Raw genomic sequence first — 66,317 nt, forward strand, 5'->3', positions numbered from 1 at the left:
CTATTGCCTGTACAACTGAAATAGCTGGATGGACAGACAGACAGATGGATGGAAGCATAGATCATAGAGGTAATGTTTTAACTATTTCAATAATCTTACTCTAAGTCAGATGTTTTTATAGCACCTATACATTTTCATTTTAGTATGGCTGTATGATAATTCATTTCCATATTGTGCTCATTCTTTGTCGTGTGAAAAGTCGTTTAATGTTAAAATAAATATTTGATAACAAATAAAAAGCATCTTTGCTCTAAAGTGTTCGTGAGTGCAGTGCTGTGATGGAGTGAGCTGGCAGAATCTCAGCAGCAGCAGCAGCAGCAGCGTATATCAGATGAAATGGTTTGGCCCTCGGGGTTACAGGAAGTTGTAGCAGCTGCCATGTTTAGCTGCTTTGTTGTAGATTTCTTGTAGGTTTCCTGCAGATTTTTTTAAGTGTTGCAATGGAGCCGAGCTGGAGTTCATTTTTATTTCAGGTAAGCCAGCCGTTCGAAATAAATACCAACTGCACGGGAAAAATAGAAAATCGACCGGGACTCTTAAAAACAGCGTGTAGCGCGGAGATTTAAGCTTTAAAAGCGGGATTTTAAGGCAGTAAAAACAATGGTAGCTAAGCTAGCTCATATTAGCCGCTAATGCTGCATCTCCCCCAGACTTCCAGCTGTGAACTATGAGGGAGACGTAAAGGGGATTTCTTTCCCTCTTTTCCACCTCTCCTTCCCATTCACACTTTTTACGTGCCTTTTTTATCTTAAGTTAAACACTTTTACTCTGGCAGCTTATGCCTTAGTTTTAGGTAACGCTAGCTACTCGTTGATTTTGTGACACAATTTGGATGTTTTGGCCAGACGCAACGTCCATGTCTGCGTGTATAATAATAGAATACGGTGTTTAGGTGCATTTTTTTGGCACAGCCTTTTAATATTTTATCTTCCCCTATCGATCTCCAATGTTTCACCGCTTTTCATTTTCTTTATTTTTATTTGTTGTCAACGCAGCTCCCTTGGTTACTTTTATTGGAGGGAACATGGGGATAATGGCTGTGTTTCAAAACCTTCTGACCTGCCCACCTAGAAATCATAATCTTACAGAACTTGCACATTGTGGACAGAATTCTGCATAGAACTCTTATTATGATACTGTGAAATTTTGTCTAGGTTGATTTCTTAAAGTCGTTATGAATAGTCGTTTAGTGTAAGTTTGAAAACACATCTTAAATTTTGACTTTTATTCTCTGTTCAACTTTAAAAAGATGTTCATTTGGAATTCATTTTAATCTGTTTTAGTTATCTCAGGCTACTGATATCCATAATTTTATGCATAAAATGATTATGCTTGCAATGATATTACAAATGCAATGCATAAGTAACGTTAAGTGTGATGCATGTTGGTGTATGAGGAATCTGTGCATGTTTATGGTAAAAGTGGCTGTTAGTGACCGCATGCAACTCTCTTTTTTTACTCGACTCTTATGATTTTTTTTTTTCATTTTGTAGTTTGTTTTTTTCTTCTTTTTTTGCTGAATGAATAAATGCAAATGCATAGAGATAAAGCAATTGGCTATTAATTTTTATAACAATCCCATATAATTCAAAATCAGTGTTTATAAAATGTATTTTTTCTGCTTTTTTCACACAATAATAATCATGCTACCTATTTTATTAAAAATTAATATTAGTAGTATTGATTATGCAAAGTTGTTTTGCAATCTAAATGGTTTATTTTAAAATTGCAGATTTGTTTTCATATTTGGTTTGGGCTGTCTAACATGTTAAGATTAAATTATATGCTTTTCTCAATCAATACATTAAAGTTACTTTAGCTGTGAAAATGGTTGTTTCTAATGGTTGTATTTAATGCACTTGGTGCTATTCTTTAGAGCTCCACATGCAATTTATTGTTGGAACTAATGTCAAAAACTAATTCAGCCAAAAAAAAAAAAAAAAACAATATTGGTCTTAAAAAAAACTATTGATCTGCAAGCCAAATATTATATGTAGTCAAGACAAACTTAGTCCAATTTTGCTTTCTTTTCTAGAGGTACAAGGAAGTAGTGTTTTCTGTCTGTCGACTTTTCCCCTGGGAGAGAAATGCATTTGAAGCGCCCTATGAGTCTTAATATTTGTTCCAGAAAAGTTTGCCAAAATGCATACTTTTGGAATAGAAGCAGACCATGTCCAAAAATGTTAACTGTAGGAAAGGCATACTGCATCTTGTGTGCTTCATCGTCATAATCTTACTTATTTTTAATTGGACATGTACTGAAATAATTTCGCCATTGCAATCAGCTCCAACATCAGATTTAACATTTTCTGTGAGCATAGATTCTAGAGATGAAAAGATATGAATATTAATTTAATAATAATAGTGTCCAAAATGATCACATTTATCAATATTATCATGCGCTATTGTTAAAATGTGTTGGAAATGTTCAAAAAGTACTGATAAGCCAAGTTTCCACCGCAGTAACTTTCCCCAGGAACTAGGGATTTTGGTGTGGTACTTCATGTGTTTCGACCACAGATACCAGGGTCTAAATGAAGTTCCGGGTAAAAAATGTCCCCTCAGAGAAAGTCCTCACTCGTGAGGTAGTCCTTTTCTAAAGTTCAGGAACTTTCAGGAGTGGGAAGTCGCTGAACATGCTGATTGGTTGGGAGAAAAGATCCTGTGACAAACTGTTCTAGGTAATTTTGGTGGAAACATGGCTATATACGCTAATCATTTGACCATTTTTGTGTCAAATAAAATTAGCTGCATTATTCACTTAAACAAACATTAAAATCAAAGCATTAAAAGGTGCTAAATGTAACTTTTTTTCTAAAATGAATCCCTTTTTTAATGCCTGTGTGTGAAAGGGTTGTAATCACACATTACAATAATCCACTTGTCGGGTTTTGATATTACCTCTGAAGGCCAGTATTCCTATTTTTATGTGAAGTCTCCGGGTCGGATTTTCTGCGAAATCCATCGGATGTGACGTGCATGCGCGTTCCCGAGCCTCTCTCCTTTTATATACAGTCAATGCGACGGCACTGCAGCTGACGACATGAGTCTGATAACACCCAAAAAAGACCATCCTCCAGCACAACAAAGACTCCAACACAAACTCCACAAAAATAGAAAAAACAAAACGAAACAAAAATCTCGGTGTCTGCTGAAGCTCGTCAGGCCAAACATGAATCGGAACGACTTAGGACGAAAACACGGATCAACGTCGACATAGCATTTGAATTATGGAGAGTCATCCGCTAATTTTATTGTGATAAATTACAAGTTTTCAGATATGCTGAAACAATGGTAAACTGTATTGAAATAGAAAGGTAAACTACAACATATATGAGACATGAATTGAACACAAAAGACTGTTCCAGGATAACAAAAAGTAGGTGGTTTAGGATGTAACTTTTATTTTATGTACTAAATCTACTGTCTAACGTCACTAATTCATCCCACTACTATCATATTGTTTACAATACACATTTCCAGACACGTTCAGTACAGTAATAATGTTACTTCCTACGGTCTTACTGTTACACTGAAATGAGCATGGAGCATTAGTTCAGTCAAGCTGATAAAAGTAGCCTATTATTGTAACATTGCAGTAGGAGTTTACATGAGTTTCCAGCATGTCGCGTGATGCTTTCTGCGGTGTGTTGAACGTTTAAAGTCTCGGTGTGGCCGTGTACCATGGGTGCTCACGCTCGTGTTCGAGCGCGAACGCTCTTGTAAAAAAAAAAAAAAAAAAGTTTGCAATCTGAAACATCACTGATAGAGGCAGTGACATGTATTTAGCATCTAACATGTATTGCATGTTCAAGTAAAGTTTTGACACCCAAAAAACCTTTGTGAAAAAGATTAATCAAAATGATAAATTATAGGCATTTTATTCTATTTATGCATACTTGAGATTTTTAGAATCCACATTAGCTTATTTTCTATCTGCTGCTTAATTCACAGCAAAAAGCGGCCTGATTTTCGCATTGGTCTGAACAAAAACGACAGGCAGGCTGAATGAAAATGTAAATCCACTCTCCGACAGTAGGTGGTGCTTATGGAACTGCACAAATTTAGCTGTTTACCTCATAACCTCTGCAATCAAATTAATTTATTTGCCTTAACATGGAGGGAAGCTGAAAAGTAAATGGCATCAAAACTTTACTGAAGACAGTTGGTTCCCTGTTAGAGATACATTCATGTAATTAATTCATAGTTGCATACATTCTTTCATATACACTCTGCCTTCCGTCATGTTTTCACACAAAACACTTGCGTTAGACTGTTGCTATCTTTGTTTAATGCTGAACGGTAATTATCGTGAAATGTTTAAATTGTGATAATTAAAAATAGGAAATTTTTATCCTGGTTTATTGTCAAACTGGGACCGCTTCAACCCTTAATTGATTCATTCACAAGCTGCCAAGTCTTGCTCGCGTTATGCATGTTTGTCTACTGTTCTTAGAAGTTTCTTCAATCGGCTCGCCATCCTCCAACATCTTACATGCACTGATCATCATAATATTTGATTTTGAGAAAACCTAACTATACTTGCTCATCCAGATATTGTCAGTAAAAACCAGAGTTCGCTGAACATTTAGGAGATAAACAGCACCATGTTTGTTTCTTAAAAGCTTGCTCAAATTTATTTGCAAGTGGAATATATTATGCATTATGTTTTAACTACAAACTTTCATCAGTTATTTGGTTTGTAGACGAAAAAAGTGCTTAATTTGTTCTGCTTGATTTCATCCATGTGATGAGGCATCTAATGAGACGACAGTCTAGCGCGTCACTCCTCATTGTTCTGTAGGCGTCTGAGGTTATTCATGAGCAAGGCTTTGTCCAGCTCCCAACAGGCATCTCTTAATCCGTCTGCAGCAAACAAGAATTGGATTCACTGTGTTCTGTCTTTGGAGTAAAGGAGTTCTGCTCGCTCTTGCTCTTGCTCTTACCTGCAGTTTTGGACAGGTTACATGAGAAGATATGTTGGTTTTTATATCCCATCTATGTTTAATTTTATCATTGTTATTTCACCAACAACAAGGCCTTTAATAGGCTTAAACAGATTTATCCGTGCATCTGCCATCTTCACAGATTACGGCTAAAGTTTGTGCTGTAGATCAGTGACCTACAGTCACAGTCTTGTCCAATTTATACATTATGCCTGTCACAATGCGGATTAACCTGTTTAGCAATCCAATACCATCATTTAAATATAGACTCACAATAGCACCACATTTTAAATGCAATAAGTTTGCTTCAGGTTTCATTTTGCTTTTAGTCATGCTTGTCATGCTTATGTGCACTGCTCAACCTCTGTATTATTTTTTATTGGCGTGACCTCAGCCTTCAATGCGAATTTGTGTCAAAAGCATCCAAGCAGCATGAAGAGCAGGTTGCTGTCATGGTTTGAACGTGTATTGCTGCTTGAATGGGTCCATACATTTTAGCTATATCTATATACTCTAGAACCATGTCACTAAAAGTACAAGAATCCAATCCATACCAAATAATGCTGGATTAAAAGTGTTCAAATCATCCAGACTTCAAAGCAGCTGTATCCTGTTTAATAGCACACTTTGTAGAGCCAGATCACCTAATCAGCTCACAAAGACCTCCTATGGGGATTTTAGGTATAAACCAAAATCAAAACTTGTATGTTCTTTCATGCTTTTAGAATATGTAAGCCTTCAAGGTTTAACGTTTATAGCGTTTCCCCAGCCGGCGTCGGAGGCAGGCCCAGCCTGCAGGTCTCTCGTTACTGTAGGCTTTACTATATTTCCTCAGAGGCACAATTGTGTTTGTGAATGGCCACCCCCACCCACCAACTGCATGCCGTGACCAATGGGACAATGCAGGCAGCTGCAGAACGGGGAGCCTAATAGTCGTATAGTCTTTCAGCTGCTCTTGTTTTAGGGTTCCCCCCACACGCACCTAATGAGCAAGTTATGACCTCCACTCACTTATTTTTCATTTTAAGCTTAATACTTAAGCTTTTTTACATTTTTAGTTTACAATTTTTATACATTTATAATTATTTTATTTTATTAGTATTGTTTTTATGTTGCAGTGTTTGATTTGTTGCTGTGATTATACCACTTTGTTTCGTTACAGATTTTTCTTTTCTCGTTTTTACTGATTCAGCCATTTGTGGATAAAATATTACTGTTAACTATTATTTTTTTAATATATATATATATATATATATATATTAGGGCTGTCAAACGATTAATCGCGATTAATCCCATCCAAAATAAAAGTTTGTCTTTACATAATATTTGTGGGTGCACTGTGTATAATTATTTTATATATATACATACACACACATGCTTGTATATATGAAAAAAATATTTTCATGTATATACTGTATATAGATTTATATATAATTTATATATAAATATCAATATTTTATATATAAATAATATTTTTTTCTTAAATATACATGCATGTGTTTATATATACTGTATATATATATATATATATATATATATATATATATATATATATATATATACACAAAATAATTATACACAGTGCACCCATGTATTATGTAAACACAAACTTTTATTTTGGATGCGATTAATCGTTTGACAGCCCTAATATATATGTATATAGAACTATGACTATTCGTTGACTGTATCTTTAATTTAGAAGCATGTCCCGTTGTTGTTCCTTTACCTGTAACAAATTTTGGCCAACACTGAAGAAAGCATTTGTTTTTCCTTTGCTATCTAAATGAGGTATTTAATGGTTCACTTCACCCCAAAAATATAATTCTCGTAATTTTTAACAACCTCATGTTGTTTTAAACCCATGTGAAATTCTGTCTAGGGATGCACCATAATGAAAATTCTGGGGCCGAAACCAAAAATTCTGAAACTTGGCTGAAAACCGAAAATGTTTTTTAAAATGTTTTATTTATTATTTTAAATTAGCTTTTTTTGTGCAATTGTATTAATATTAAACTTTTGACAAATCAAGCATTTTCATGATACAGATTTTTCTTAAACAAGTCAATAAAAAAGTATTTTATTTAAAGTAACAGTAAAATTTGACAGATAATCTATTAAAAGAAGCAAAGAAGTGTGGAGATGATCACTGAACGAGGTTGTTGCGTCATTTTACCAGTGTTGCTCAACTGATCAATGAGGGGCGAGGCAGCATGTATTTTTTTTGTCTCTTTCGGCCAAAAAGACGAAAATGCCTTTTTTGGCGAGAGGCTGCTCACTGTAGAACAAATGGGCGGAGCTTATGTCTAGCTCCTTCTCGCTAGATGTCCAGCGAGGAGGAGTGAATGTAATTTGGGCCTAATGGGTGGAGCTAGAATATCCAACCAAACCCTAACCCTACCCACAACTCTATCCCTCCACCCCATTAGACATTCAGAGAGGTGGATCTGGACTATCCCCACCCCATTAGACGTCCAGAGAGGAGGAGTTGGACGTCATTTGACTCTGCAGTGAGTACCACTTGTTTTCGGCGGCCGAAATATCGGTACATCCCTAATTCTGTCTTTTGTGGAGCACTACATAAGTTTAAAAGATTTTTTTTGTGTTGCCCTTTTACAATTAAAGTAAGTGCGTACAGACACTGTCATGATCCAAAAATGAATTGAAAATGCTGTAATAGTAGCCTTGCACTATATTTGTTTTGTTTTTATTAAAGGTGTATATATATATATAATAGCTCTCAAATGTCATTTGTACTTCCACATATTTAAACATGCATGTCTTTATTTGCCATGTTTGAATGCGCAAATGAGATTTGAGAACTGCATTTATGGAATACATTAAATATTTTTACAGTTCTTTTGGTCAGTTTTGGAGCTTGACCGGTGGCTTTCATTATATGGATAAGAGCCATCATAAACATTCTGCCTTCAAACCTGCTCCACTGACCATGTAATCTCACTATATGTGTATTGCAGTCGTTGTTGTTTATGATATGTAAGTTTAGAAGAGTGTCCTGACCCGAGGCTGTGAGGCTAGTCACATGAGAAACTACTTTCATTACAGACAGATTATTTTACATGCAGTAGATTGATGCATGCAGGCAGTTTCTTTTGCAAAAGCACTCGAGTCTCTGATATGATACACACGTCTGCACATTTGCTTCTTGCCCTAACGTGATCTATAAATTCCTATTAGTCACACGAGGATTCAGTTGGCCAAAAATGACTTTTTTATGCATCTGCTTTTTCTCCTCTTGAAGTTTGTTGCTGTTTTCTTGAAGAGTAGGTTGCTTTTTATGGACAGTTTTCAGCATATTCTCTTACATCTAAATAAATTATAGTTCCTTCTCATTCTCTCTCTCCTTCACTTTCTGTCTAGCTTTCTCACTCTCTCCAATATCTCATTAGTCATCCTGCACTTTGCTGAACAGCTGACTCGTCTCCCTGCTAGGTCCCAGTCAGGGCTTCTCTTGTTTTCCAAGTTGCACAGATGCCCTGGAAATGAGTCGGTTTCTATTTTTGCTAAACATTTAACACCGTGTCTCAGCTGATGTCATGTCTACTTCATACTGGCCAATAACAAAACTGGCCCATAATATCACAGCCAGTCGATTCACACAGCTAGGGCTATGAATTTGCACCGTGTGTTCAAATCAAATTTTTTTTTTTTTACGGTCAGGTTTTATTACAGGCAAATTTAATTTAGAAAAAAAAATTGATGAAAGTTCAAGAGTTTTTATAATTTTTCAAAAGGTTTTCTCAAACATATTAAGTAGTGCGACAGTTTTCAACATTGATAATAATAAGAAATGTTTCTAATCAGCCAATTAGAATGAATTCTGAAGCATAATGTGACACCGAAAACAAGTAATGATACTGAAAATTCAGCTTTGTCATCATAGAAATAAATACATTTTTTGAAATGCATTCAAATAGAAAATATTTTGGCAGTTTTCCATTTGATCAAATAAATTCAGTCTTATTGAGCATAAGACAAGAACTTCTTTTAACATGCGTTAAAAAAAATCATACCGACCTCAAACTTTTGAAGTATACTTTATATTAATGTAGCAATAGTTTTTGGTTTTGTTTTATGTCTAAAAGCTTCAATGAAATAAAGTCTTTTCTTCCTCTATTCCAGCAGGCCAATGAAGCCCTCCACCACCAGCATCAGGTCTCGCAGAACAGTCTTCTGCCTCTGCTCAACTCTGAGCCGCTGGATCAAAAGCCTGTTCTTCCCATTCCGCTCGACCAGAAGCCCCCTGTCAGTGCGGCTGACCTCCTCAAAGACAACATGGGCGGCGGGACAGGTGGAGGGGGAGGAGGAGGAGGAGGTGGCGGCGGCGGCGGTGGTCCGGTGGTTATAAAGAAGGAGCCCAAGTCGAAGACGCCCTTCATATGCGGCTACTGTAACAAGGCCTTTCGGGACAGCTACCACCTCCGGCGGCACGAGTCCTGTCACACGGGCATTAAGATGGTGTCACGGCCCAAGAAGACAACCACAGCGCCCACCATGGTGCCTCTCATCTCCACTGTGCCACGCGACAACAACGGCAACCCCTCCTACGTCTCTACGATGGCGGGCATCCTTACCACGGCCACCACCTCTGCGTCCACGGCCGCAGGCATCATGTCAGTCCTGCCTCAGCAGCAGCAGCCGGCCGTGCCCAAAAAACCCCCCAAACCTGTGAAGAAGAATCACGGCTGCGAGATGTGCGGCAAGGCCTTCCGTGACGTCTACCACCTCAACCGCCACAAGCTCTCGCACTCGGACGAGAAGCCCTTCGAATGCCCCATCTGTCACCAGCGCTTCAAGAGGAAGGACCGCATGACGTACCACGTGCGCTCGCACGACGGCGGCGTGCACAAGCCGTATATCTGCTCCGTTTGTGGGAAAGGCTTCTCGCGGTAGGTTCAGCAATTCACTATTGATTTAATAGCAACGTTATTTTGTTTCTGGGTCTCTTGAAAAAAAAACTGTTTAATATGTCTTGCATGTATTTTGAAGTTGGTTTTATTGTATGTAACTTCTTCTCCAACAGGCCGGATCATCTTAGTTGTCATGTCAAGCATGTGCACTCCACAGAACGACCCTTTAAATGCCAAGTAACGGTATGTCTGCACACTAATATTTATATTTTTCATAAAATGCTAGATTTAAATAAAAAAAAAAATCCACTTTTTTATTTACAAAGAAAATGTAAAAAAAAAAAATATTATTTATAAACATTTGTATTTAACAATGTATTTTTATATTTACTATAAATAACATTTGTTTTTCATAAAAATATTGTTTCATAAAATATATTTACTAGAAATATTATTTGTTTAAATGTTATAAAATGTTACTCTTACAAAAAAGTTATTTAGAAACATTATTTAACAATGTATTTTTATATTTACTAGATATACTATTTATATTTATCTGTAAAAAGTTAACATTTTCACAAAAGAGCCACCATTTTTGTACTAATAATATTCTAATATTAACTAGAAATAATATATATTTATTTTTCATAAAATGTAATTTTTTTTTTACAAAAAACAACAAATGAAAAAAAAAAATATTAACATTATATTTTTACAAAAAATCATATTTATATTTGTCATAAAAGGTTACATTTTCACAAAAGATCCAAAAATAATATTTGAGTAATATTTTCTTGCAAAAAAAAAAAAAAAAAAAATCTTTGGAAACATTTTTTTCTTTAACGATGTCTTTTTATAATTATGTATAATGTTACATTTTTACAGAAAAACATTTTCATCTCTGCTAAGTAACATGAGATCACATGTCCCATGCTCTCTTTGTGAGTTTCATTGGTCTATCACTCTCCTTTCACCCTGATTTGTCTTTCCACTACAGGCCTGCACGTCCGCCTTTGCCACCAAAGATCGTCTACGTTCACATATGATACGACACGAAGGCAAGGTTACCTGCAATATCTGCGGAAAGATGCTGAGTGCCGCCTACATCACCAGCCACCTCAAGACCCACGGACAGGCGGGCTTCACATCCCCCTGTAACAAAGGTATTCTGCAACAATTTTCAAATGTCCTCTAAAAAAGCCTAAAAGCCGTCTTCCCTCCCCCCTAACTTGGTCTTTTAAAGTTCACAAGTCAACTGTCTACTGTGAATGTTAGATATTTGTAGAGGTGACTCAAAATAAGACAGTCAGGGCTCAATTTATTATTATTTTAAATTATTTCAATTATTATTATTTTCTTTAATTTTTTTTTCAGATTTCTTCAGTATATTTTTCATGTTACATTTTTACAAAAACAAATTCCGCTTTTTTCTAAAGTATTTTTTTTTCTTTAGAATCATTTCTTTTTAACAATGTATTTTTATTTTTCCAATAAATAGTATATTTTTCATAAAAAGATTTTTTAAATGTAAAAAAATAGGTTTGTTGTAAATTCTTTTTTGTAAAGGAAAAAATATAAATATAGTATATAGTACTATGGAATGCAAAACATTAATAATGTTTTTTTTTAACTAATCACAATCTCATATGTTGGCCACTTTGATTAAAATTTAGTGATGAATGTATCGGCAGAATTTGCCACAAAAGCGTAGAATATCTCACAGTAAACAAACTGTTTACATTCTGAGGGCATAAAATCACACTATCAATTAATGTTAAATTTTCAGTGGCAACATGGTACACCTAGCCTGAAACACTCTGACACTGACCCTGGGCCATCCTTATTGATGAACCCTTGTGTTGTTGGTCTTGCCCATAGTGAAACCCTAGAAATCATTTCAATGTTTTATTGACTCTCTTCTTTCCCACCTTTTTTGGCTAGACTCTAACAACGTGTGCAACTCTGCCTCAATCACGTCAGTCACTGCTTCAACCGCATCCAACACTACGGCCATGAACCGCGGCACCGCAAGCAACCCCGTCACCATCGCCGCCCAGATGAACATCACCACCAACACAGTCAATATCACCTCCCCTGTCAGCCTTCAGCACCCTGTCACCATCACTACTCCCGTCAACATCGCCTCGGTCAACATCCCAGCCACGGGGCCCATGAACATCGCCCATCCCGTCGCCATCACTTCTCCCATGTCAATGAACATCACCGGTCCGCTCAATATCGCCATGAGGCCGATGGAAAGCATGCCTTTCCTCTCGCAAGTCCTGCCTTCCTCCCCGCCCTGGTAGAACCGAACGCCTCTCCTCGTAAACCTCATGTCTCCTGTTATAGTCTTCCTCTCCAGCTGTGAGGGAAAATGAGCCTGGAGGAATGGCGAGTATAGGAAAACAACAGTTCGCAGCGGCAAGGAATCATGTGGAAGTTAGCCGGCACTTTGCTCGGCTGAGAGAGCAGCAGATCCAGATTGTCTAGAGTTTAGTGACGGACAGAAAAAAAAAAATAGTTATTGCATGGAGTGGAAGACTGACATGCTGTATGTTTGGTGATTTCACTTTTCTAGTGCCAGAAAATCCTTGCCAGTCGACTGTTTGAAGTGGAGCACGTTGCGGCTTCATTGTTAGTGTTAACGGTTTAAGGACTTTTAAGGCAAATATTAACTGTGAGGATTTTATTTTTGTTACGTTAGCTTGCTTATCAGTATTTCATAGTTTTATGCATTTTAAGGAGTCACGTACAACAAAAGGGACAGTGGCTTCAAATAATAGAAGATGAGAGGTTTTTTTTTATTTTTGAGACAATACTCTACAAATGAGGAAAACTAAAATGTAGAATAAGTTTTTAAAAGGCCTCCTTACGTTGTAAGCCTTTTAATCTGTAGCTGTGTTTATTATTATTATTTTTTTATAGGTAATCTTTGCAGTTGGTCCTTCTTGATTGTAGAATAATTGCATTCTGTTTCAGTAGCTGGGATATTCTTCTGCTTAGTGGGGTTGAACATTTACAGTAACAATCTGATGAACTCTTGCACTGAACACATATCTCTTTAGTGACTATTCTGACGGCAGTATTATCTTAGATCAAATATTTTGAGCGTTCATATAGATGCCTGGTCACCAAGTGGCCGACTTCAACACTGAAAGGTCAATTTTTATCCTGAATCTTATCTTAAGAGCATTTAGTTTTGTAGCCGTGACGTCTCTGCTCTTCCTTTCTGAAGGACGAGGGCTGTTTTTTCCTTAGGACCTTTTGCTCAGGAAATATGCTGAGGGTGTCCCAACTTACTCTGCTCCTGTAGTGTACAGAATCATGCCTAACGCTTTCTTCCAGGCCTGAGCAATTATCACACTAAACGTTGTTTCCTTTATCGGTCGAATACTGAGACGCACCTCAAGAGGTCGAGGTGCCAAATACTCTTTAGCTGTTGACGTGATCGTCCGTTACAGGAGCATTAAGTTGACCTCTGTTGCTGTTTGTTTACCCCAGTCACAGTGAAAACCAAAACTGCCTTCCAATTGTCAGGGTTTGTCATCTTGTTCTGAGTAACCCTGTTCAAAATAACAGAATCGGCCACCGCAATTATCCCCAAACTAGCTTTTCTCTTCGATTTCCTCTCTGAGTGGGATATATAAAAGCAATATGCCTTTCTCAGACCAGCTGCCAGCCCATTTTATGTGTTATGATATGGGGAAACTGATGCAAGGTATGTTGACACGTGTTACCCTCTAAACTGGGCTTGCGTGCGCTTGTGTAATGTGAATGAGTCTCAAACAAAGAGTAAAACCAGCTGAATGTGATCGTACTTTAACTGATGATGTCATAGCTACCACCGTCTGGGTGTAAATTGCTGAAAAAGGGTTTAGTTTGTATTAACTCACACCCCCAGTGTTTCCCAACCAGAGTTGATCTGGTAGAAAAAAACATTTGTGGTCTTAAAGGGTTATTTCACCCAAAAATGAAAATAACTCCCCCCTCATGCCGTTCCAACCCCGTAAGATTTTCGGAACACAAGTTAAGATATTTTCAATCCCTTAGAGGCCTATGGAGGGAATTTGTGTTGCGAAGGTGAACGAAAGTCTTACGGGGTTGAAACAACGTGAGGGTGAGTAATTATTGACAGCATGTTCATTTTTGGATAAACTATCCAAAGTTAGTATTACATGGACTTACATGTAGGCATGCGAAAGCTAAAATAACTTAATGGCCTATTTAATTTTTCGTTCCGTTTGTTTTAAATGTTGCCTTTAGTCGAGGCGGATTATTTCGGATGAGGTTTGTGAACTGGAATTTGAGGAATGTGACTGAAAACACTACAACAACAACAACAACAAAAAAGAAAGAAAGTGTTTTTAATTGTACTCGTGATTAAATGTGTGTCCTTCCGCAATGGCGTCACTTCCGTGCCTGAACTGCATGTCTGAAAATGCCACCGTGAAACACATCAGTCTTCTCTCTGACAAGACGAGCAGTGCTCAGCGATGGAAACAACTAGGCGGCCAACTGCAGTTTAACTGTTTACCAAATGTGTGTGGAGATTTAGAATCTATTTTGCATATGAAATATCAAGTTGCCATGTTTGAGGAATTGAGAATCTTGTTATTTTTTTTTATATCCTATAAAGTATTGCTAATGAAGTTACTCCTTATGCATCAGTATCTTTTAAAGAACAGTAATGGGGGAAAAATCGAGACAAGACTTTGTGTTTGGTTTTGGATTGGATAGTTTAAAATGAGTCCAGTCCTTTCAAGTCCTCTTTGATTAAATTGGCAAACCCATGTGAAGGCCAATGAATGTATATCTTTGTACAAAAACATTTAGCTCAGAGAACGTAGTTATGATAGACACATGCAAGGAAAATAACCTTTTATAAGACCTTTTGTATTAGAACATTAACATTGGTAATTTTGTATATACGAAGACTAGGCTTTTTTTGGTTAGCAGAAAGGTAAAAAAAAACATTCCTACATTTTTTTTTTTAAAGTGTATGTCAAGAATAATTATGTAAACACGTTGCGCAATGTTTTATGTGCCTTTTATTTGGGTTGTCTAAATAAAAGAAAAATGTCAAGTATGATTTGCCTTATTCTCTGAAAGCTTTTGCTATTGCAAATTGATTTAATAGAACAGCAATCTAACAGCAAACAAAAATGTGTATTCGCATCACCTCACTAGTATAGTCTTACTTGGACATTGTCAAACTGAGTATTCTTAAATAATTTATAATCAGTTTTTATATTTCTGTTCATAACTTTGGGATCAGTAAGCTATTCAGAAAGAACACATTTTAAACTGATCAAAAGTGACAGTAAAGGTATTTGTTACATACAAATATAAACGCTGTTCTTTATATATAGAACTGTTTTTTAACATTCATAAGTGCATCAAATCAGCATATAAATAATTTATGAAGGATCTTTTGACACTGAAGATTGGAGTAATGATGCTGAAAAATTCAGCTTTGCCTTCAGGAATAAATTACATTGAACAACAGTTCACTTCAATTGCAATAATTTATTTGCAATATTACTGTTTTTATTGTATTTTTGGTCAAATAAAAGCAGCCTTGTGAGCAAATAAAATCCAGACTTTTGAACGATAGTATACAATTGATGTATAGTGCATCTGACCATACAGCGTCACACTGCTTTCATGTGTCCTCTATGTTTGTTTATGGAAATGTCATATGGATTTAAAGGCATCCATCCATCAATACTAAACTCAATCTCATTTAGAGCTGACAAACAATTTTAGTGAATCAACAACGTATAGAATGACAAAATGTAACTGTCATATTGTGTCTTCTAATGCCATGAGCAATAATAATGATGATGATGAAATGTAAACTAGGTTTGCTATCTGTAAACCTATGTTATAGGTTACAAAGTGCAATCAATGCAGTTGATGCAAATCAATAGTAAAGTATTTTTAGTGTTATTGTTAGATATAATTCCTGTTACACAACCATTATTTAAAAAAAAAATGGATGTCATACTGAGGATCATTAGAGAAAGATTTAGTATTAGTGCAAGGACAGGATCTCTATATTTTATTGTCTGTAATGTTTTTAAAGAAGTGCAATGCAGATAATCACTTATTTATAAATACAAGCTGAGTACAACACTTAATACAATATAAATAATTAAACTAATGCAAATGATATGCATTTGAAAACGGAACACCTAAGTACAAAGAATTCAAATAAATATATGTGTGTGTGTTTGTACTCTTTACAGTATTACTTAAAATGTACATTTTTTTTTATTTTTTAATGAAATTTACTAAATATATTTTTTCAAACAGGTCTGCATGTAACACATGTAAGTACACTTAATTAAAACATTACAAAATATGTGGACTTCATTGTATTACTTTTAATGTAAACTTAGTTATTCATATTCTTCTTTAGCCATACATAATTATATTCATGCTAATTCTTTCAAACATGTCCCAGCAGTCTTGATGTTTTTTTTCTATTTGTGCTCAGTGGGTGTAATTCCACTCTCTTTACACTAGGCGGCCGTGTGGCTCTTTGTTCCCCCACACTGATTCTGGCTGTGACAGATTTTTTCCCATCTCTTTGATTCATCCCCATACACAACAACACACTGCTAGATCTCTTTCTGTGGGATTTCAGGTGCTAAGGCATGAACACGCCGACCGGTACCAAATCTTTGTCGATGGAGATGTTGCATGCCGATGTGAATGGTCTTATAAATCCAGCGAAAATGAGCAAGTAGTGTTTATATTTATGATAAAATCGGAAAACGGGACGGATTGGGAACGTGCACTGTGGCAGTCTGCTTCTGTTCACCAAGAGTAAGTAGCTTTGTTTTTTTTACACTAGCTTGGGTCAACATTCTACTCTGCGAATTTCACTCTATGTTAGCGTTATATAACAGGTATGTAGTTACTACGCAGATAAAATCGCTATATCTATGTTTTATGGTTGTTTTACACGTCTTTGTTTAGAGTATGGCTGTTTGGTTGCTGTTGTTATTGATGAGTGTTGCGAACTGCTGCGGCCTCACGTCTTATTTACACTTCAATAGTATGTGTTTTATAATAATAATAAATAGTTTATTTATATGTGAAGGGCTGCACGCGTGTTAAAAAATAAAGTCAGGGAAGTCCACATCTTGGATCTGAACAGCGCTGTGCTTCTGCCATCAATCCGATTGGTGTTTTAAAATCTTCTGCCTAAACAGTCTGTTTTTAATCATACACATCAAAGAGATCGAATGGATTAAATTTGTTGGTCTGCATTGTTACGTACAATAGCGAGATGTCCAAGTCGTGAACGAATCTTTATTTTGAATCGGATCTTTTCAGTGAATCGGTTAAACCTGTTTGCAAAATCGACCAACGTTTCGTTTTTAATCGAATGGAATCGGTTCGAGTTATCGAGTCATCGACTCCTCTGGGACATGAACCAAAACATTTTTTTTAAAGTTATTAAAATGTGAAAACCAACTCTATCTCATGTTATTAAACCAATTAAAATTGTTCATTAGCTAAGTAATTTTATCTCAGTGTTTAATGTATTTTTTCCCATAGACTTTTGGAAAATCTGAAAAATTAAGATCTGTGTTCAACAAAGAGTTGTAAGATATCAAGATAATCTTTGCAAGTTAATCCAAAATGTATACATTTTGAAGCCTATCTAAAGTTAAAATAAAAAACACAAGCAGACACAATAAAGTTTAAAAAACACAAGTAGGTTATAACTGGTGTTCTATGTCATAGATCAAAACGTAAAAAAAAAAAATATTTAGAGGCTTTGTTAACCACAGACCTTATTTCAGGCAATTTAGCAAAACCCATTCAAAAAACCCATAGACTTCAGGGCGAGGGAACCGGAAGTGCTAAAATGTAACTCACTTTTTGGCCATAATGCCATGACGCAATAACTTCGGCACTCGATGGTTGTAAGCATGTAGCTCGTCGCATCATAATGAACTAATGAATTGTTTTCGAACCAGTTATACCCAGAGCTATAGGGTTCTCCGAAGTGCGCGCTACACACAGCCTGACGTAGCTACGGTGTGAGTTTGACGCAGAATTGTAAATTGGGCTTTAGAAAGAACTGATTTACGAAAATCTGGTGGCCTGGGCATAATTGTCAGATTCAAATAGAATGTTTGGGTTTCATATGTCTGTTTTCTTTTAAGTGTATAAACCAGCATAGACACAGAGGCTCAGTGAAGGCAACAGGAGATTATAGCATGTTTTTACTCATTGCACTATTAACAGCTTCTTTACAACTTTACACAAAGGAAGCAGTTTTAGCTTATTTATTAGTGCTTGGTTAAAAAAAAAAAACTGGGACTAGATGTCTCTTGTGATTTTTTTTTTTTTTTTGGCTGACATGTTGTTCCAACCATAAAATAACCATTTTGTTTGAGGCCTTTAGTTTTTCCTTTAGATTTCAGATCTGTCAAATCAGTTCACTGTATAATCACTGCTTAACTTCACATAGTGCTAGAAGTTAAAGTGAATATTTGTATTTAGTTTTTGCACTGTTGGTATTTGCTTTCTAATCAACCAATCTAACCAATCCTTTCTTTGTTATTTTCTGAAGTATACTTCGTGCTATACTATCATACACCTAGCGCAATGTGGTGTCAGGCAAGTGTTTTTTGCTAGTTTCAGCCTGACGCAGTTATCATTTTCACATCCTGAGCCACGTTATTTAAATAGCAAATGCATTTGCGCCCATCTGCTCACCCATGGGCTTGCTGGTCTGAAAATAAGGCGTGTTCAGGCGCATTATTGGCGCGTTGCTATTTTGAGGTAACCTGATCTAATCTAGTCTAAAGTCAAATAGCGCAGTATGTTTTTTTTTTTTTTTTAAGGGAGCATTAGTAATATGAGCCTATAGGCGGGTGCAAACACTGTGCAGCAGCACACAAACATGCCAAATATTAAAAATAAAAGGATTAGCATCTAAAAGATTATTATTGTGTACATAAAGAAATAGTGGAAATGAAATCCGCCTTGTCCTGTAAATGGTCTGTTTGCGTGATTTAACTTCGCACACAAGCAGATCTGTTTCCTCTCTGGATACGTGTTCAGTCTTTCCGCTTACAAATTACGCCATGTAAATAGTGCCGTGGTGCGAGCACAACTGGCTTTTAAAGGAAATGGGTGATGACTCTGATTGGTTTATTGCATGTTACGTCCAAAATTCACACATTACTAATTAAGAGAATAGAGACAACCCTCTTAGACCATGCGCCGGGCACGCCGACCATATTTCCCGTCGTTGAACTAGCAAAAGTGTATTCAGACACGCCCTATGTGCACTTGCGCCATAGACCATTCACTAAGATCGTTAAAATAGGGCCCCTAGATGTCTGGCAGCAGCCATATTCCTGGTTCTCGCAGTATTATAATTGATGAAAGAGGGGTTGAAGGTTTGTCTGTCGGTTAGCTGTGTCCACTCCTCTTCCTTTCAAGAGACTCTTGATTTGCATATGGCCACTGGCCCTGTTTTTTGCCCTTCTTGAAGATGTTAAAGTGGTTGATGGACTCATCGTATCCACTTACACACAGCCCATTTTGTATGGCATTATCCCGTTGAAAGCTCTTAAGATAGTTGCTTGATCCACTAGGTCCTCAGGGGTGATGAACTGGATGTAGGTTGGGCCTTTCAGATCCCCTCCTCCTTATTGGCAATGTCAGCGCTCAATCATATTGCCTACATGCATTAAAAAGCTTTGATTATTATTAATGAGTTTATTGTGCGCATGTGAATAGTTGCAGTCAAAGAATATGGCCAGACTTTTGGGAATTAAGTGCAGGCATGGCAGAAGCCAGTATTGCTTTGGGACATATACAGTGAGATTTATTCCTAAATGTGTTTAGTCCCAAAAATAGCACATCACTGTCTAATGTGTTTAAGCCTCCGTTATTTAAAAAAATGACCCTTGGACAACAAACTCCCACGCCTCTTTTTTAAATAATAGGAGTCATAAAACAAACAATTATCTAGATTAGTTTTGATAAACTGTACATACAAATGTTAATAAATAAGCATTTTAATATTTCAAGGCTATTGGTTTGTAGTTATTAAAGCTGACAAGGAACATTTAAAAAGATCTTGTCTATGTTTGTGTTCTCTTGGATTCAGGCAGCATGTTTGAATCAAAAACATTGGAAATCAAAAGCAAAACCATACAGACCAATGCAGTATGATTACCAAACAAATTACTCAAATTACTTGATTTTAAAAGACGAATCAGTCTGACGAATGTTGCAACCTCTGATTCACTTCCTGAGCTGCAAGTTCTCTTTATTTTCATTGTTCCATCATATTCAATCAAAGCACTCACCGTTCTCTTCCAGCAAATTTGGTGCCAAGACCTGTGTATCTATAGTCAAAAAATGCAACAAACAAAAAAGGAGATTAAAAACCAATACAAAATTTTTTGCTGTCTGCCTTTGTCAGTGTTCATAAAACAAAAGTACATGAATAAGGCTTACGTTGTGCCAGGATTATAATTGATTTTGCATATAACGTGTCACACACTTTTTAAACATTTTTCATTTATACCATGATCTGTCTGAATACTTGATTCTGATTGGCTGAAAGGTGCAATAATAACATTTAAAGCACAAGTCAGTTCCGTTCTATATTAATGCACTGTTTTCATTGAAGCGCACACACAAATACGTCAATTGGAGGTCATTCAGGAGCACAGAAACTTATCAATGCTGCCCTGTGACTTTTATTAATGAAATAGCTTCGTTAATCGCAACTTTTTTTTCTCTCAGCAACAAGGTGGTAACATCACTGGTTTTGAAGTAATTAAACTCACAGCTTTGTTGTTAATAGAGAGAGACGCTGCACACAGATGCAGGTAATTCACACATATCTCTCTCTCTTGATAATTAATTCATTATACTCATCATTATATTCATTATCTATACTATAATTCATTCATTTAAATACGTTTAATCTTACGCACTACTTCATCTCTGTGTCTGATTCAAAGCGGGCAGAGTGCTAAATCTAACGAGCCGTAAATGATGAAAATAACCATAATTTGTACCCTTCCGGTCATATGTTGCGCTGCAAACATCAGTAAGTTGTCAGTGCTGGCAAATGACCATGGTATAAATATAATAATCCACGGCTAGCTGTGCATTAAATGATTTGAAATTTGAATGGATTTGTGTTTGTCTGCCTTTTACCTCTATGTTGTGTAATAAAATTGTTTAATGCATGGCTAGCTGTGGATTATCCTTTACATGATACATTTTCATTTGTTTGAAAAGCTTGAGATTTGTAAGATTTTTTTCTAATAAATTAATTAAGAACAGGATTGTTCTTGTAAAAAAATGTATGTTTTTAAAAGAAGTCTCAAGGCTGCATTTAATGGAATTAAAAAATCTGTAAAAACAATAATATTTAAAAAGATGACTAAAATATTAAAATGTTATTTATTCCAGTGATAGCTAAACTGAATTTTCAGCATCATTACTCCCGTCATCAGTGTCACATAATCCTTCAGAAATCATTATGCTGATTTGCTGCAAAAGAAACATTTCTTTAACACTTTAACATACATATCAATGTTAAAAACAGTTGTTCTGCTTAATATTTAAATGGTGATACTTTTTTCAGGATACTTTAATTGATAGAAAGTTCAACAGAACAGCATTTATTTGAAATAAAAATCCTTTGTCAAATAATGTTTTTGCTTTCACTTTTGATGCTTCTTTATGTATTTGGAGTGTATAGTGGAAGTTTGGCTAAAAGGTTTTTGTGTGTGTGTGTGTTGTGCTCCCAGGGGACAATGGCAGACTTTTGTTCTTTATGTGGCAGATGGCCCCCAAAAAAAGGTCTGTTAAGATCATCTTTAATGGGTTTATGACGCAAGCCTCAACAGATGCACTTGTGGGGTTGATGTCAATGCCATTTTAAGTTTTGGCCAAGAGTTTGTGGCAACAAGATCAGTATGGCAATAAGAAAATAAGAATGCATTGGAACAAGATCATAAAGATGTATGTACGATCCTGGACTTGTTATGAAACTAGAATATTTTGATTTGTGGGCTACTAAAAAAGAACATGTTTGTACAGCTATTCAATTTAAGTAAAGCACTTTCTTATTATTGCAGTTATTCTTTAAAGGTGCTTTTCCACTGCATAGTACGGTACGGTTCGGTTCGGTACGTCTCACTTGTGGTGCTTTTCCACTGCATGGTACGGTACAGTACGGTTCGCTTCAGGTCGCTTTAAATGGTACCTGGTCTGTTGAGGTTCCAAGCGTACCGTACCGGTACTAAAATGTGACGTGAAACACTGCAGATCACTGATTGGTCAGACAGAATCGTCACTACCAGCGTCACTACTAGCGTCATTGGATTTGCGACACGAGACACGAGACACTTTTTTAGCAGTATTTTTGTTTTGCTGCCATTAGCCTCATTTTAAACACATTTTTCCGTCTAGCAGTTAAAAACAACCACATACCGAGAATCAGGAACACCATCCCCTCGATAGTCTCCATTGTTCCTGAGTTGTGGGTTTGAAAATGTGGCGCTTTTAAGATGATGTCATGGCAGTAGAGGCGCGCGCAAATAACGATCAGTCCCACACACTTTGAAGGGGTACTACTGCAGTGGAAACTAAAAAAAAAAAGCGATCCGAACTGTTCCGCGCCGAGTCGAAGTGTACTGAGCCGAACCGTACCGTACTATGCAGTGGAAAAGCGCCATAAGTGAGACACTCTTAAAGAAGATCCTCCAGCAGTGTGATAGGAGACATGCTGGGGGTGTCATAGTCAAGTCAGCCTTTTTCTTTCCTCCTTCCTGTTTCAGAAAGCCCAGTTCCTTCATGTTGGCTATATGGCTTTGGAACCAGGTCAGAGGAAAGGAGGAAGAAAGGAAAGCAGGAGGGCATTGTCAAGCAAGCCCTTGGTTCAGTGCCTGCCTGACTGATTTCTGCTCATTCATCTGACCTAGAGACACAAATAAAAGTGCTTTTCCACAAAAAAATACTGCGGATATAAACTTCACACACAAGCCTTTTCGAGTTTGCTTCCAGAATGAACCCAAATACAGTGATGAATCAAACCGAACTGTTTTGTGTCTCTATTCAAGTGATTTTGCCAATGAATGGCTTTGTGGCATCTATCCAGTCAGTGATGCATAGATGCACATCCCATTACAGATAGCAGTGAGTTACTCCCTTTCAACCATTAATTATTCTACTTTTGGAGACTTCACACGTCCTTCATTGAGAAAGACATATGAGCAGAAGCTGCCAGCCATCGCAGTCGGCGTAATTGATTGTGCCTCTTGTCTAAGGTCTGTTTTGCAATTAGTTTTGCTCTTGCCAAGGTGTTGGAGCTGACTGGCTCACTCAACTCGTGGAGGCTTTCCAGTTTCTCCCCCCTTGGGTCCTTTCTGTTCATCTGTTTGCTGAACAACCATATTTTTGCCTCTGACTTGCCTTTTTTGATTCAGAATAAAATCACCAGACCACCTAATATTGTTATTGTCTATTTGTTAACCTAATTTTTTGTCTGTTTGTGCCAGATTGATTTCGCACCCTACAGAGCAACCGTTGTCTTTAATCTGTGTTTGACAGTTTGAAGCCAGGCTGTGTCGAAGGAACGTAACGCCCTGATATTTGAGCATCCAGATTTAGCATTCTTTTGATCATGGCTCGCACTGCTCGGAAAAGATCTTCTGTCAACAAGCCCGTGTTTTTTCCCTTCCTCTCTTCGCTCTTGGTGAAAGAGTTTCTCTCACTTCTTTACTTCCCCATGGTTTGTTTCTGTTATCTTTTTAAGCTTGTACTGTGATAGTTTCTAATCTGAAAAGTGGAACAGTGGTTTAACAATATCTGCTAAGATGGCATTTTTTGAGCAGGTTTAAACCATAGCTGTTCTTACTCAAACTCTTATATTAAGGCACTTTGATGTTATTGCTTTGTTAAATATTGATCACAGCACACACTTGAGGAATCATTACATGAAAGCTCGCCTGCCAATAATTCCTTAGACATCCTTCAGCCTCACAGCATTTGGAGGTCTGTCAGATTTACCGTTGTTATTGCAAAGTGAAACCTATTTTGGAAAAAACGCCCTATATAGAAGGCCTGTGAAAACACAACCTGCAGGCTTTAATTGGCCTTTATCGGCTGTCAAAACAAGCTGAGTGCAACCAATTTGGTGTCCACAATCAGGACGTCTGGAGTCACCATAGAAGGGCGATGGTGCACTTATGTGGGTCAACACCCAAAATATGTTTGTTTTTTCTTGATTTTTCATTAGCAATGTTTCCATCCACTTAGTTTTATGCAAATTTTGGGATTTTCCATTAAAAAAAAACGCTGGATGGAAATGCCAAGAGGTGCACAAAAAAATTTATGCACACTATTGAGGTGGATGCATTTTTTTTTTATCCGATAAGAAGAAATGTGCATAAACAACAATAGAAACACATATACTGAATAAATCCCTCAATGTGGCTTTGCCTCAACAGATCATGTGAGACAGCATAAGGCTGGGCATACACTGTATGATTTGAGCGACTTTTTTGTGTATGGACTTTTTTTTAGCTTTGTTGTGCATCATTTGTCATGCGTTGTTCGTGCGTGTTCGTATTACATAGCAATTTACTTGATCGTTAATTTAGCAACTTGTTTCACTTTTAGCTTTTACTTTATTTACTCATTTATTTAAAATGTATTTAAAATTTCATCGTGGGAAATGTGAATCGCTGTCAATGAAAATATGCAGGGAAATTTAATTGTAATATCAATTTAATAATAAAAATAATAATACTTTAATACATACATTGGAAATGCTAAATCCTCTTGATATTGATAGCTGATATAGTGCGAGCCTACAATTCACAGCTCGATGATCAGACTGTATAGTGTATCAGTATATTTATCATTTTTATTTGCATCTCAACTGAAAATCTTTGCTCTCTGTCAAACAAATTATGTATTAAATACACTTATTTCTGAAATCTTTCTTCTTGTTGCTCTTATATCTTAGCCCGTGTCTCTACTGAATTGTGCGGATTTTGTCCACAGAATTTTTACCCTTAAAAATACACTTAAACTGCAGGTCTGCCAATTATGATGCCCTCTTAACTACAATCATGCTTTCTGTTAGCAAGCATAGTTTGGTGTTAAGTATCACGCTTTCGTTTCGTGTCCCCCATATACCCACTTTAATCTATCTCTGTCTAAATGATAAGACTGAACAGAGTTAAATAATGCATGTGAAAGTGGACATCTCACATCCATGAATCCTCAGAGTGTGCAGCATCTGGATGTCCACTGGACTGCTGCCAGCTTGCAGACAGGATATGATGTGTTTCTTTTCCCATAATTCACATCATGTGTTGGATCTGGAAACCGTCTGTGCACCATGTGAGTTATTGACTAACCTGAATGAGTTTGCTAAATCCTTGGTTCAAAAGTTCATGACTGCTGTGGTTGGCAGTTGTTTTATTATTCTGTGTCATGGGTACCATTGATTTATCAGATTACAACAAGGTGCTGGGTGTTTTTTTCGAAGTTTTCAATATATTCAATGATAAATTGCTGCAGATACTAAATTAAGTAGCATTATTTTCTTATGTGTAGATTTTTAATTCTCTTACATTTTTTAAGGCTTGTATCTTTTTGTCTTACGAATATGATAGCTATATGTTGAGATATTTTAACGATCTTTGATTTAAATCTTAGTAACAAAGATGTCAATAGAGTGCTGAAGTTATGATGTCACTTTGTAGGCCAAAACGCGGAAGTGAGTTAGCATTTTAGCACTTCCGCCCTAAAGTCTTTGGGTTTTTGGAATGAATTTTTGCTAAATCGCCTCAAATAAGGTCTTTGGTTAACAAAGCCTCTAAATATTTTCACGTTTTGATCTATGACGTAAAACACCTGCTTGTGGTTATGACCTGCTTGTGGTTTTTTAAACTTCATTGTGTCTGCTTGTGTTTTTTAAACCTTTATATAGGCTTCAAAATGTATAAATTTTGGATTAACTTATAAAGTTTATGTTGGTAGACAAAACGTTTAAGGGTCACAACTCTTTGTTAAACATGGATCTTATCAATTTTTCAACTGTGGTAATTTGCATGCTTTGAATGTTTTAAGAAAAAAAATATGTTTGTACATTATTGCTGTTTATTATGTATTGTTAGCTTTGTGCAGTTTGCAGATTGTTAAATATTCACATTTATTTTATTTCTATTACTTTTTTTAAACATTGAAACTCTAATTGACAGCAGCAAAGAGGTTATTTAGTGTGTGTGTGTGTGTGTGTGTGTGTGTGTGTGTGTGTGTGTACGAACATTTTTCATTCAGCAACATCAAGGCTGTAACGCATGTAGTAAGCTTGTGGTCAAAGGACTTTCCGAGAATGTTTTACTTTTTTTGAGTTATTTATTGCCTAGTAAAAAGACAAATTGCCCAAAGTTCCATAACCTTTGCTTGTTTGTAAAGCATCCCAGACACAATTCCTATATGGCAAGCTGTTTTAACATTTAATCATTTTAACCTACAGGTCTCTATTTTCATGTTACTAGTACTTATTTTTTTAGATACTAGTATATATTTCATTAAGTACTAGTCCTTATTCATTAGATACTAGTCCTTATTCATTAGATACTTGTCACGAACACACACAGGGATCCAAAAGCAGTAGTCTTTTAATAGGGTAATCCAAATCGTAGTCTTCCAGGCAGGGGTCAAAATCCAAATAATCAAAGCAAACACGAGAAACAAAACAAGAACAAGCTAGAACAGACCTTGAAGTGGTGTGACATAACAACGACACCACAGACAGGGAATAAATATACAGATCTAGACTAACAATGAACAGCTGGGAACAATGATGATGGGGAACAGCTGAGTGCAATGAACTAAAGAGTGACAGTGACAGACAGAATGCTGGGAAATGAAGTCAATAGTGAAGGACACCGTGATGACGAGGACCTCTAGTGACAAACACAACACAAAAACACAACCAGACACTGTGACAATACTAGTCCTTATTTATTACATACTAGTCCTTATTCATTAGATACTAGTGTCTATTAAATAGGTACTAGTACTTATTCATTAGATACTAGTACTTATTTATTATATACTAGTGTCTATTAAATAGATACTAGTACTTATTCATTAGATGCTGGTACTTATTTCAATAGTAACTAGAAAGTATTCTTTTGTTACTAGTAACAAATTACATTTTTTGCCATTGACTTCTATAGGGATCTGTCATTCAGATATCAACGGTTCAGTTCTGAGAATTGTGACTAGTAAATATTAGTGACGCACTGATGTGAAAATTGTGGCCAATACCGATAACCGATATTAATATTGCTGTCATGGCCGATACCGACATTTACCGATGACGATAACTCTGTATAGAAAACACATAGCGAGGATTAGGGCTGCACAATATTGGTAAAAAAAAAAAAAGATATTGCGATATAAAAACAATTTCACCAGATGACTTGAATAGCTCTATTTTGAAAGAATGAATCATTAGAATGACTGGGGTGGTTTTGTCATGGAGTAAATCTGCATAGAAACTAATATTAATAGAAAGTTAACTAATGTAGTTAACTAGACTTTCATAAACGGAACCTTATTGTAAAGTGTTTCTGATTATGTCTTTTGAGTAACCGTTCGTATAGTACTTGTTCAATAGATAGTACTCATTCAGTAGATACTAGTACTTATTCAATGGATACTAGTTTATTTATTAGACACTCGTGTCTTTTGTAATTGTTACTAATCTTACGTTATGACTAGACAGAACGGCCACTGTATAGTTAAATTAAAAATTGTAGTAGTAAAATAAAAATTCTATTGAATAAGTACTAGTATCTATTGAATAAGTTGTATCTATTGAATCAGAGCTTGCCATAATTCCTTAGGTAACAGAACAGATTTATGAAGCATTTAGCATGACTGGCTTACATCCGCTCTGAATTTTTTTGTCATGACATTGGCAGTGGAGACAATTTTCTGGAGGAGCAAAACCGAGCTCTGGCTCCGATTAGTAAATATAGAAGGTTCTCGGATGCAGATCATAGTCATGTAAAAAATAGCTCAGTGGAATGCATGGCCTTGGCTCTGTGCAGTCCACGCCAACTCTGAGGCTGAGCACACGCATATGTGCACTGCAAGTCTTCCAGGCTGTGTTCACCTTCAGTTCAAAGCTCTTTGATATCGGGTGTTAGTGATGGGTCAGACAGGTACTTCACAACAGGAAGTGAGAGTCTCAAGCAGGAAGGGTTAGTGGAAAGTAAGATGTTTAGAATTTCAGCTGGCGATAAGCTCATTGATTACAGCTTTGTACAGAGATTTACAGCCCTGATTTGTGAACAGTAGTTTACTAAATCTTTGGCACTACTGATTTGTTAACATTCATTTTACTTTATCGAATAGGCTAGTCTTTGCACTAATCATGCTACAAGTTTCTGGTACTTCTAAAGGCTTTGTTATGGAGCATCCTGTTCCCAATTTCCTGTCTCTAAAGGATCCCTGATGGGAGTTGAAATAATGCAGAAAGAATTCCATACTGACATATTCCAGAAGGCAACCTAAATATAGTATTGGTTTTGAGGAGGATCTATTTACAGGCCCAGTAACCAAGCTGTGTTTTATGACCATGAAATTTATCTAAAAGTGTATTTTTATTATCATATACTGTTAAATGTTCCTAATTGCAGTGAAAACTAACTGTTATTTATAGTTAAATATATAAACAGTTCACAAGTTTGGGGTCAGTAAGATTTTTTTTTTTTTTAGGGATGCAGGATATATTGGCCACCATATCGATATCGGCCGATATTTTTAACGTTATTGTTATTTGCCTGATAAGAAAAATTGGCCGATATATTAAAGTAGATAATTTATTATTTCCTTCAGCTGAGACACTTCAGATGGGCACCGTTCACCATGATGATTTTTTGAATTGCTTGAAATATAATTGGAATCACTTCAAAAAAGGAAAATGCAGTTCAGTGCAACATGTGCAGCACAAGTCTGTCATAACACAATTATAATGAGAACTTAATAATTGTGTGCTTGAGGCATGGCTTTAAATGTTCAGACTTTTGGTTTTGTAACCAGGTTCCCAAAAGTGATATAAAAATTTGATTTTAGATTTATCGGTCAATATATCTGTTATTGGCTTCCAAATCTAAAATATGATCGTATCGGCCAAAATGTTCACATCGGTGCATTCCTAATTTTTTTCTTATGCTCACACAGGCAGCATTTATTTTTAAATTTTAAGGCAATAAAATTAAGGCAATTTTTAAGGCAGTAATATTGTGAAATATTATTACAAGTAAATGTTTTATTTATATATATATATTTAAATGTAGTTTTACTCCAGTTTTCAGTGTCACATGATCCTTCAGAAATCATTCTAATGTGCTTATTTTGCTCATGTATGATTGTTCGCATATAAGCTTGTTTGAGGAATTTTAATACAGCACTGGCTTGAAAGCACTTTTGTAAACTGTTAAATAATCATCCTAGGCTGAGGATTTTCCAAAAGTCGCAGTTCTTCTCTTCTTATTTTTCAAAGTTGCCATTACTACTTGCCAAGTAGGTCATACTCTTAGAAAACCGCTCTTGTTTCTGTGACCTTTCTTGTTGTGCGTCGTCAAGGCATCGCAGCGTCTAAGCCGAATGAGTAAGTAGATGCAAAACAGGGGCTGAGTTCAGTAGTGAACTATAACAATACCTTTTCACTCAAAACACAATCCTCAAGCCACTGAAACTGGCCACGAGAGGGATTTTTTCCTCATCACTAAACCGTGCTCCCCGCTTTCTTGACGGCATCCCTGCAGGCATGCATACGCTTTCATGTCAGTGTACAGCGAAGCATCCTGTTTACATCACAAAATGTCTCCATGCCAACGAGAGGCTGGTGAGGGGTGCTGGGTCCTGGCAGTGCCATGTGGGCTTGGCTCGGGCTCGGCTGTGTGTATTGTTTCAATGAAGCAGGGATTTCTCTGCCCTGCACTGAGAGAAGTGTGGAAATGGGGCAAGGCATATGAGATCCCAGAACATCACAGCACAGTTGTAGCCTCCATGCTCTGCAGACTTGTGCATTTTTAGCATTCTTGTTTCGCATTTTAACAGAAAGCAGGTGGTTTGGACAACTAGATTTCGAGAGGACTGGGGCATGAGAGTGGTCGGGGATTTGCTTTTAGTAGTCCGAAGGTAAAGCAATGCACTTACTTCTACGATTATGTTTTGAGCTTGGCAATAATAGATTTAGCTGTTTGTCACTAGTACTGATTGGTATAGGTCCTAAAGAGAACACACTAATAATAGGTTTATTTAAAGCTAAAAAAATAAACAATATTTATTACAACTTTAAATTTATTATAATTTATTATAAATACAAACGACATTTATAAATTGATAATTGATTAAAAATTTAATAATGTATTTAAAAATATATTTTAAGTATTTTTAACTTTTAAGTATGTAAATAAATAAATATATATATATATATATATATATATATATATATATATATATATTTTCTCCAAGGATGCATTAATTTGATCAAAAGTGCCAGTATAAATAATAAATGCTGTTCTGTCCATCATAAAATCCTGAAAAAAGTAAGTATAATTTCCTCAAAAATATTAAACAGCACATATTTTCACCATTAATAATTCCACATTTATCTTGAGCACCAAATCATCCTATTATAATGATTTCTTAAGGATCATGTGCCACTGAAGACTGGAGTAATGATGCAGAAAATTCAGCTTTGCATCATGGGAATGACAATGACATTTTAAAATATTTTCAAACAAAAAATGGTTAATTTTAAATTGTAATAATATTTTACAATATTACTGTTTTTCCTGTATTTGGTGTAATAATTTCCATATGTAGTGAAGACCCTTCCTGTCATCTAGCCCCTGGTTTTTCACCCGTTTATTTATTTATTTATTTATTCGGTCCTACTTTGTTGCTTTGTTTTGGTTTTTTTAGTTTACTTCCTTCTATTTCATCTGCTTATTTCTACCAGTGTTATTATGTGGATGTCATTATATCCGTCTTTCAGGGATAGATGGCTTTGTAGCAACGTGTGTGGACTAAATACAGGGCGGTTAGTCTCCAGAGCGAGCCAGTGAGAAACATGAATTTCAGACCATTAACTGGTTGATGTTAGGCAGTCAAAAGTTTTTATAATGAACTGTTTAGTTTCAAACCCTGCATTAACTGCATGTCTCTGTATTTGTTTTTTAGTTTGAGCCGAACTAATGGGGAGATCACACAGTCGGACACAAAGCTAGAAAGCTCAAGACCCGATCATCTACTTCCTTCGTGCCAGGGACTCCATACTGTCGTTTTGGATGCAGCTTAATAAGCAGAGGAAGAGAAAGAAAGGATTTCTCTCACTCCAGCGGACTAGATTGTTTTCGGTATGATGAAAAAGTGAACTTGAATAGTTCCAGAAACCCCAAAAACCACGTGAGACGGACCAAGAACTTTTGTGGGGGACATCGGGCTGAAGTGGGCGCCATCGTTTCCCACGTGGCATCGTTGGTCAGGTAAGGAAACAGGGATCCTGTAGGATGACCAGTCTTTTCCGACGCAGCAGCAGTAATGGAGGGTCTAGGGGTGGCGGAGGCTCGGCTGCAGGCGAGCTCAACAACTCCAAGCCCAACCGGCAAGTTCGACGGCTTGAGTTCAACCAGGCCATGGAGGACTTTAAAACCATGTTCCCAAGCATGGACTATGAGGTGATCGAGTGCGTCCTGCGCTCCAACAATGGGGCTGTGGATGCCACCATCGACCAGCTCCTGCAGATGAGCATCGAAGGGCAAGGCTCAGATGACAGTTCGGATTCAGATGACAGCATCCCACCAGAGGTCATTGTCTTTTAATGTACCTATGTTCCCCTAATGATTGCATTTCTTCAGAGGAAGACAAAAGCAATGCATTTTGTCTGTGGCCAGTGGTTTAAATTTGGACATTCCTTGAAATAAAATAATTATTTTTTTCATTGTCTCATGTAACCTTGTAATAAATACAGTTATGGCTCCAAAATGTTAGATGCCAGTGAAATTTAACAATACTCGATTCTAATTTTAATATTTCTAATTTAAAAAACTACTTGTCTTTAATAATGCTTGAAATGTTCATTTGTTAGGCAAGTAAACAGTCAGTAATAAAATAAGAACAAATAAATTAATTAACAACTGCACTTAGCTGAATCTGTAGCGAACTATATTTTGTCACATTCTTCACACCTTAATTTAAGTGGGGTGTAATAATCGATAAGTTTTTTACCCACAGTCCTCTTACACCTGACTTCTCTGATAAGAGACTGTGTCAGGACTGGGCCTGCAGACGGATCTGAGACACATTACGATGTCTGTTTCTCCATCTACTGCATGGCGCAGTGGAGATGCTCTGCCATTAGAATTCGATGCGATCCTAAGTGAAACATAAACTACAATGCATTTTGTTTATACGTTCTGCCACGACTCTGTGTGTCGATGCTTTTAAGATCTTTCCCCACTGGTGTATTTTTGCTCGTACATTATTTATAATCTTCTGTGTATGGGGATGTGTTGGAACTGTATGTGCATGTGCTTTACTGCACAGGCTGTGTGTATGAATATCACAGCAAACATTGACCTGAGATGCAATAGGTTTTTTTTTTAAAGAATTAGAAAAAAAAATAATTAGTAAAAAAAAATCTTGGTCACAACAATATCTGTCAACTATATAGCCTGCATTTAATAACATTTTTAATTTGATATTAAATTAAAATATTATCCAATTGAATAAAAAAATGGCTAGGCGCTTTTAAATAAAAACACTACTTTATTTATTAATTCATTTATTAATTATTTTATTTTAGCATCAACAGTTGAATGTGTGAGCAGTGTACATGTGCAGTAATACATATTCTGTTTGCCGTGATTTTCATATAAACTGAATATGCAGTACAGCATAATGTGTTTTTTTTATTATTTATGAATACATTGTGTAAAAAAGATCCATTAGTACCATTTATGTTTATCACAATACCAAAAATTCACGTTTTTACATTAGATTTTTATTTTTTAAATTTAATTTAAATATTGACTAATTAATTTAAACAATGTCTTGTATTGTTCAAGCAAATGCTTGTCAAGTTTTATTTAATTATCAACTTGGTACCTAAGCATCCACTTTTTTGACATTCCTGCTTCTACCATTACTCATTTTAAATTAATAGCTGACCAGTACTAAATAGATGAATGATTCTGTGCATTAGAAAAATCATACTTTTTTTTCCAAATAAAAGTTTCTTGTTGGTACTAATTGCCTTTGTTTTTCTCTTGTGGTTTTATCAGATTCTTGAGCGGACTCTCGAGCCTGACAGCTCAGATGAAGAGCCGCCCCCTGTCTACTCACCACCAACATATGACATGCACATATATGACAGGAAATACCCTGATGCTCCTCCTGTTCCTCCACCCAGGTTATAAACATTTTTGAGAGCAATTTTAAAAGAATTAGTGAAACATCATGAAAAGTCTTGGAAATAGGGTCATCACAGGTCCTTGTTCATTTTAGGCACTGTTCTCTAAATTGATGCCCCCTGGTGTTCATAAACCATAATGCAATTCCTGTTGAGCCTTTTGTTTTGCCAAGATGCATGTAATTCCATTTCTCCACAGATGTAATACTCATTAATTCACAAATGCTTAATGGGTCAGACACATTGCAGGAGCTATAATTGAATTATTAGTCTGATGTGAGCATTGTGAGTATTAAAACAAATGTTATCGGGCTTTTGTTATCTTTCAGATTCGAGGCCCAGCCTCCCCCTGGACACAGGCAAGTCCAAGGTTACAAAAACTGGAACCCACCGTTACTTGGCAATCTGCCTGATGACTTCCTGCGAATTTTACCCCAACAATTGGACAGTGTACAGGTGAGCAATTGTCATGTAATGCAATAATGTTTCAAAGTTTGTGGTCGTATGCAAGGATGCGTTAAAGAGCTCAAGCATTTAAAGCAGCAGATGTCAAAACTGCTGTGCACATTTAGAATAAACAGAAAGATATCGTCCGCTGAGGTGAATGCTAATATATTTATTTTGATAGTTATCCTTCTTGGTGTGAATGGGCCTTTAGTTAGAGACCTTGAAAAACATTTTAAAAAAATCTTAATTACCTTAAACCTTTGAACGGTAATGTATCATAGACTGAACTAGAAGACCACACTGCCTGTAACACTTTTCCTTTTTGTTTAAGGGTTAAGCAGTTATCTCGGTTATCTAGCACAAACTCTGATTCCAGGCAGTTTTTACCCTCTGGGCTTGATGCACAAAAAACTTGGCCTTTTGATTTTCCTCCAGCTCTTTTGCTATTCAACAATATTAAAAAAAACATTAGTAGTTCAGAAACATCTTTAGAGGTGCAGAGGTTTGGTCATTAAAACATGCTAATGCAATGCAGAAGTGCCGCGGGGAGGCCATTGTGTAGTTGATTTTTAAGCTCTTATTGCCATATCATGCTCTCTGAATAGCTAGATTAAACTATAATGGTATCCTTGATCCATTTTACATGTACAGTTGTCCTGCATATGATGAATGTTCAAACATAAAGCAATGTATTTAATATTCACTATGACACCATGACATTCTCATGTTATTAAAGCTCTCACTTAAACAGTGTGTTTGTGTGTGTGTGTGTGTGTTTGGTTACACTTTATTTGAACGTATCATTGTTACAGTGTAATTATACATTTGAGTACTGAGTAAATTAACGAAATGACTACATTTACGTACTATAGGGTTAGGATTGGGGTTTGTTTTATGGTTAGTTGCATGTAATTCTGCATAATTTATAGTTATTACGATTGTAACTACATTTAACACACAAGTAACAACAAGGACACTTAAATAAAGTGTTACCAAATATTTTTATATGTTTGATGAAACTGGGATTTTTTTCTTAAACTGATTTTAAAATTTTAACCTAGTAGACAATTCTCTTTAGATGTTTTCAGAATATGTTTATCGACAACATTTTACTAGAGAGAACTGCACCAAAACAACCCTGTTTTAAAGTTTGCCCGTTCTTTTGGATTTGAATGAAAGCGAGTCTGATTTTCTTTTATATTCCATACCCTTCAATTTTCTGCAGGGCTCTCAGAGTAGCATCTCCATGCCCTCCTCTTCCTCAGTACCCCAGAAGGACCCGACTGTGGCGGCCGCCACTGGAACAGGTGGAGCTTCGGAGCAGGAACACAAACTGAAGCAATATTTGGAGGATGAGCGTATTGCTCTCTTCCTGCAGAACGAGGAGTTCATGAAAGAGCTGCAGAGGAACCGAGAGTTCCTCGTTGCGTTGGAAAGAGGTAGGAAGACACCCGCCCACATGCTAAATGGGACAATGTGCAGTTTCTGACACACTCCACTTCCCTTCCTTTCACAGTTCCACCTACACAAATCCTAAAGAGTGAATTCTTATGCAAATTTACTCAGCCCGGCTGTGAACGTTGATGGTTTTGGTTTCTCTCCAAGGCCATTAGCAGTGTCTATTCCTCACAGCAAGATTTTGATATGCTTTATCATGCTTTTCCACACAGATTGTTTAATTTACCTTGACCCTATGAGCGGTCCTCGTTGGATGACTTCATATCCTTGTTGAATGCCGAATGTCAAAGACTTCCATAACACCTTCCTTCTATGTTTTAGATCGATTAAAATACGAGTCAAAGAAATCCAAATCCAGTCATTCATCAGCTAGCATGGAGAACTCCACAGGTAGATATCATTCATCTGAACTGTGGTTGTGCATTTTTGCATGTGTGAGCATGTGCATCACGCTATATCTGGGTGAGGGTTGATATGTGAAGGACTAGACGCCTGCGCGCATACCTACAGACTGAACACATGAGGCGCCTGTGCGTGCTGTTTACGTTTTTGAGGTTTGCGCAGAGATAACAGATAATCGTTTGCACCTTTGAACCTATTTCAGGGAGTGCATTCTCGAGACACCAGCCACTGTTTTGTGCGGATGGGCGGCAGGAGCGCGTTAAGAGTTTTTCTGTTAGAATGGTGTCATGTTAGCGGACCCTAAGTTTATAACTAATGATCTTCGCAACGGAAGTGAATCAATCAAACCTAACTTTAACTGGCCAATAACTTTATCCTCATGCTGTTGTAAAGCCTAAACAATCTGTTACGGTAATTTCTATTATAACTGCAAGGCTGCTTTGAAACAATCCCTACTGTTAAAAGCACTTTATGCTTATAGTTGGGTCATCTATAGCAGTTCCGTGACCGTGGAGATCGAAGGTTCGTTTCTAACTGAATTTGTCATCTATAAAGGTTAAAGGAAAAAATGAGCTGGGATGCCCCTCACAAAAATGTAGGGAAATTTTGTGAGAGCCTGATATCCAAAATGGCTGCCTTCGGCCAAGCTGGAAATGAACGTTTTAATGGTTTCGCGCACAGTGCTGCATAATACATGGTTTCTGAGACTATTTGGGTCAAGAAATTCATAAATTATGTACATTTATTGATTTGATCTATTTTTGACCTTCATATTCAAGATGGCCGCCAATTGGCTCTTTAAGGTTAGTAAGTTTTAACTTACAGATTATCACCATGAAACTTTACCAGTTGATCACTCACATGAATGGGAGAAAATAATTTCTGTAATTTTATGTTTTAAAATGCTAATCAGGGTATATCTATTTACATAGTCAGATTTGTCACTTCAAAATATATGCAAATTAGTGCCTATGAAATTATACCCTGATTAGCATATTTAAACATAAAATTACAGAAAACTTGCAATACATTTTTTCTCCTATTCATGTGAGTAATCAACTGGTAAAGTTTCATGGTGATATCTGTAAGTTAAAATGTTAACCCTTTTCACCTGTAGTGGTGTCTCACCTTAAAGAGCTAATTAATGGCCATCTTGAATTTGAAGGTCAGAAATAGGTCAAATCAATAAATCCACATAATTTATGAATTTCTTGACCCAAATAGTCTCAGAAACCGAAACCATGTATTATGCTGTGCAGCACTATGGGCAAAACCATTAAAACGTTAACTTCCAGCTTGGCCAACGGCAGCCATTTTGGACATCGGTCTCACACAAAATTTCACCACATTTTTGTGAGGGGCATCCGGGATAATTTTTTTGTCTTTAACCTTTATAGATGACAAATCCAGTGAGAAACGAACCTTCGCTCTCCGCGGTCACGGAACTGCTATAGATGACCCAAGTAATACACAAGTCAAGTCACCTTCATTTATTGGCTCTCTCATGTTTTTACTCGTGGATGTCTGATCTTGACAGACTGAACAGAAGAAATTAACCAAAAAAGATTTCCACACTGAAGAAGGCAGAGCCACAGACCACACCAATCGCCACCGACCAATGGTAGACTCATGTGTTTACCAGCCAGAATGAACTTTTTGCTTCGAAGGTCGCTTTTGCAAGCTGTTTCAAACTGCAGAAATGAAATTAGTCTGAAATTAGATCAAACCAGTCTGTTCTTTCGATTTCCTAAATTCTCAGTAGTAAAATCACCACTATCACAGTTATTCACATTAAAGGGTAGAACGTTTAAAATTAAATATGTGACCCATTTTTGCAACATTTTTGTTGTAGACATCAAGATGCTTTTCTTTTTTCCCCTGAAACACAGGTGACCACTATGCTTCCGGATCTGTAGAGGCCTGCACAGCAGTCTCAGATGACGCTCTGTTCAGAGACAAGCTAAAGCACATGGGCAAATGTAAGGGTCTTGCCTAAAAACACCCCCAAAATAATTGTTTATTAAAGATTTTACTTGTTGGACATTAACATTTCTGTTGAATTGTAACATTTCTGCATTCTGCAGCAACCAGAAAGAAGCTGTTTGAAATTGCCAGAGGGTTCTCAGACAAGACGAAGCGGAGGAAGTCTAAAAGAAGAACGTTGCTACGGCATCATTCGTATCCTTCAAAATGTGCCAGAACCACTTTAGCTGAAATTAAACAGTAGGAGGGCAAAAAATAAAATACTATGTGAAATCAGAATACTTTTAGAGCAAGCATGAAATAGAAAATATGAAACTAGAGGAATATGTTTAGAGTTATGATGCTTTGTTATTAATGTTGAACTCAGTGGCTCCCCTGTTTTGTGTTTAGCGACTTCCCCAACAAATGCTATTTATTGTTCTTGGCAAAGTCATTTTGGTTCAGTTTAGTCAAGTAAATTTAGTGTTGACTGTTTACTTTGACTGCACTTTCTCAGATTGGGCACAGCCAACTCCACTGCCAACCTCCTAGACGATGTGGAAGGAAACCCATGTGGTAAGACATTCTCTCCAATTTTCCAAGCCAATTTTTCTTAATGTCTGATTTACTCTTACTGCCATTGACAGAATTTTCTGGCAATCTATATTTACACTGTTATACTGTGCAAAAGCGCTATTACCCATCTTTTGAAATAGTACAGAATCTCCGGATCAAAACAGGCAAAAGTAGTACTGTAGAAACAGGTGATAAAAGCATTGCTTATGCATATGTTGTAGTCTTTGAAAAAAAATTCTCATAACAAGTTATAAGTAATTATAAATATTTGGATCAGTTGAAAGGATTAACTTGATTTTGCAGAATTAATACCACAATAAATCAACCTCGTCTGTTTTTAATCTAACACACCCTTCTTTAAAAGGGGTAGGGAATATGGATACTTAATGTATCAAATAATTAGACTAAGTTTGATACTTTCATGTCTCGCGGCTCACCCTTTTGAATAAAAGTGTCCTGATGCAATTTGCTGATGTTCATCCATCCATCCATCCATCTGTCATTAATTTAAAGGGATAATGTGTGGGAATTTCTCCCATCTAGCAGTGAAAATCTTCCTCTCCAGTGCCTCGCTTTTTCAAATGGGCGTTTCATCTTTGGTAGCTATTATGTACCAAAAATCTATGACAGGATGTCTTCTTACAGCACTTCGTTGAGTGTTCCTTCGGGTGAACAGGTGTGCCTAGCACTTTTTGTCCCTCTCTGCTATTATAATTTTTCAAGATGGCAGAACTACATGGAAGCCTCCGTGGACCTCCCCGTCCCATGTATATAACGATAATAAACTCTTTGTTTTCGAGGATAAGTCAGATAATTGGTAGAGGTATTTGTACACCATTGAGGACATATTTATGAATACAAATATTGATTTTAAATAATAAAATACATTTTAAAAAGTACACATTGTCCCTTTAATAATTGAATGAGGCCATATTGTGGATGTCAGTTAATTGTACAGTCCTGCTTTGGACTACATTTTTTATTTGTGATGTCATGGTGTGTCTTTCTAATCTAGATGAAGAAAGTCAGCTCAGACGATTGGCTGCACAGGAAGAGGAGGAGCCACGTAAGGAACCACTATCATGGTGGGTCACTTTCCTTTTGCGTCCTTTTTTGTGTTTTCTAAACCCAACAAAAGGGGCTTCAGTGCTACTGATTAATCATCTCAGAGATGATATTCGTTCCAATAGTATATTAATCCTGCAACTGACAAAGATATCGAGTTGTAATTAACCTCTTGCAAATGTCATTCCAGATCCCTCCTCTGTGCTCTTGGGAAATTAGGATTTCCATGGTGACCTCAGAATGACCCATGGCTGATAGCTCCTTATCTCAGCGGCTCCAGTGCAGGCAATCCCAGACTCCCAGACTCGAGAGGAACAGCCCAGGCAGGACTGTATGCTCATTTTGTAGCAGCCTTTTGCAAGCCTAAGATTATTATTACCTACATTTGATTACTATTATAATTATTGTATTGTAACTGTTTGTTAATATTTGGTTTCATACGTAAAACTCAACAGCTATAGTACTGATTTCTTGATGTATTTTTCTTTTTTTATCCCTAATCTGAAAAGAAATTCCCTTTATGTTTGTTTAAAATATCAGTGACCTGAGGAGTTTCTTTCCCCATTTAAGTTTGATTTGACTTGTCACCGTTAGAAAAGAGGCAAATATTTGTTTTGTTACTGTCCAGAAGTGACACAACTGTCAGTTTCTTCAGCACATTAGTATATAACTATTTCTTTATTTTCAATGAACATTAATCTGCACATTAAACATCAACAGTATTTCCTCAACGAATGTATCCAGACTGTCACGTTTATTAATCAATAGGTTTGGGTTTTCTTAGGGGTTTGTTTTCTCCTTTCTTAATCATTGCTATTAAGGAAAAAAACATTATTCAGGTCTCCATTTAGTGTGATGTGATTTTAGGGTGCTAAATAGTCCATTTCCATGCTCCATTTTTACTTTTTTCATACAATTAAATCAATACAGAGTTCGTTTAGATTAGAGTTGACCTCTCTTAAGGAGTCTCCGGCCAAGAAAGGCAATGCACACTGTCAATGCCAAAATTCGATTTCAGTCATTTTTACAGAAAAAGAGAAAGGCGAAACCAAAAAGTTAGCCCGCTTCTCATGTTTGCACTGCCATATCTGTTTTATAAAATGTTTGAATGTTTTTGTTTTTTGGTTGTTGTTTTTTTTTGTGAAAAGTGATTCGATCTGTTTGTTTGTTTTTTGTAATCTTAGAACAGGACAACCGGAGAAAATTTGTAATGATTCTGTCTTTGAAACAACCAAAACGCTGCTGTGTGCTTTGCTTTTTCTTGCAAATCACACTGAATGATTTACCCTAACCCTGTGCTTCCAGTAGGTCACATGACTATGTCATAAGGTCAGAGGTCTAACTGTGATCCACCATTAAGAATGTGCCATTGTTCCTTTTAGTGTTGTGCATCCCAGTATTGATTTAGTGTAAAGTAGCCTATTGGAGGACTTTGTGTTTTATGTATGTCAGATTGTCCAACTGGTCAATTTTTTGAAACCATCTAGTCACAGTATTATATGTGCTGAAGCACACTTTTTGGATTCCACCATGATACCGATACACTTCAAGCTCCTGAAATGGCCATTAAAACTTGCTTTTTTTGTTTTTAAAGGGCATTATGTACAGTATATGAAGTGTTCATGTCCATGTCACATATGTGCTTATATGATTTTTGCCATTATTACAGATTATATAGGTATCCATAAGCATCATCAATGACGTATATTTCACATACAGTAATTATATGTTCTGTGAAGTGTAATAGCCTTCATGAAATATGTGCCAGTGCAATGCATATTGGCACAATTTTGTTGTTGTTGTTGTTTTTTTTTTAATCTTTATGGATGGCACAGACTTTTTTATGGACAAGTCAGTAATTAGTTTTGAAAATGATGTGAATTGAAAGAACAAAGGTTTTGTAAAAGCAAAACCTTGTTGAGAGTAGCAACACATACCACAGAGCCTACGTTCCCAACGTTGTCATCTGCGATTTAGGGCAGGACTGTGCGATATTTCCCCTATCATCCTGCTTTTTAACATATTTATCCTCTCAGGGAACTTGCTCTCATTTCACTTTCTGCTTAAAGCACAACTAAAACTGAAAACTTCATAGCGCAGATACTTCGTTGATATGCAAGGTAGCGCCGTCTGTTTACTCGTCATGAGGTTGATATGAACAATTCAAAGACTGTGTGGATGATCTGCTTCGGTATGTGGCCAAGTTCCTTTTCTTGATCACGTGTCCTTGCGTGTTTATCTGAAATGTTTTCAAGATCTACTACTTCATCTTCTGTCTTTATATGGGAGAGATAGAGGAAGATGTGTTCAGAGAGTGCTGTGTGTGAGCCATGTGATTTTGAGTGGCTCTTAACAATTAGTGGAATGTAAAATTTATACTGTATTAGAAGGAAATAACTGTAAATAGTAATTGGCTTTTTTTTTTACAAAAAATATTTGATCTTGCAATTATTATTTTTTTTCTGTCCCCTTTCTTTTGAAGAAAATTATTCTCACCAGATTAAGTTGCCTCTTCCTCTATTTGTCCAAAATAAATGTGATTGTCCCGCATCACGTCATTCACTTATTTCAATTTCTGGACTTTTCTTGCAATCCAGATGTTTATTAGCTATTGGAATAAATAATACAATTGTTGGACTCTGTATGATCATGTCATTTTTTCCCCCAAAAAAGTCAAGTATTCAACAAAGAATCTAGGTAAGGTAGTCTACAGGAGAACATGGGAGTTGGTGTCAAGGTAATGTAAATGATTCATTGAAAAAAAAAAAAATTTAAACTTTGTGTGTAAAAGGATTGAAACCCCTGTTCTACATAACTGCAAACAGTAGAGGGCAGTACACAGTCTCTTATCATGAGTTTGTTTTTTCTCTTTGCTGCATTTTAAGGTTTAATTTACATACATTTTTCTTTTCAATTATTTACTATTCTTGGTTTATTACTTATGGCAGACCAGCCAGTTAGATGACCTTCCCTTGACCAACTTTCTGTGAACTGGTATTTCTTGGAATTACTTGGCAGAGCCCTATCCAACAACTCCATGCTCCCGGCTCCATCAGTTATCAGGCAAAGACTAAATAAAAACTTTCCACTATCAAGCATCAAGTGAGCTAACATGGCAGGAAAAACAAAGATTAAAAAAACTTCCTGTATGTAACACACTTATCTTTTTGTAACCTTTAAAGGAATAGTTCACTTAAAATGATCATAAGTTACTCACCCTCAAGTTGTTTCAAACATGTATGAATTTCTTTCTTCTGCTTGAACACAACGGAAGATATTTTGAAGAATGTCGGTAAACAGACAGTTGATGTTGGCTAATGACTTCCGTGTTAGTGAAAGTTCTAGAAAACTAAGACGCATACACAAATGTCATGTCTAGTTCGTTTACTTCAGAAAAACAACGACTGGAGGACTTGACAAGGCTGAATCAATAACGATATCGGCGTATTAGGCTATATGTAGGCTATACTTGAAGAATATCAGGGTGGGGTGCACATCATTGCAATCTTTCCAAATAAACACAAAACGGAATTAAGTGTTTTTCCTCATTATTTACACTTGGCATGTGTGTCTATTCATGAAAAAATAATTATTCAACAGATGACTCATACACGTTTGAAACAAATTGAGGTAACTTGTCAGAATTTTCTTTTTTTTTTTTTTTTAAGTGAACTAGGCTGTTCCTTTAAGAAATTTCCTTCTTGAACACATACATCTGGCAAGAAATTAACATGGACTTCTCTTTGACCATTTGGTATTAATCCAAAACTCTTTGTCAATAATCATCCTTGCATATTGACTTTTTGACAGAAACAATCCCAATAGCTTTAACCACAGAAAAAGATAAACAGACAGAACTGCATTCATGATGGATTATCACAACATTATAATCATACAATATTATTCTGTCACAGCTGTGCTGAATGTTCTGTCATGTATTCAAGTTCTTGATAAATTAAACAGAAGAAAGATTATTTGATGTACCAACCATTTTATAAAAGCATTGAAGGCTCCCCCCAAAATTAAAATTCTGTCATAATTTACTATTAAACCCTCAAGTTGTTCCAAACTGAGTTCCTTTCTTCTTTTGAGCACAAAATAAAGTATTTTGAAGAATGTTGGAAACCAGACAGTTGACAGTAGCCTTTGACTTCCACACTTCCAGGTTTGGAACAACTTGAGGGTGAGTAAATATGACAAATTTGGTGAATACCAATCATTCTTCCAAACCATTTCTATAGCTTTTGCTGTTTGTGTTTGCATTTGGTTTTTTTTACAGCTCTTACAACAAGTTTTACAGGAACCACCTGCTTTTAGCTCCCTCTATTTTGCCTATAGGAACACACTTTTGTTTAGTCTTTGGCATCTACTTGGATGTAGCTAGGAGCCTACTGCTTGGATGTAGCTGGTTTCAACCCATTCTTAAGAGGTCAAAGCTGTAAAAACTGATTTCTCCTGTTAAAAGCTATTTTCTCCTGTTTCAGGACTTTGTAAGACACATGGCAACAGCTGACCTATTTTCTTGTTCGCTCAGTGTAGAAGTCTCTTTTATGTTAGAGTGCAATATTGTTTTTTCCCACCCATTTTGTTTCGAAGAACATCATAGTTAATGGCTTTGAATTGGCTCTGAAACAATTTTAACTTAGAAATTTCTAGTAAATTTCACAAATAATGACAAAGACGGCAATTAACAATTAATTAAATGTGAAATTTTGAAGTGTACAAACTGGGTATTTTCTTTTAAAACATACTCCAATAATTTTATTTACAACTTTGAAAAATAATATGATAAAATAATATAGTATGATCTATATACATATATATATATATATATATATATATATTCTTTTTATCCCTATTTATATGCAACCGTACCATTAAGGTGAAGATACAATTTGTATGCAACTGTACCATTATATATATTTTCTTTTTAGCCCTATTTATTATGCAACCGTACCATTAAGGTGAAGATACAATTTGTATGCAACTGTGTATATATATATATATATATATAAGTGTGTGTGTGTGTGTGTGTGTGTGTGTGTGTCTGTGTGTGGTCAATTAATAATCAGTGATTAATATTCAGATTTTTAAAAGTAAAATTCTGAAGAACAGTATAATTCTTCATATAATGCTGAAGACACCTGTAATTTAATTGTAACGTTATAGAGAAATACTTTTTTGTTGTAACATTGTAGAGCATTATAAAACAATTATATACTAACAAAACTTTCTTTGTTCTCTAGATGCTTATGTGGAATTTATCAGAACACGAGCCATTACTGGGACAATGAATAAATAATAAAACAAAACAAATTTTACTTTAAATTACTGAAACCTATCAAGCTATTTCATCACCTAATTTGAGATTATGTTGCTCTTTCAGGGAGAAAAATGATTTCGCTTCTTCGTCACACTCCTTATCAGCACGTATTTCACGTTCATATTCTCGACTGTCCAGCCAATCAAAGGCCACGCGTAAACGGCTTTCGGCCAATCAGACAGCGGTGCTCCTCCGTTGCCTTGGCAACTATGACGTCGCTAGAGTATCCGGCCCATTAGTGTGTGTGTTCGTGTTCAAAACCTTAGGAGGACGTTCGCAGCCATTACAATACACTGCATTCGAGCAGAGCGCTACGTAGTTTAAGGGACTAACGTTGGTCTATTATTCGTTAATTTTCTTTGTTTAATTGACAGTTTTATTAAACTCAAGTTGTAACGTTACTTCAAAGACCATAACATTGTCTATTTTCCAAACAGTCGTAACGTTGAATGTAAATATAGGCAGCGTTGCGTCGACGTGCGACGCGCCGCATTCACTGGAGACACGCGAAAACTAATTCCTTTTGTCCCACGCAAACATTTTAGCGCCTTATTTCGTGAACCAAGAAGATTTCGATTGAAGAGACCGGCGTCGATTTAGATGGCAAGCTTCTCAGAATTTGTCAACGAAAATGAAATAGGTGAGTTTGGGGATTCTTTGCCACTGCTTTGAACGCGGGAGGGTAACGTTATTTACTCAGTTCCGTTTAAATGTCAAAAGGAAACGTCTTCCTTTTGAAACGTTTGTATAACTTACCGTATGTGTAATATATAACGTTAACGTTAATAACATATTTTGTGCAGCTATGAATTAGAGTAACGTTGATCATTTCAGTGTTTGTGTCGTGGCTATATCATATTAACTCCAACGTATTACGTTTATTAAAATGTGACGGAAAAAACATTGGCCGTTATTTTGATTGTTTAGTTGTGCGCGTGCTTTCTTGAGCCCCACGTCCACACACCCAGATTGCGTCGAACCCCTCCCCCACCGCCAGACCCTCAGAATGACTCACCAGTCACCACACCAGTGAGGCACCATGTGAACTACACGTTTACGTATATACTTAAATGGTATAAACCTAACATTTCAGGTGAAATAACAATTGTTACTTGTCTTTTTGTAAATTCTAATATTCGCGGCGTACTGATTCATATAGTTTCTAGTATCTATTCAATTAGTCACTATGAGGTAGCTACTAGTTCCTAGTCACTTTCCTGGTAGCTATAGAAAAGTAACTATTTTATTGATGCTGGTAAGAAATTGCTAATGTCACTGAATTCTGCAGGATTTGTGGTTCAGACATTAACTGATTACTAGTAAGTAGCCTAATGCATTGGAATAGTTAAATATTTACTATTGTGACAAGTACTAGTAACGTTACCTAATAAATAGTTAGAGAATCATAATATGATTTAGGGATGATTAACCCAAAAAATAAAATTCGGTCATTTACATTGGCTTTCATTCTTCTCAGGAGCATAAAAATATACTTTTTTGTTTTTGTGTACAACCGAAATCAATGGTAACCAAAACTGTTTGGTTACAAACATATCTTTTGAAAGGCATAGAATGGTCTAGAATGACAGGAGGGCAAGTAAATTATGAGAGAATTTTTTGAACGAACTATCCAATTTTAAACTATTTTATCAATTGAATATGTTTTTAATTTGCAAAAGTAGATGAAAATGCAGTTAAAATATAACTAGCTATGAATTTAAACATTTGCTGTAACAAATTAAACATTCTGGCCTGGTTTCACTGATAAGGCTTAGATTAAACAAGGATTAGGCCTTAGTTCAATAAGGACATTTAAGTGACTTATAAAAAAAAACATGCATTAGAAAAAACATTACTGGTGCTCATCTTGAGAAGATATATAAGTGCAAGTTGCTTTCAGTTAAACCAGCTCAAACATGCATTTTAGTCTGGGACTAGGCTTAAACTTTGTCTCTGTAGCCAGGGGCATGTTTAGTAAAAAGTTTAAAGGCATAAAATGTGCTTTCTGATTTAAAGGCTTAAAATGTGCTTTCTGTTGCAACAGGTAAAGCCAAGTTCATCGGGGAACTCATACCTCCAGTTGCTCCCTTTGACCAGAAGTCTGGACGGGAGACTTGGACTGTAGCTTTTGCACCTGATGGTTCTTACTTTGCTTGGTCTCAAGGGCATCGAATAGTGAGACTTGTACCATGGAAAAATTGCTTAGCCAGCTTGTGAGTATACACAATTATCTCTTTGTTTCCCTCTATGGTGAATTGTTACAATACAGCTTGTTTGTTGATGGACTGACAAAAGCAGTCTACACGTGTGCTGGTTGTCTGGTCTGGTCCTCTGGGCTTTCACATGGTGGCTACACCACAGTGGTGCCCAGTGTTTGGGCTTGTTTAGCATTCAATGGCACTGCCACAGCGCAAGTCATCTCACCTTTCCTGTGGATTTAGAGACCACTGTCGAGCATGCAGCCCTGCCAACCAGCCTTTGTCCTCTTCTGAATGTGAAGTCCTCATTATGAGCTTTACGTCATTGCCCTTTTGCTGCATGCCTTGAACTTCGCAATTTTGGGGCTGTTTGTTTACTTTCCTCTTTGCCAATATAAATGTAAATAGAGTTGGCTGCAAAATGATCTATCCTAACTTTTCTTTCCACAGTCAGTATATTAAATGTTATTCTTCTTTTCTTGGGGGAAAAAATATATAGTGCTTTTATTACAGAATTTTTCTGCTCATGCTAGTACTAGTAGCCTTCATAAAAACACCAAAACTATCATTGCAACATTAACCATGCAGACACGGTCAAAATTTAACAGAGAATTTTTACAATAGTTTGAAGTAAAACAAACAGTTTTTTTTTTTTATATTGTCTCCATAAAAGAGAAGTATGGTATTGTAAAACTATTTTCGGTCGTTGTACGTTTAAGTGTAGTAACTTCATTAGTAGTTGTGCACACAAAGGACATTATGTGGCAGCTGTTAAATGAATTAAGTTAGGAAAGGAACTAAAATACAGAAACAATAAGGAGAAATGGAGTCAGGGTTATTGTAGTTAACTAAAACTATAAAGTTGTTACCTCAAATAAAATAAAGAACTTGTTTCAGGTAGTTGCCTAGGCACCATTGCTCATTTTTGTTTAGTTGAGCTTGATGCACTATTATAACACATTTAAAAAAGGATAAAAAACAAACAAACATGGGGAGTGAGTAATGACAGAGTTTCCTTTTTGAGTGACAGTTCCTTTAATGTTAAAGAAGAAGGAAGCCACTGTGCCATTAAAAAACTTGAGTGGACGTGTCGGGCATTATTTGTTTCACGTCTGCAGTGCCTGCTTTTTTTCACACAAAAACTTCTTGTAATTACTACAGAACCTCACAGTTTCGTGACCAAGAGCTTGTAGAATTGGGTAAGGCCGTTAAATCGGTCAAAGTTGATGCAACACTTCTGTAATCTCTTAGGCTGCCTGGGAATTTACTTAGTGTTCAAATATTTCTTAGAGTTAAAATGTTTTGCTTATTTCAACAGACAATGTACTACTAGGTAACCTTTTTAAAACGTAAAACATCCTCTTGCTTGTTGTTAATTTATCTAAGAGAATTTGTTGTCCGTTTACATCAGGCAGAGGAGGCATGATTTTCATACCAACAACAGCAATATTTTTTTCCTCTTTCCCTAACCTTAGTTCTGTAAGGAAGGAAGATCGGTCGAGCGGTGCAGGTCCTCAACGACTCTCCCTGCAGAACACTGAGGGCAGTCTGTTACCAGGCGAGCCCAGAGAGCACACTATCGACTGTGGTGACATTGTGTGGGGCCTGGCCTTTGGCTCTTCTGTTCCCGAGAAGCAGAGTCGCTGCGTTAATATCGAATGGCACCGGTTCAAGTTCGGACAGGACCAGTTGCTGCTTGCCACCGGCCTCAACAATGGCCGTATCAAAATCTGGGATGTCTATACAGGTGAGGGTCCTTTCGGGGTGTCAGACTCAAGCATCACAGGCTAATCTAGTTAATCAGTTTAAGCAACTGGAAATTTAGTATTAGTGAGGTTGCGGGTCATGTGGTATTAACATTTGTCCTGGTGACTTTGTTTAAACTTTACATAATCCGAATAATTAATACTATTAAACAGAGGTAGGACAATGTGTTTATATTAATCATCTGAGTCGGGGTTTTTTTATGTTTCTGTGCTGCTGAGTTAATGTGTTTTAGAAATCATATTCCACCCATTCTGTCCTCTTAACACTTCTCTATGCCCACTTCCTGTTTTTCATTTTCCCAACAGATGTGTGTGTGCGCACTTGTGTGTAAGAGAGAGGGGAGGTGGTGGTTATATAAGGTGTTGACATGATCTTAATCGCACTTCCATCAATGTTTTCCAAATGTGTTTCTATACACCTGATAATACTGTTTTGTATTTTTATGCAGTCGCCAGTCGGTAATAAATAATTTCGTACATATTTGCTTAACCATTGAGGTGCTCTCTCCCTTTTATAATACATCTCTCTATTTTATTAACCTTTGAACTGCTTCACCATTTGCTCCTTGGCCACTGAGGTTCTGCTTTTGTGCTCTAATCAGTTTTCACAGTTCTAATGGTAATAACGTGTAAATCTGCAATCGGAAAACCTAAAACTGAGAGGTAGTTGTTGACTTCAGAGAAAACTGGCTGCTCTTCGAAGTTATATAATTAATTCACTCGGCTGCAAAATGTATTAATAGGTGGGAAGGTCCTGTACACACATTGCCATTGGTGGTTCTGAGGGGATAGAGATGTTTTGTTCAGTTGTTGACTCCACCTCCCTGCGAACTAAAAAAGCAATGCCATAAATTTACCCAGCGGACTTGCTCTTTTCTGGGTGAGAGACTCCTCCTCCAGCAGCCTTTATTTTTTTCCCCTTTTTGAAAACATGCTGGAAATCTGATAGTAGTGTTTCCTAAAGTATCTCAACAGGATTTGTGCCATATATACCCTTCATTCACGTAGCTTAGTGAATGCCTGTTATCACGTTTGACAGGTTGCAAATAGGCCCTGTTACTAAGCCTTAATCATATTTCCAGAAATACGTGTGTAAGATTTTTCTGTTACTGTAGGTGCAGCTAATTGTAGGGATTTAAAATGGCTTAGGCTGGCAGGTGTCAGTGATTGTACTTCCATATGCCTCAAAGCAATTCAATACTGTTCACTGTGTAACCTACTGTGTTTCTGAGATGCCTTGGGAAATGCCGTTTTGACACCTACTTAATAAGTGTAAAGCCACAAGCATAATCTTTCTCTCTGATTCTTAAGAGGACAAAACTTTTTCGAAAAAATGAAATGTGTGTGAAATGCAGCTCTCAAGGTATTCATACTGATGCAACATTGATGCAATTTAAATTGATTAGCCTATGCTTTGTGCTTTAGTGTTTATCCTCAGTTTTGTTTTCGTGTGTACAGGAAAGCTACTGCTGAACCTGATGGACCACACAGACATTGTGCGGGACCTGACGTTTGCCCCAGATGGGAGTTTAGTGCTGGTTTCTGCATCAAGAGACAAGACCCTACGCGTGTGGGACCTCAAAGATGACGGTGAGGAGGAACAAATGCTGATTTTTTTGTAATTTGGCACATTGTGATAATTTGTACAGTAAAATGGCACAACTTTAAGTTCTTTACATATTAATATTAACATGCTATATGGTGTGTAACCCCAAACTGAGAAGTCTTTGCAGTTGAAGTTTCCTGCACTGAAGCCTGCTTTGTTTTTGTTTTCATCTGATCTCCATGGAGTCCATCACACATACTTGCTCAAGTCTGCATGTGCACACTCACTCAAAGATTCTGGCTCCTGGGTTGAATGGATAATTATTAGTTGCCTAGCCCAAAGGAATGTTTACTGGTTTAATGATATTTTCTCTTCCTTGCAAAATCATAGGATAAACTTTCTTTTATAATAGGATCAAATGAATCTTATTTATGTGCTGGAAACTGAGAGATAAAATGAAGCTCACTGCATTTGCTAACAGTTTTTTCTTTAACTAATCATAAAGGAATGTTGGCCAGAGTTCAGCTTAATTTCCTCTGGTCTCAAAGTGGACACCAGATTGTGAAATTCAGCTACTAGCTAAAGTATGTTTGTTTTATTGTTCTTTAGGCATCAACATCGTTTATCTATTGTATTGTAGAATATTGTACAGAGATGCTGGAAAGGATTACTTCTGCAGTATTTGTAATAAGCTTATCTTTAAATGTAACAAAGTATTCTTAACATTCTAGTTTTGCTATGAAATAATTTGATAACCAGCTAAACATTTTAACAGAAAGCTAGCTAAAGCTATTGCTATTGCTATACCCTAAACAATCTAAATTGTTTCTCCAATAGGTAACATGGTGAAAGTACTCCGTGGTCATCAAAACTGGGTCTACTGCAGTGCTTTCTCACCTGATTCATCGGTCCTTTGTTCCGTAGGCGCAGGCAAAGCGGTATGTTTTGCGGTTCTTTCCTCCACTTTATTACCTGTTTGGTGTGTGTCTCTCTGTTAATAGTTCTAAGACCAATCAATGAGTGCTAAATTAATCTTTATATCATCATAATGCTCAGTGCCATAACCTGCTTATATAAACCCTGAAACCCTATTTTGATTTCTTTTTTGTTGTTTTTCAAACAAATGGCTACCTGATTATTGTGCATGTTGCTAGAAATGCAAAAAACTCACAATTCTCCCCCATTGTTCTATTAATAACATGCTAAGACATGCACGATATACAGTCCTTTTATTAAAACGATTTGAATAAGATATATAATGACCCTCGACAGTATTAATGATTTTCCCATGTACATAATAATTTAAAACTCTGGGATCAACTGGCATCAAGAACTTTTCAAGCGCTTAAAAGTGTGGGGTCAGTAAAAAAAAGTTTAAAGAGATATTTACTTTTATTCAGCAAGGTGCATTTAATTGTGACAGTAAAGATAAAGTGACCCTAAAGACTGGATTAATGGTGCTGAAAATTCAGCTTTGCCATCAAAGGAATAAAATGGATTTTAAGATGTATTAATATAAAAGAGATTTTTTAATTCTAAATAGTTTTTTTTTTAATCAAATAAATGCCACCTTGGTGAGCATAAGTATGGAACCCCTAAAGGGACTTTTGCAAAAATAAAAATATACAGACTTTCACATGCTCCCAAGAAACTATCGTGTGCTCACATGAATAGTTTTAACGTGAAAGTTTCTTGTCTTGAGGACGTAGTTGGACATATTTGTCATGCTGGTTGCATGTGACAGCCCTTAAGGCACAACAAGCAAAGTTTTCCAGCCGTCAATAAGACGTCTCTGAAACCAGGACGAGTCTTTCTGGATCCTATCTAACTCTCCTCCCATGAACAGGCTGCAGTGGTTGAACTTTATGGTTGTGTGTGTCCATAAGTGTCTTGCTTTCCCTGTCCCAGGTGGTGGCAGAGCTCTGTGTTTGAGTGATTTTGAGGGAAGTGCCGCGCTGACATATAGAGCAGCCGGTGCGGGGCACGGCTGCCATCGCGGCCCCCGTCGGACGCTCATGTGCCCGTGCCCACGCCCCAGGGGCTTCCATGCTCCTGCCCACAAGGGCTTCCTGTACGTAGGTTTTGATCCATGTCTGTCTACCTCCCGCTGTCACAGTTCTCACTTTTTTTACCTTGTCTCTCAAAAGAGTTGACAGTGAGATCCCCCTCCTCTCCTACCCCCTACCTCCCTTCCTAATTTCCTTCCATCTGTATTCGGTAGCATTCCTATCATCTCCACATTTACCCTAAAGCAGGAGATCTAGGCATTGTGTCTGCTGTATGTGTACACAAGCCAGCCAGTAGAGCCCCTTCCTACTCATTAGTGCCTTTGTTAACTGAACTCACTACACCCTTGAGTTGCAACGCTCAGCCGCTGGTCAATTTTTCTGTAATGCCTAGTCAGATGTTTTTGTAATGGGGTTAATAGTTGGGGGAGGGTGGGAGCATTGGGAGCATTATTTGTATGTGTGAGCAATGAAAGGGCTTCTTGTGCCTCAACAAGCTGCCTTTATATCGATAATGTCAGTCTAATGTGAAATTACTCCGATCAGGAAAATGGGTTACACAAATGAATCATTCCCTGTTACTTCAAGCTACCAGAAGCAAGACCTGTCGTTACTTTCCATGCTGGTTGCAATTGCTATTTAAAAGTACATTTTGTTTTCTATTTGTGGATAACCTATTAACTACCTACAATAGTTAAAATTGCACTTGTACAACTTTGAAAAAAATGATCTATTTCCCAGTCACTCCAGAAAAAAAAAACGTGATTTACGATGGCATGATTTAGTGCATAATCAGCCTAAATCTGCATATTTATGCAGGGGCCACATTTTTTCAAATACACAGCACTTTCGCTGCACAAATTGCCGATTTCTGTGCAAAATATTCGAGGCCTGCATGATTTCCTAATCCTCGCATTTTCGTTGCAAAAAAAGGTCCGATCTTAGCAGAAAGTTGAAAAATGTTGCCTTTGCTTCACACAAACAGACATTTCCCCATGTTACCATGGGAACATTATGAAGTGATGTAATTATTTGATGTGAACATCATCGAAAAGCTGTAAAACAGGAGCACACTATTTTTTTTTATTTAATTTATTCATTTTTACAGAAGTTGTTGCATATTCCTTTTGTAAAGCTGCCAAACTTGTTTGACTCATCAATGTTTTATAAGGTTGTGTTTATTAAGGTCTTGTAACGCATTGTGTCTGGAAGAAAAATAAGGATATTGCAGAGGCCAGACAGACTCACGGAGGCGATTGGCATCTCATAACTCACACTTTGTTCCCTAATCGAATTCATATAACTGCCTGTCACACGTTCTACCGTCCACATCGTTAGTTAAACAAAATAGTTACTTAAACAAAATAAGATCAAAAGTAGCATCAAACAGAAATTAACCACACACAGGGTGTTCGAGGCAAATACAATATAATACTGCAGGCAGTTCAACAGGGAGCGCGCATCTCTTAAAGGGGCCACACCTTATTTTCACTCGTTACAGTTTGAAATAAAACAATATGAGAAATTAAATATTCCCACTTCCCAGCACTTTCTATGATGTAGTAAAGGAAGTAATAAGAAAGGACTCTTTACTTTAAGGTAGTAGTGTAGTGAGAACAGGTGTTGGGGGAATCACTTTTTTTCTCTTTCATTAAACCTTGAATTGCATAAATAATAAATATCCCGCATATTCCAACGCGTTTTTAAAGAAAAGAGGCCGCAGTATCAAGGATTTTTGCCCACAATAATCACCCAAAAAAATTGTTTTTCTGGAAGGACTGATTTGCAAGATATCTGGCTTGGTTTGCTGGCAGTCATGCACCCTGAAGCCCTTTCATCTCACGTTGCAAAGTTAGAGAAAATGGTACATTAGCCTTGTATACGCACCATTGTAGTTTCTCCACCAGCACCAAAATGTTTATATTGCAAAAATCTATTGAATCATAAGTACACTTTTGCTCAAGTGCAATGACTATAGCTGATAAAAAATTTAAAAGAATATTTTCTTAATATTAATAACATTCAGGAAGCTTGATTACTTGACACTCAGAAATACACTGTTAAGGTGTGGTCACATTAGTGAAATTTTGCGGTCAACATAGGTGCAAGCCTGTTGTCAGATGAAGCAGCTTTCTATTCCTGTTTTTTTAACCTGTTGTGGAATCTATGCAACAATCTTTTGCCCACACTAGATTTCCCGATTGCATGAACTCTCATTGATATTTCGTCCATGAAAATTTGCCAACAGCATGTGACCGCACCTTTACATTTTCTAAAATCATGATATTTTCTAAAATTGTGCTGGAGCAAAATAAGCACTAGAAACGCATTTATTAGTAGACTTTGCAGTTGTGACCTGTCTGTATTGTGTGTTTGCCAAAGGCGTAAACCTTTTGGCCATCAAATGTTCTCTTCTTTTGCAGTATCTGTGTCTCTTCGTAGGCCTCCGCCGGCGCGGTGCAAGCCTATTGTAAACTCAAGTGAACTAAAACTGAAAGGGGATGCCAGTGGAGTAACATTATGTTACCTTAAGTTACTACTTATTTGTATTTTTTATTTTTTTATTTCCAGATTATGTAGTAATTCTTGGAAAAATGTTTTAATAAATATAATTTGATATGTATGTTTCAATGCACATTTGTAGCTTACATTTTAATTTAGAAAAGTTGAGCAGTGATGTAATTTTTAAGTCTTGCTAGAGTTTTGTGCAACTAAGCCTTGCTGTTTCATTGGCATGTGCTACTTTTTACTGGGTTTGGTTTGTAGTGCTTAAGATTTTGCTTAAATGACACTGAGCACATTTTGATGTTGCTGTTTAATTTGAATTTAATTATTTGTTTGAATCTTTTGTCTCTGATCTGTGTGGGAAACACAGTTGGCTATAACACGCATTTCTTCCATTGCAGGTCTTCCTGTGGGACATGGATAAGTATACTCTGATCCGAAAGCTGGAGGGCCATCATAACGATGTGGTGTCCTGCGAGTTCTCTCCTGACGGGGCCTTGCTGGCTACCGCCTCCTATGACACTCGTGTCATAGTGTGGGACCCTCACACAGCCACTGTTCTGTTCGAGCTGGGGTATGTGACTTGCTTCCACGTCTTTTCCTTTCTAAACTTGGTGCTTGGTGTGGTAATTTTTCATCTCATGTTGTTTTGCTGATCTCTTCTCTTCCCTTCAGGCATCTCTTCCCTCCTCCCTCACCCATATTTGCAGGAGGAGCAAATGACCGATGGGTTCGCTCCGTTGCCTTTTGTCACGACGGTCGGCACATTGCCAGCGTCACTGATGACAGGTAAGATTATGTGAATCGTTGGTTATTTGCTCTTAAAAGCTCAATGTTAATAGTTCGTTTGCAGTTAGTTGCCTGCATTAAGCGACGGGCTCAGGAAGGAATGTGTGATTTGTAGCAGGGCCTCTTCCTGGGAAAGATCACATGCCTCTCATATGACATCCATTAATCACTATGAGCCGCCCCATTTGCCTTCGCCACACCTCCTGCTGATTCTGGATGGAGGCGTCTCTTGTACTGAGAGAATGAAACCATTTGTGCTCTACAAAATGGTGGAGAAAGAACGTTACATTACTTCATGTATGATTTATTTTATTTGTAGATTAAAGTTCTCTTATGCTCACCGAGGCTGCAATTATTTGGTCATAAATAGTAATATTGTGAAATATTATAATATCAGATGCTTAATTTAAAAATGTATTTTGGTAAAGCTGAATTTTCAGCATTATTACTTCAGTCTTCACTGTCACATGATCCTTCAGAAATCATTCTAATATGCTGATTTGATTCTCAAGAAATGTTTTTTATCGGGGTTCTTTTTTTTAATGGCTTTTATTTCAAATAAAAAATAATTTGTAACATCATGAACAACATTTATGGTTTTCTTTTATTTTAAAATTTAAAATGTTTTTTTAAAGAAATTAACTGAGCCTGAATGTTAGTGTATAAATTACACTATTTGAATATACGTTTTTTTTTAATATTAAGTTTTGTCTAATTTTATACTGTCCTTAATTGAAATGTCATACTTTGAGTTCCCTTTTCGAACGGTCACTTCGTATTGCGTATCTATATGCAGTGGAAAACTCATTTCTTGATTTACTGAAACCTGTATGTTAAACGCATTTGCAGCTGCAGAGCTAGCCCGTCTGGCTCGCTCACAGTTCTCTGATTTAGGGAACGAGGTATTGAGTAGCCGGACTATACTCTCACTGGCTAGTTGTCGCTTCAGTTGTATAAACCTGCTATAATGGCGAATTCGGGGACTAATATAGGCTGAGGCCATGCCCCTTGATGGGCTCTGACGTGTAATGATGTGGAGTGATCTCATTGGTCGCACAACTTCGTTCAATACGCAATACTTTGTTCCCTAACTCGGGGAACTGAAGTTACGGGAGTAACCAAGTGTTTTTTATGCTTTTATGCTTTAAAATTACATTTGTGAGACAAAGCAAACCACAGTTGTGAATAAGTCAACCGTATTTTCATTTTTCAGGTTGGTGCGTTTCTGGAGCATCGATGAGAAGAGTCCTCAAGCCATTGCCCCTCTCACTAATGGCCTCTGTTGTGCCTTTTCTACTGACGGAAGTGTTTTAGCTGCTGGGTACGAATCTGTTATTCCACTGCTTGGGGGATACTTGTGTTGCTACATAAATGATCAAATCTGTGTCTTCTGTCTTGCATTTCTTGCTGTTCTTTTTTGTGATGATGCCAAAATTAATTTGAATCACACTTGCTTGTGTCTTGAACAATCCATTTAAAAAAGTAAAATAAAATCAGATTCTGCAGCTTTCTTTGTATATATGATTTTTATTTTTTATTTTATTTTTTTCCCGAAGAGATGGCTTTAACTCATACTTTTCTGCATGACATTTCAATTGTCTAGTACTGTACAAACACAGCAAGGCCCAGTTTGATCATGATGTTTAAGTTTACTAAAACAGTAGAATGTTTCAATGGCAAGACGAATACACTTAAATCCTTCTGTTCGTTGTCTTCTTGCAGGTCTCGTGATGGCAGTGTGCATTTCTGGGCTTCCCCACACAGCATTGCGAGCCTCCAGCACCTGTGCCGTATGACCCTGCGGCGAGTCATGCCCACCCAACAGGTTTATACGCTGCCCATTCCTTTCTCCATGCAAGACTACCTGGCCTACAAGACACTTTAACATGGAACACAAACCACGGCACTCTGTGAAACCAAGGAAAATGTTTGTTTGTTTTTTTTTAAAGATAAAAATGCTTTTCTGTTCATACAGACCCCCTGAAGTAGGTGAGGTCAGTTCTTTTTGTATTTATTTATTTTTTTTATTTTTTTTGAAAATGTACTTTTTTCTAGTTGCAGGCATATTTCAGTACTTTTTATTTGAGTGTTTTCATCTTTTTTTTCCCCCATATCAGGTAGTGGCCTTCACAGACAGCCTTAATATAGCAGCGGACCACTTTTTGTCCTTTTGATTTACATTTCTTTTTTTTCATCTGGCACAACTTGTACATCACCTGAGAGTTGATAAATAATGGGTGAAAGTGGTGCTTTCTTTGCCTCAGTTCAAGGTATTCCTCCACTGAGTTTAAAACAATGTGACTGGATTGTCTCCCAAATGTTCGGCAGTGTTTTCTTTTTTCGTGCTGGTTGTGAGAGGGATTGAAGGGAAGTGACAATGTGAAAGTGTGTATGAATGCGTGCTTGTGGTAGATGGAACTGAGTTTGGTTGTTCAGGGACACAGGCAGTGCCTCCCCTTTACGTGCCTCTTTGGAGAAAATAAACTCATCCACACGCTTATGCTGCTTGAGTAATGGCCTTATGTTCATCATCACAAACCTAAAACTCATGGGCTAATTTGTTTCCTCCAGAAATTGTATATTTTTTACCTGTACAGAGATTTTTAAAGGCACGTTTTTGTTGAGTGTTTGTGTATAAATATGTTTGTATTATTGTGTATATATGTAGCTCCAATTTTTTTCCTTCACTTTATAATGCTTGTATTGAAAGTCTGCCGTGATGGTCTTTTCTCTTGTGCGATGATGATGATGGTTTTTAGGGGAACGACACAAGTTTGCTTTGAGGAGAGACTGCCGGCCAGTTTGATGAGATGTTACCTAACCAGTAGCAAAACTGATGCTACACCGTTGATTTCTCTTTCCATTTGCTGTATCTGACCCGGCCCAGCGCATTGCCTCGTTCTGACCATTATCTCTCAACTCACAATCAAAAATCTGTCTTTTCACCCTTTGCCATTCTAGATGAATAGCCCTGTGTGTTTTAACAGAGAGAGCCAAAGTGTGGTTTTATGGGCATGTCTCATCTCCATCTGGTTTTGAGGAACTGGTCATGTTGGGGGTCTTGGATTATTGGATGTCCTGGAGCTAAATGGAATGATTCTGTTTGTTTGTATGCGCATGTGACCCTGCCTGTCAATCAGTCTTATTTAAGAATGTGGGAATCAGACTGTGGCGAATTCATCTGGCCATGCAGTCTTGGCAATAGAAATGAGTTGAAAAAGCTGATGCCAAAGATCCCCTTGGGTTCTTATTGATGTGAGAGTAAGTTTTATCTTTCCCCATCCTTCATTTATGGCTAAAACTTGAAAGTCTTTGTACATGTCTGTTATTCTACCTGGGTGTATGAAGAATGCTGATATTCAACCGATTGGGTTTTCTTTAGACGGATTCTTATGAAGTAACTCTAGAAAGGATACATAGATGCACTTCAGTGTTCCAACTAGAATTTTAGAATCGCAGGATTTTTTTATATGGTGGTGGTATTTTTCAATCATTCATTAATATTATAGCGATGCTTTAACTAGTTAATTTCTCAATCTGTTTCAGACAGAATACCTAATGCTGTGTTCACCAGGAGCAAGTGAATTTGGCAAGTCATTTTTAGAAGAATTTCTTTTTCTTTTTTTAGCTGGTGGGATTTTTGTTTGTTTTGGTTGTTGAAATAAAGTATTTTACATCATTTTGTTGTCTTGAAGCAGTTTTTAGACAGTTTTAATGTATTCAATTAATGTATTTATGAAAAGGAAGCTTTTAATTTTAAATTTCACTTATTCCAGTGAAGCTGGTTTTACAGCAGACATGAGTTCAGTTTTCAGTATCGCATGAGCTTTTATTTTCAGAAATCATTCTAATATGCTGATTTTATTCTAAAGAAAACATTATAATCAATGATAAAAACAGTTGTGCTGCTTATTTATGTAAAAACTTTTCAGGATTCTTTGAATATGAATTTTAAAAGAACAGCATTTACTTTTGTTAATTATAAACATTAATTCAATTTAATAATTTAATATAAGAGTATTTATTTCTTACACCAGAAAAATGCTAAGTACACATATATAATACATACTAATGTGTGTGTGTATATATATACTGTATATATATATATAATTGCAAAATTTATTTATAAGTGAATGTCCTTATAGTAGTAAAAAATAAGAAAAGTAAAAAGGTAGGTAAAAAGATAAGAAAAGCATAAAAAGCATGAAAAAAATTTTGAATTAGGAGCCAGGGTTTGTATGCTCCCTGTTCAGTGGGACATCTGACCCTGTTGGTGACTGTACAAACAAGAATCACTGAGATTTCACAGCTGTCTTCCCAGGCTCCTCACAACAAGTCACTCAAGAACCTTTACTGAGAAGAGCATTCAACATGTGGAATATGGAATGATATGGAATGATCACTTTTTTGTGACCTATTCATTCAAAACGTTTTTTTTTTTTAATTAAATAATGTAATAATTTATTGAGATTACTTTTCACAGAGTGTGCAAACTTACTGAACAGCTTTAGTGTTTTTAGACTGTCCAAAAGGCATGAAAGGTCATTATCTGGTTTATCATTGACTAGCACATGCACCGGTAATCCTATCGGGTTAAATATTAAGACCTCCTGCCAATAAAAGCGAAGCTACAAAGGTACAAAATCATTGCAACACATTTCACATTTTAGCCTGGATCCGGCCTGGACGCCAGATCAATCTCAACGTTTTCTCGTGTTTCTCAGCTTGTGTATGTTGCAACCTCTCTGGAGTGGCTCAACTTCCAGATGTTTCTAGCGGAAAGCGTATGAGACTCAAAGACTGTCTTCTTTATGGCACTGAGAAGGAAAAAAATCTTACGCTTTCTGTAATTGAAAAAATAATGAGCCATTTTAATTGTTTGTTTAAAAGTGGACATTTCAAGCTCTATTTATGTAGGCTATATTTTGTTTCTGTTCATTTATGAGTTGCGCTCCAGTTCACGGAGATCAAAGCGCGCCTGGTTGTTTTATTTTATTTTACAGCACATTTTCTTGTAAAGTGAGTTTGGACAAATAAAAGTAGCCTAGTGGATAATAATGTATTATTCTTTTCTGTATGACCAGAAATGATAGAGTAGGCTATTTTAAGTTGTTTCAACTGTTGATAGGAAAATGCAAGTGGTTGCGCCCGTGCCTCCGTGCAATGTGCACTCCACACTCCCACACACCTGGATATGCGTCAAAACCTTGTGTTTATTTGTGATAATATTAGCCCTGTATTATTATTGTCTAACCTGTATTATGACTGACATTTGATGAATAGCTTTGTTCCTTTTTTTTTTTTTTTTTGATTAAAGCTTCTAAATGTGTAAAACCTAATATTTAAAACCTATGTAGGCTAATAATAATATTATTATTATCATTTGTGTTTATAACTATAAATGAGATCACTGAATACAGTAATATGTTAATCCTAAAATAATTTATGAATGTTTTATTTTTATATAACCTAACGTGTTTGTGTTATATTTCTTTTGTAGTGAAGTCTTTTTTTTGTGCTTATTCTACTATACTGAGTTTTAACTCCTAAAAAAATGACTATAAAGATACAAGTTGCCTAAATGCCGTTTTTTTTATAGAAAATTCAAGAAATTGTCAATTTAAGAAGTTAAGTTTAAACATAATGAAATGCACCACACACCTAAGAGGCCTGGTTGGCACCGACTGGGGAAGAGGCCACAAATCCGTGAGTATACAGTTTACATACCCGTGGGAACAGATTGCGAAAGAGTGGGCATGGTTTATGAATTTGTGGGTACAGACTGCAAAAACTAAAGGCGCTGTTTACAAATCTGAGAGCACAGATATGAACTCGTGGCAGGGACGTGCGGTCAGGGTAGACAGTGCCTCACCAAAGGAAATGTTGGCATTACATTTATTAATTCCAAGAGTTTTATTAATTCACCACATTATTAATTGCATTTATTTTATTTTTTATTTTAGTCGGATCCCCACCCCCCATACGGATAATTTCTGTTTACCAATTAGCCTAACAGTTTTTCCACTGTTAGCATTACCGTAACATTAACATCACGATGATTTTTTACAGTGTGGGCACTGGGCAGACTTCTAGACACTTCTATATCCGTCAATCTAAGCAGTCGAAAGATTGCTATTTATAACCTTAAAATTTAAAATGAGCAGATGGATTCATGACAAACAGAACTATAAATCATTTCGACAGCCTGAGGATTAAGTCAACACACTTGTGCAACTGCAACCTCATACAAATATAGATCAACTTCACAAGTTATTATTTATGAAGAATATTTTAGTATAGCCTATACAGTATCAATTTTCACATGACTGTAATTTCAGTAATTTGCACAATTTTTTCACATTTTAATCTTTTGCGCATACAGTTTGCAGAAAGCCTACGCTTTGCCAGTCTATGTATCACTTCAAAAAAGCCAATTTAAGTTTTTTTTTGTTTTGTTTTTTTTTTTTAATCAAGATATTCATTTTAATAGGCCTATTGACACAGATTTTTTTTACTCGTCAATCATGGGCCATTTTTTTTTTTTTTTTTTTTTTTTTTTTTTTTTGCTCTTCAAACAAATTCACAATTCCTAAAGGCTGTTAGATCATGACACGGTGTTTTAACAATTATTTCTTGGCTATCTTCGCGTGTGCCTAGGTCACTTTATTAGCACTCTTTTCAATGACGTCACTATGTAGGCCAAAACCATAAAACCAGATAATCACACAGGGAGCGCGCGCTCTCTAGCGTCTACTGCAGTCACACTCAGCCTCATGAGTCATGACTATAACGCATGAATGAATTCCCATTCAAGACAGCATGCAACAGATATGCAGTGTTAAGCAAACACGTTTTTACACAGTGCTTTAAGCCTGTAAAACGTATAAACGCCCGCCTTATTTTTTTTTTCTCCTGACCAGACGACACAAAATCTAATCTTAGCACTTTTAATGAATGGCTTAGCAATTTTTAATTTTGTAATTTTATCTGAATATTAATTTGTGATATTTAGTCAGTCGAAACAGTTTTGAGGTTTATATCTAATTTTGTGTCTCTGGAAAATAGTGATCTTATTGACTATTATGTTGAATATCAAAGTTTTTGTGTCTGTGTGTTAATAAAGGATTTGTGGACACATAGCCTATAATTTCTTTTTTAGTTTTGTGGAGTAAAAGTTATAGTTTTATTTTTAAAGTAAAAAGATAAAATTAGACCATTGGGGTAAGATGAGCCACCCAGAATTGGCAAAGAAATTATTTTAATTATTATTAATTATTATTATTATTATTTTAATAGTTATTGTAAGTAATAGCTATTACTCAGTATTTTGTATTATTTTTCTATTATTCTATTCTTTTTTTTTTCATTAAAACATTTCATTAACATATTTCATTTCATTATAAATATTTTTTCATTAAAATATTTTTTTCATTTTTCATTATTGGTTGCGTGAAAACATTACATTTACATTTAGTGTTGCTATATTATTATGACACATCTTTAATTAAAATATGGGCAATTAAATTTTTATAAGTGATACAATAATGTTACCGTTCATATGAATCACTTCTCCTTTGTCTGTCATCGGTTAGCTATTCAATTATTCAACAAAATTGCCAAAATTCAATTTTAATTAGAGTAGTTAATTTAGTATTTTACATGAATGGTAGCCTACATTAATGTTACATTAATTGTAGATTAAAAGTACGATGCACATTGTTCTTAAGGGGGGCATTTGATCATTAGTCAAATGACGTCACAAGCTAATTCGCTTAAGCAAACACTTTAATAGCACAAATGCAATATATGCTGTAGCCTATATCAAAAGCCAAACTTCTTTTGATAAACTGACAATCATTTATAATTCTAAAACAATTAGTTATGTAGCAGTTATGTAGCAATCACGCTGTCTACAGCTGAGGAAAAAAGAGCTGTGCTTTTTTGCCTTCCTTCAATTGTCATAATTTCCTGTGAACCAAATATCTTTCTGATTGTGAATCACTTCCTGTCTCGATGTTTCACACACCAGGACATATTCTTGCGTAGATCACGTGAAATGTCTGGTGAAACCAAATTTTCTGGAACAAATATCTTAAACTTCAACAGGGACATCGACAATATGCGACTATAATGTTACAAACACTAGAGTGAGCTGGTTTTAATTCTAAATTAAACGTCCAGTAGGAGGCACTATATGCTCACTCATATTCATTCACTCGTACACCTACTCAGGATTATCATCCAAATGGCAGTGAAAGTGATTTTAAACAACAGCATTCGACTTTTTCTTTGTTTATTTAGATTTCCATTACACAAGAGTAGATGTTAAAACAGGGTCTTCAAGTGGGCACCTTCCGTCCTCAGTGTTTCGTCGACTAGCCCATGACACTTCAAGAGGGCTCGACAGTGACTGGCTTCCCAGAGTCACCACCTCCATCCTACCTTAAAACACAATATCTGTCCAAACACCACCCTTCATTCAAGCAATATACACAGGAATGTAATAACTGTAATTACTCTGCAAACTATACAAATAAGCCAACAGACTCTTCAAGTTTTTCAAGAGTTCTACAAACCGTAGCGTGGCGGCCTGTACACAGCCAGCCAGAATCTTTCCGTCTCAACCACAGCCAGTTGCTGCTCCTCTCTGCTGCCTCAGATAAGTTCTTTACCCCTCTTGGCCACTGAATCCGACGTCTCTGAGGAACCGGGTTGTAGAGTGTGCCACAAATCTTCGACAACCCAGTTCCACTGGATAAACCTGGACTCTCCATCCTCGCTGTCCTACTTCTGTGGCCAGGTGAGTACCGCAGTTTCTCATCTAGGCTACCTTTCTCATATGCCTCATCTACAGCATCCTCCCATGGCACTGTTAACTCTATCAGTTGAACAATGCGTGCTGACCCAGACCCCAAAACAAAATCTGCTCGTAATTTAGTGCTGGCAATCTCAGGTGGAAAAATAAGCCTTTGATCAAGATCAGCCGGCATTTTCCAATCCAGCTTCCAGTTGTCCTGGGCGAGAATTTGTTTTAACCCCTTTTCTTGGTGGTTGCTCGTCTGGGCGGAGGAATATTGTCTTCTGTGCGTAATGTTTTGTTAGAACAGGCGGCAACTTATTGGTCATACACGCTTGCCTTCCAATGCTAAAGCCAAAGATTGCAGTACTTGGTGATGGTGTCAAGTAAACCGACCTTGGCTAAGAGCCACCTTACATCCTGTCAGAATGAGCCTTAATGTGGCAGGTGATGAACACAAAGGACAAGAGGGATCCTCTCCTACTCTGAGGTTTAGGTTCTGTGGTGTTCTGTGGAGAACATCATATGTTGACCTGATAAGGAAACTGATCCTACTCTCTTCCATTGACCAAAGGTCCTGCCAGCCCATCTTGCGTTGTTCCACACTCTCCCTGCTTGGCCTGGGAAATGGCCTTCATACACCTCATCCTCTCCTCTGCTTTCACACCTCGTTGACTACCAGCTTCCTCCTTTGAGCGGGGCCTGCCTTGTGCCATTTAGGAGGAGCTAAACCAAGCCCAAATCCCCCTCTTCCATGCTGTACCTGTCCCACGATATCCCCAATTTGAAGGGCAGCCTTTGCCCACAGATTTCTTTGCTGACATCTTTCTACTAGTTTTTAACACCGGGGCTGCCTCCCTTACACATTTGTCACGTGACTCTACTAAGGTAATTTCCAGTCTGACCTTGGCGCACTTAAACTCTTTGGTTAAAGCAGAGACTGGCAGCTGTAATACTCCTTTACTATAAAGTCCCACTCTGCTGAGGCAGTGTGGAACTCCCAACCATCTCCCGATGTGTGAACTTAACAGTATTCACATAACAGAATTTGCAAACTGCCACAGCTTATGCTAACAATGTGCAGAGCCATATTTGAACAACTGCCTGTCCTCCATCTATAGGCTACAGTTCCCGCAGCATGTGAACATGTTAACAGGTACATATAGAAAAACCCCATGCTTCCCTAGAATGGAGGGAGTGTCTGTTTAACAGTGTTGTTTGTTATGAAGCCTAACCTGTTCTGCGTTGTCATTACTCTGAGGATACTGTGTGTGTGTGGCTCAGTTAAGAGCAGCATGTCAACCAGCCTGCAGAACCATCTAGCTTCTGTAATTCAGCTGACGTGGACATAATTACTGCCAAATATATTATTTTTTTCTTAGAAGCTAAAGCTTCTTTGTAAACTAAAATACAAACTGGTTATAGTTTTCCTTTCAGTTGGTTAAAAGTGTCTCTGCCTCACTGCCTCATGGGGAAAGACAATTTGCAGTCTTCCCTGGCTTCAGTCCTCCTTACTGTTCATTTTGAAATTATGTCTCTTTCTTGGCAAGCTGTAGAGGAGAAGAGATTTTTCCCATGGGAAAGTGTGTACCTCATACAGCAAGTTGGTGCATTTCTACATGTCTCTGTAGTGTAAACACTTTCACAAACCCTGAACAGAATATATTCATTTCATTATAGTAACACAATACATTAAGGGTTCCCAGCAAGTTGAAAGCAACTCAGTGGAAAGTCTAAAAAAAGTATTTTCTCGTCTCAGTGGGCAGAGAGCAGTAAGGCCTACCTGTAAATAGTCACACACACACACACACACACACACACACAACATGTTTTTCCAGCTCTTATTCAAAGGGTGCCTCTGATGACATAATGGGAACACTGTATGACTGAACTAATACAAGAGACATTGTGACAAAACAAGTTCAGGCAAAGGATTGTACACCCATAATATATTGATATTAATAGAAATAATTATTTGATCTAACTTTCATTGTGTCATTAAGGTGAGGTCAGGTAAAATGGGAAAGATATGGGTGGTGTGTCTCTCAAATAAACAATAAATGTAGGCTATCAGATGATTTAATTGGTCTGCGTAGGCCTATGCAAAGGTGGGAAAGATTTTGGTGAGGAAATGAGTGCCCTATCCCT

General features: G+C 36.7%; 3 protein-coding genes across 5 annotated transcripts; all 3 read left to right on the top strand.

Moving 5' to 3' along the window:
- The first annotated feature begins 316 nt into the window (after positions 1–316).
- vezf1b (vascular endothelial zinc finger 1b) lies at positions 317–14,900 on the top strand. 2 transcript variants are annotated; one of them, XM_039670661.2, is made up of 6 exons: positions 331–473; positions 7,373–7,453; positions 9,087–9,853; positions 9,988–10,057; positions 10,812–10,977; positions 11,756–14,900. In XM_039670661.2, exons 1-6 carry the CDS (start codon positions 441–443, stop codon positions 12,118–12,120), a joined length of 1,482 nt encoding a protein of 493 aa, XP_039526595.2. In that variant the 5' UTR covers positions 331–440; the 3' UTR covers positions 12,121–14,900. The 2 variants fall into 2 exon arrangements, with proteins under 2 accessions (XP_039526596.2, XP_039526595.2); XM_039670662.2 differs by lacking the exon at positions 7,373–7,453 and having other exon boundaries at positions 317–473.
- A 1,496-nt stretch (positions 14,901–16,396) lies between these two features.
- cuedc1b (CUE domain containing 1b) lies at positions 16,397–41,876 on the top strand. 2 transcript variants are annotated; one of them, XM_039670659.2, is made up of 11 exons: positions 16,397–16,645; positions 31,100–31,725; positions 33,202–33,329; positions 33,659–33,785; positions 35,002–35,215; positions 35,556–35,624; positions 37,526–37,615; positions 37,721–37,814; positions 38,116–38,174; positions 39,190–39,259; positions 39,430–41,876. In XM_039670659.2, coding segments are annotated over exons 2-11 (1,149 nt in total). In that variant the 5' UTR covers positions 16,397–16,645; positions 31,100–31,428; the 3' UTR covers positions 39,431–41,876. The 2 variants fall into 2 exon arrangements, with proteins under 2 accessions (XP_039526593.2, XP_039526594.2); XM_039670660.2 differs by lacking the exon at positions 16,397–16,645 and adding an exon at positions 29,866–30,052.
- Positions 41,877–44,806: 2,930 nt separating this feature from the next.
- wsb1 (WD repeat and SOCS box containing 1) lies at positions 44,807–59,051 on the top strand. Its single transcript, XM_039670658.2, has 9 exons — positions 44,807–45,202; positions 46,607–46,775; positions 48,236–48,507; positions 49,985–50,116; positions 50,910–51,010; positions 54,985–55,157; positions 55,259–55,372; positions 56,586–56,693; positions 57,095–59,051. Exons 1-9 carry the CDS (start codon positions 45,163–45,165, stop codon positions 57,255–57,257), a joined length of 1,272 nt encoding a protein of 423 aa, XP_039526592.2. The 5' UTR covers positions 44,807–45,162; the 3' UTR covers positions 57,258–59,051.
- Positions 59,052–66,317: the final 7,266 nt, after the last annotated feature.

This window comes from Pimephales promelas, chromosome 16 (assembly GCF_988280905.1).
Source record: "Pimephales promelas chromosome 16, fPimPro1.hap1.1, whole genome shotgun sequence".
Taxonomy (NCBI): Eukaryota; Metazoa; Chordata; class Actinopteri; order Cypriniformes; family Leuciscidae; genus Pimephales; species Pimephales promelas.

Excerpts from the sequence above, each read along its gene's own strand:
- wsb1 (XM_039670658.2), top strand. The coding sequence starts at position 45,163 with ATGGCAAGCTTCTCAGAATTTGTCAACGAAAATGAAATAG. Across the intron at positions 46,776-48,235 it reads AAAAATTGCTTAGCCAGCTT|TTCTGTAAGGAAGGAAGATC; the intron begins GTGAGTATACAC and ends CCCTAACCTTAG. Across the intron at positions 48,508-49,984 it reads AATCTGGGATGTCTATACAG|GAAAGCTACTGCTGAACCTG; the intron begins GTGAGGGTCCTT and ends TCGTGTGTACAG.
- vezf1b (XM_039670661.2), top strand. The coding sequence starts at position 441 with ATGGAGCCGAGCTGGAGTTCATTTTTATTTCAG. Across the intron at positions 7,454-9,086 it reads GGACGTCATTTGACTCTGCA|CAGGCCAATGAAGCCCTCCA; the intron begins GTGAGTACCACT and ends CCTCTATTCCAG. Across the intron at positions 10,058-10,811 it reads CCTTTAAATGCCAAGTAACG|GCCTGCACGTCCGCCTTTGC; the intron begins GTATGTCTGCAC and ends TTTCCACTACAG.
- cuedc1b (XM_039670659.2), top strand. The coding sequence starts at position 31,429 with ATGACCAGTCTTTTCCGACGCAGCAGCAGTAATGGAGGGTCTAGGGGT. Across the intron at positions 35,625-37,525 it reads TAGCATGGAGAACTCCACAG|GTGACCACTATGCTTCCGGA; the intron begins GTAGATATCATT and ends CCTGAAACACAG. Across the intron at positions 37,815-38,115 it reads ACGTTGCTACGGCATCATTC|ATTGGGCACAGCCAACTCCA; the intron begins GTATCCTTCAAA and ends GCACTTTCTCAG.